Consider the following 72089-nt stretch of genomic DNA (forward strand, 5'->3'; position numbering starts at 1 on the left):
CAACCCATTCTGGAGTATTCCTTTCCAAGAAGTAGTGTCTCAAAACACCTCAGGAAAAGGAAGACATGAGACAGTATCCCTATGCCTCAGCAGTAGGCAGTCTGATGTACGCCATGTGTGTACAAGACCTGACATTTGTTATGCAGTAGGGATAGTCAGCCGTTATCAATCCAATCCTGATGAGGACACCAAGACTAAAAATCCAAGTCAAGTTCCAGTTGATCCAAGTCAAGAGGGGAGGAATGATGAGGACACCAGTTTAGGAGCTTGATCAATATTTAGCTTCCTGTAATGAGTCTTTTTATTTTTAATCACGTTTTTTATTTAGTCTTTGTTTATTTTGTGATAAGTCAAACATTTGACTTGTGTGAGTCCAATAGTCCTTTTGTCTTTAATTTTCGGTTTTCATTAGGAAGACAAAAAGCTTGTCTTTAATTTCGGTTTTCATGAGGAAGACAAAAGGCTTGTCTTTAATTTCAGTTTTCATTAGGAAGACAAAGGGGCTGTCCTTAATTTTTCGGTTTCATTAGGAAGACAAAGGGGCTTGTCTTGATGTAATTTTCGGCTATATAAGGCCTTGAAAACATTTGGAAAAATCAGATTATGTTGAATGAAAATTTGTGAGTTTTTCTTCTTGAGTTCTTGAAGAGACTATCCGAACTTATCAAGGGTATCCCTTGTGGCGTTCAATCCGACTTATCAAACGGATTCCCATCCCCGTTTGTGGTGTCTTCCTCATACCAAGGTTCGTGCTTTGCTAAGCATTGGGTCGCGGTTCTTCATTCCATTTCGTGTGCTCTTGGTGGCTGTTCCATATTTGGTGTCGGGTTTCGTCACACTTGTTGGCGTGGTTCGTATCAGTTGGTATCAGAGCTTAGGATCATCCGGTTTGGCCTATCCTTTACTTTGTGTTTTTCTTTCAATTCGTGTTTCTATATTAAAAAAAAAAAAAAAAAATTTCATCATCTATTCGTGTTTTGATTTCTTTGTCCTTGTTTCCTTGTGAAATCTGAAACTATTCTAGAGCTTGTTGTTTTCCTTATTTCAATTGTTTCCTTGTTTGAAATCCGAGTCTAGGTTCATACGGTTTGCCTATCTTTTTTTTTTTCTTGTTTTTTCCATTTCGTTTCTTTGTTCAAATATTGCAATTGAATTAGGGTTTCTGAAATTTCCCCTATTTTGTTTTCTTTTCGTTTCTAAAAATCTTGAATTAGGGTTCTTAATTGTGAAAACCGAATTTTCATTGAGTCCTCTTGTTTTGTTGTTAAATCCGAATGTGCTTTTGGGTTTCTCTTGTTCTTATTGTGCAATCCGAATTGGCATTGAGTTTTCTCTTATTCTTATTGTGAAATCTGAAATTGGGATTGAGGTTCTCTTATTCTTATTGTGAAATCCGAAATTGGGATTGAGATTCTCTTATTCTTATTGTGAAATCTGAAATTGGGATTGAGTTTCTCTTGTTCTTATTGTAAAATCTGAAATTGGGTTTGAGATTTCTCTTGTTCTTATGGTGAAATCTGAGTTGGGCTTGAGTTTCTCTTATTCTTATTGTTAAATCCGAATTTTGCCTTGGGTTTCTCATGTTCTTGTTATGAAATCCAAAATTGGTATTGATAATTCCCTTGTTTCAATTGTGTCCCTGGTTTCAATTGGTTCCTTTATTTGTTGTGGAATCCGAGACTGTTATAGTGCCACAAATTAGTTTGGTTTTGATTTTATTGGTTGAATCACAGATTAGATTTTGGGAATAATCATTTTCTATTATTGGGATTGTTCTTGAATCTGTTATAGTACCACAGTTTGCTTGGTTTTCGGATTGGTTCTTTGGTGTTGTTCTTAATTTCAAGGGGATCCGAACTCTAAAAAATAAAAAAAAATAAAAAGTCTGGAAACCCCTCTTAAAAAACTTTGTTCTATTCTTGTTCCCTATGGTCTAGAGGCCTTTTTGACCAAAACCCCACACAAGTGTTCCAAAAATCATCATTTTTTCGTCATTTTCACCAATTTTCGTCGGTGTTCGTTTGGTTGTTTGGTTGGATTTGCTGCTTGAATACTCCATATTACCGTTGGATTAGTTTTGAAAGAACTTAAAGAAGAATACGAGTGGAAAAAGGCAGAGGTGTGAGCCTATTTGAGGGTACAAGCCATTATTGAGTGAAACACGAGTGGACTTGAGTGACAAATTTTTGAGTGAAAACACGTGAGGGAGTGTGGTGAGGTCTTTTCTCCATATTATTCTAACCCTATTTTGCAGATTTCCATCATGGCACAAAATCCAGAGAAAGATGTAAGCAATGATATTCCGCCACCTGAGGTTCCGAATCTACAAATGCAAGCATTAATTGGGGAGATGCGAAGGATGATGAGGGCGGAGTGTGAGCAGATACATGAGAGGTTGGATAGGGTAGAAGATGGAACGCAATGGAGGGCACGGAGGGACAGGGTGCAACAACGGGATGTTGAGGGTGAAAGAGAGATTGATGGGGGCGATTTAGAGGAAGAATATGATAGGATGTCAGAGGGTAACCATAGGAGGTATGGCCGAGATAGAGAAGCTAGGAACTGGGTAGACAATAATTTGGGAAATATCAAGATGAGAATCCCCACATTTCAGGGGAAGAGTGATCCTGAAGCATACCTTGAGTGGGAGAAGAAGATGGAGTTGGTTTTCGATTGTCACAACTACTCCGACATGAAGAAGGTAAAACTTGCTGCCATTGAATTTACTGATTATGCTATTGTTTGGTGGGATCAGTTGTGCATCAACAGGAGGCGGAGTGGAGATCGCCCTATTGACACATGGGAGGCCATGAAGAGGGTGATGAGGCGACGGTTTGTACCATCTCATTATTATCGAGATCTATACCTTAAGTTGCAGGGTCTTCGTCAAGGTTCCAAGAGTGTTGATGAGTATTACAAGGAGATGGAGATGGCTATGATTAGAGCCAATGTGGAAGAGGATCGGGAGGCAACAATGGCAAGGTTTTTGAATGGGTTGAACCGAGAGATTGCTAATCCAATTGAGCTACACCATTATGTGGAATTGGAGGATTTGGTGCATATGGCAATCAAAGTTGAGAGGCAGCTCAAGAGGGGTAGTACAAGTTCAAAGCCAAGACCGAGCCCACACAATTCAAGTGCAACACCTTGGCGGTCGAACTATCCAAAGAAGGAAGAAGACCAACCTACTTCATCCTTTACACCAAAATCAGCCACCACAGCCACGATCCCTCAAGGTAAAACAGCCCCTACTTCGTCCCGTTCTAGTGAGATAAAGTGTTTCAAATGTCAGGGGCGAGGACACATAGCTAGCCAATGTCCAAACAAGAGAGTTATGGTGATTCGAGAAAGTGGCGAGCTCGATTCTGAAGATGAAGATGCTCTTGCTGACATGCCACCATTGGAAGATGCTTCTATCGATGATTTAGAGTATGGGCCAGAATCTGGTGAGATGCTTGCGCTAGTCACACGACGAGCCTTAAATTTGCAAGCAAAAGAAGAGGAAGAAGAGGTGCAGCGGGAGAACATCTTTCACACTCGTTGTCATGTGAAAGACAAGGTATGCAGTGTTATTATTGATGGTGGTAGTTGCACTAACGTTGCTAGTTCTTCCATGGTTGAAAAGCTGGGGCTCCCAACGCTTAAACATCCTTGTCCATACAAGTTGCAGTGGTTGAATGATAGTGGTGAAGTGAGGGTTACAAAACAGGTGCTGGTCTCATTTCGAATTGGCAAGTATGAGGATGAGGTATTGTGTGATGTGGTTCCCATGCAAGCTGGACACCTCCTTCTAGGAAGGCCTTGGCTATTTGATCGGCGAGTCCGGCATGATGGCTTCACCAACAAGTACTCATTCACGTTCTGTCAACGAACAATCACTCTAGCTCCATTGACGCCAAAGCAAGTATATGAAGACCAAGTGCGGTTGCAAAAATTGAGTGATAAAAAAAAATTGAGTGAGCAAAAGAAGGAGAGTGAAAAGATGAATGAGAGTGAGAAAAAAAAGAGACAAAGAGAGAAAAGGGTCGAATCAAGTGAGAGAGAAAAGAAAGAGAAGAGTTCGATCAATGAGGGAAAATTAGAGAGAAAACAAAATAATTTTTATGCAAAAAAAAGTGAGGTTAAGGAGGCTCTTTTAAACACTAACCAACTTAATGCTAACAAGCAGGTTTTTGATCCAGGTGATTGGGTATGGTTACACATGAGGAAAGAGCGATTCCCAGCACAAAGACGTTCCAAATTGCTACCTCGAGGAGATGGGCCGTTTCAAGTGCTAGAAAGGATCAATGACAATGCCTACAGACTCGATTTACCAGGTGAGTATACTGTTAGTGCTACTTTTAATGTTTCTGATTTGAGTCCTTTTGATGCAGGTGACGATTTGAGGTCAAATCTTTCTCAAGAGGGGGGGAATGATGAGGACACCAAGACTAAAAATCCAAGTCAAGTTCCAGTTGATCCAAGTCAAGAGGGGAGGAATGATGAGGACACCAGTTTAGGAGCTTGATCAATATTTAGCTTCCTATAATGAGTCTTTTTATTTTTAATCACGTTTTTTATTTAGTCTTTGTTTATTTTGTGATAAGTCAAACATTTGACTTGTGTGAGTCCAATAGTCCTTTTGTCTTTAATTTTCGGTTTTCATTAGGAAGACAAAAAGCTTGTCTTTAATTTCGGTTTTCATGAGGAAGACAAAAGGCTTGTCTTTAATTTCAGTTTTCATTAGGAAGACAAAGGGGCTGTCCTTAATTTTTCGGTTTCATTAGGAAGACAAAGGGGCTTGTCTTGATGTAATTTTCGGCTATATAAGGCCTTGAAAACATTTGGAAAAATCAGATTATGTTGAACGAAAATTTGTGAGTTTTTCTTCTTGAGTTCTTGAAGAGACTATCCGAACTTATCAAGGGTATCCCTTGTGGCGTTCAATCCGACTTATCAAACGGATTCCCATCCCCGTTTGTGGCGTCTTCCTCATACCAAGGTTCGTGCTTTGCTAAGCATTGGGTCGCGGTTCTTCATTCCATTTCGTGTGCTCTTGGTGGCTGTTCCATATTTGGTGTCGGGTTTCGTCACACTTGTTGGCGTGGTTCGTATCAAATCCTGGATTGAGTCTGTAGCACCCACATTATTTTGATATAATATAGCCAATAATCACATGATTGCATTGCATTACATATCATACAATATGTATAATTTGAGCATATGCATATTCTTATAAGTTTTTTCATGTATAAGTATAAAAGTTGTGTATGTGATGTCTATATGTATGCTCAATATTATTAACCTTGTGGCATTTGAGTTGTCTTTTATGGGTGTTTGATGTGCTCAAGATTTAAGAAATTATGAAAAATATGGACAAGGCATGGAATTAAGTGGTGAAAGTGAGATATAGAAGACAAAATAGGTTAAGTAGTGAAAAATAGTACAATGTCGATTACTAGTATTTCGGTGTAAAATTGAGTATTTATGGATTTACCAAATGTAATCGAGGTATGATTAAGGTCTCATTGATGATGTAAAAATGGTTTTAGAACCATTAGATCAATTCTTGATGGGAGGTATACATAATCAGTGGTATTGATGCAAAGTCAAAACGAGCTTAGCATAAGTGCGCTACGCTCGATCGGGTAAGCATAACTATTGGGTATGAAGTCATATGGACCTAAGGTTTGGTGTGAGTGTTTTACACATAAGGATAATAGGCCTAGCAGATGATTAAGTCGAAATTATTGAAGTGATAAGGTTTTCATAAGTCAAAAAGGTGAAATGATGAGATGAAAGGTGTCAAATTTTGATACAATAAGGCTAAATCATTGAAAATAAGGAATTTTCATCAACCTTATCACTTTGCACGACCATTATTCTGAAAAACAGAGAGAAAAGAAAACCAAAAACCATTTCTTGGCTGGTTTGAAGAAATTCTAAGGAGATCCAAGTGAAAGCAAAGCCAAAGAAGTAGATTAAGCTTAGTTCTAGCCTTTTTATGGTAAGTTCTTGTACTTGGAAGTTAAACCATGTTTTTGAATTTTTGCTGAGAGCTTATCTATGGTATTTTATCTTTTCTAAGATATTTCTTGGTGGTTTCCAAGTGGTTTGAGGTTTAGAAAAGCTTGAAGAGATTGTTTTCGCCGAAAGTTGCTCGGTAAGTGAAATTTTGTGTTTTATGAGGTTTTTGGGGTTCTTGGAGTACAAGCTGATTTTTGGTTATTTGATTGAGTTTATAAGAGAGTATATATGTTTATAAATGTTTGAATAGATGTGGAGACTCATTTAATTTGGGTGATGATCTAGGAGATTTGAATTTTATCAAAATCGGTATATGATAACTATATGATGAATCATGTTGGTATTTGGGATATATGGTTATGGCAGGTTAATTGATGTTGATTATTGGTGGATTTTGATATTTGAGGATAGCTAAAATTAAGGGGAAACTCTGTCAAAATTTCCCCAAATGTCTAAGATAAATCTAATGCTCGATCTAGGTGGTTTAAGGCGTTTTAGGCGTGTTTTTGGTATGAAAGTTGATATGATGTTTTATGGGTATTTTTAAATGATAGTTCAATGTCTTACTGCCTTCATTGTGATGAGAAATCCATGCCATTGTCAGGATAAGCATATCAACACCTAAGACATCACTTGTTACACAGTGAAATATATTTTGGACAAAAGGTAAGTAAAGTACTCAACTGCAACACAAGAATTACATGTTATGTGAAAGTATGCATTAATTGAATATTTTGTGAGTAAGTGGTATTAACATACATTGACACTTCATCATAAATTTGATCTAGGTGGTTTAAGGCGTTTTAGGCGTGTTTTTGGTATGAAAGTTGATATGATGTTTTATGGGTATTTTTAAATGATAGTTCAATGTCTTACTGCCTTCATTGTGATGAGAAATCCATGCCATTGTCAGGATAAGCATATCAACACCTAAGACATCACTTGTTACACAGTGAAATATATTTTGGACAAAAGGTAAGTAAAGTACTCAACTGCAACACAAGAATTACATGTTATGTGAAAGTATGCATTAATTGAATATTTTGTGAGTAAGTGGTATTAACATACATTGACACTTCATCATAAATTTGATCTAGGTGGTTTAAGGCGTTTTAGGCGTGTTTTTGGTATGAAAGTTGATATGATGTTTTATGGGTATTTTTAAATGATAGTTCAATGTCTTACTGCCTTCATTGTGATGAGAAATCCATGCCATTGTCAGGATAAGCATATCAACACCTAAGACATCACTTGTTACACAGTGAAATATATTTTGGACAAAAGGTAAGTAAAGTACTCAACTGCAACACAAGAATTACATGTTATGTGAAAGTATGCATTAATTGAATATTTTGTGAGTAAGTGGTATTAACATACATTGACACTTCATCATAAATTTGATCTAGGTGGTTTAAGGCGTTTTAGGCGTGTTTTTGGTATGAAAGTTGATATGATGTTTTATGGGTATTTTTAAATGATAGTTCAATGTCTTACTGCCTTCATTGTGATGAGAAATCCATGCCATTGTCAGGATAAGCATATCAACACCTAAGACATCACTTGTTACACAGTGAAATATATTTTGGACAAAAGGTAAGTAAAGTACTCAACTGCAACACAAGAATTACATGTTATGTGAAAGTATGCATTAATTGAATATTTTGTGAGTAAGTGGTATTAGTGATATGGTAAATTATTATATGATATAAGACCATGCATGATATTATGATGATTAATTATATGATGCCTTTGCAAGTTTTGTGCAACATAAAAGAAAGTTGTAATAAGAAGTTTAAGTTCAGTGCCACTGTTTTGAAAAGGCAAATGAAAGTGTTAATAAGTGTAAACGGAGGCCTATAGTAGGCTTATAGTGGCTGCCCAATAATTTGGGCTAGGTTTTAGTGAACCAATTATATTGTTTGCCATGTTTCCGTTTTATTTCTCCTCCATATGAGTTATTGTTATATGTATTGACACCATAGTGTGTGGCCGCCTTAACTCTTTTGCCCGATGGGGCAAGGATGGAATAAGGTTTTTAATGTGCCCTACTGTGGTGATGGCTAGCCGGAGGAGAACCCATGGGATTTTATATTGTATGTGTAACAAGCCCTGCAGGCATTGACCAATTCAAACAGTGTGCACAATATTAAGGGGCCCAAAATGTAAAAAGAAGTTGTGTATGTCCATTGATATTGGGTAAATCATTAGCATTGCATGCATTACTTTGCTTACTGAGCTTTAGGCTCGCAGTTGTCTTATGTTGCAGGTAGAGAAAGAAATGTGTGAATGACATGAGGAGAACTGAAGCATGGTCCTGACCCTGATTTGTACATATGAATATATCGACCTTTTTGTGGGTTATTTCAGTTATCAGTGTGATGTTTGTAATAAAGTGTGAAGTTATGTTTTGAAAACAAATTGGGTTATTTAATACTTATGTATAATATGTTTGAGACCCACTTTATGTTTAATGTAGATAATGTGAAATAAGTTTTCAAGTTTAAAAAAAAAAAAAATGTCCAGACTTTTGCAGTAATAAATTATGATGTAGTTTTAAAACGTAACACCTCAAATATGGTTTTAACTAACATAAGTGAGGGTGTTACAGAGTCATTGGATTGTAGTGAAGAATATTCTCAAGTATCTTAGAAATACTAGAGAGACTATATGCTAGTATATTTAGGTGGAGACCTGAACCCCACTGGTTACACTGATTCTGATTTTCAATCAGAAAGAGATAGTCAGAAATTGACTTCTGGATCAGTGTTTATTCTTGGAGGAGGAGTATTAGTCTGGAAAAGCATTAAGCAAACCAGCATTGCAGACTCCACCATGGAAGCCGAGTATATAGCGGCTTGTGAAGCAGCTAAGAAGGCTCTGTGACTCAAAAGGTTCTACTCTGATCTGAAAGTTGTTCCAGAAGTAGAGAAACCACTTGTTCTTTACTGTGACAACAGTGGAGCAGTGGCCAATTCTAAAGAACCAAGAAGCCACAAGAGGGGAAAGCATATAGAGCGCAAATACCAGTTAGTCAAAGAAATCGTACATAAATGAGATGTGTCCATTCTGAAGTCGTATCAGAATACAACCTTGCAGACCCGTTCACGAAGACGCTTCCAGCAAAGCAATTCGAGGGTCATGTACGTAATATGGGATTGAGAGAAATGCCTCACTTGCTTTAAGTACAAGTGGGAGATTGTTAGGAGTGTGTCCTAAAAGCATGTAAAGACATTTGTTTTTCATGTGAATAAATAAATACAATGGTTTATTATTATTGTCATATTTAGATTGTTAAATTATTGTTTGAATAATTTTGTAAATATCAGAAAAATTCCATATTCATTATTGAGGATGTGATCTTGTATTAGTACGAGAGAATTAAGATCACATGAATGAATAAAAATAGTCAACAACAACAAATTAAAGTTATGGGATTCTTTAATTGGAGTTGTAAGTACGGTTTACTGAGTATCATAATGATACAAATAATCTAGATTCAGATTATTGATGTGGTAAGACATCTCGGTAAATGTGCTTTATATAATATGATTATATATGACATGGACCGATATGAATTAGAGTCTTTATCCCAAAAACCATTTAATAATAAAGACTTGTAATTGATATCATAACTGATGATCATTTATAGATCAACCTAAATCCTGAGTGTTCATGAACTCCTGTTCATGTTTATTAAATCTTTTGATTCATTCGTTAAGGTCTCTTCAAAGAATGAGGCTAATGACTTTTGTTTTGGAGATTTAATATCATGGATGGCTGGGAACATGTATCAACAATATGGAATCTAATCTTTCCTAACAGATCGTATATTAGTTCCCTTAAGGGTTAATTCTGGAACTGAATGATTTTGAGCTCAAATCTATAATTAGATTATAGATTAATTATTCACTAGTGAATTAATGGTACTTAAGGAATAAGAAGTAAATTAGAAAGGTTAAATGGTAATTCTCCCCTTCTAATTTATGAACTAATTAATTAGAGGGTTGAACTATTGTAAGATGGTTATATCAATGGACGACTTAAGAAAAAGATTTCTGTAAAAATATATCTATAACATAAAGAGTGCAATTCTGAATTTATAGTGGAGTAATGTCAGAATTAATAAATTAACTATTATAATTAAAGAGTTTAATTATTTAGTTTTAATTTATTGGAGCTTAATGTTATAGGTCCATGGTCCCCGAAATGGCTCAAACAATCACTGTCAAAGGCAAATACAAAAAATGGGCAAAAATGACTTATGTGATAAGTAAAATATTTTTCTATGTATCAAACATAATTATTGTTTAATTATGTGTAATTAATTAATTAAGAATTAATTAATTATTTGATTTATCAAAAATATAATTAATTTTGAATTAATTTATTTTTGGGATTTTTTGGTATTTAAATAATAATAAAATTGGAAAAAATCACATGCTTGCACATGCATGTGGTACACGTGTGGCACAGTGCACAGGCACTGTGCTACATGCATAAGAGATGGACTTAGTCTCTTGATTCCACAATTTTAGTTATTTAAATATTAAATAAATAATGAGATATTTTAATATGATTAAAATATTATTATTTAAACAAAAATCTGATAACTGATCAGTTATTTTGAATTTGTTTAAAATAACAAATATTTTAATATATTGGATATTATTAAATATTGGATATCAGTTTTCACATAACGTAATTTTTCAGAGATAGAAAAATATCTAGGATTCTCTCAGAGAAAAGAGAACAGTAACAAAAACAAAGGTTATTGTTCTTCACAAAACCTAGGTCCAAACTTTATCAGATCTCATCTGTTGAGAACATCTGATAAATAGTTATTGCCTATTATTTGTATAGCGAGCCCACACTCGTTCTTTGTGTGCCTGAGAACATTTTGGAAGATCTTGGTGTGAGATCTCAAGGATTCAGCCATACGAAAAGATAGCAGCAAGGAAGGACCTGAGGTAATTTTTTCTATTCTTGTCCTTGATTCAATATATATATGAGTGTGAAGAAGTAGATCTAGAAATCTTATGGGATTAATCTGACAATTTGATTGTTGTTCCGCTGCGCATAATCTCTGATTTGATCAATAAAAACCAACAAGGCCATCCATGCCGCGGCATGGCCTCAGGCAGAGCCCTCCTAAGGCACAAAAACAGGTAAGGGCCGCGGCATTGCTTGGACCATGCCGCAGCCCGCCCTCCTTCCTCAACATGCATCAGCTTCAAAGGGCCACGGCTCACCAAGAACTATGCCGCGGCCCGACCCTTCGAACCCAGAAAAACCCACCATTTTCAACCTCTAAACCTCACCTTAAGCCATCCCAAAGCCCCCAACTCAAAACCAATCAATAACAACATCATTAGAATGATTTAAACAACACAATTCCACCAAAAATCCAGCCTAGCACTCACCAAAATCCCAATTCCACTTTCTGAAATTTCAAACCTAAAAGCTCAAAACCAGCCATGGAAATACTAAAATTCAACCATCAAACCTTGGATTAAAGCTTACCTTAGCTGTAGAATCACTTCTCTAAGAGTTCCCTGACCTAACTTCAAAGATTCCAGCCTCAAATCCAACCTTGAATACCAAAACCACAACCATTAAAAACTCAGCCATTTTTCTCAAAATTCCCAACCATAGAAACGAAAATTCAAAGCTTACCTTGGCTCTATTTCAATCCTTGATCAGTTCCTGAGCTAATCCTCCAGATTATTCCCTTCAATTCCCAAATATTCAGCTTGATTCTCTTGAAAATTCAGAGTTGTTCTTCTTCCTTAAGAGAGAGAAGGTTGAGAGGGTCGGTTTAATTTCTGTGTCTAGTATTTTTCTAAAGTCTTCCAAGTATATCCTTAGGTTATTAGACTAATCCCAAAGCTCGGGGTGCCGGAAACGTCCCCGAGAGAAAAACGGTAAAATCCCCCAATAATCCCACCTAGACATCCTAACCTCAAATATATCTCCAATTATTTATTTTCATAACCCGATAGTCTAAATCACTACCCGACACCTATATTACCCTTGACTTGTCCAAAGTCAATTATAATGCCCCGTTGTGACTTTTCCCGCTATCTAGCCCTAGGATCGCCTCGAGTCGCCGGCTACAGAGTTATCCACATAATAATGTGGTTCTCACATATACAACATATTTATTTCATATTATCACATAATATCATCAATTATCATATAATATCATTTAAGCACTATCAATCACATAATATCACATCCAAATAAATACTATTCACTCTAATCCCATTTATGCCCTCCTTGCACACTAATCAAGACCCTTAAGCCTTATTAGCGAATTTGGGTCGTTACAAGTTATGTGAAATGCTCTTAATGACGCGTTTTATAAGTCTAATCCTATTGGTTAGACCTAATGACGGAGCCTACTCTATATAAGGGTCAAAATAGTGTTTTGGAAGATTTGATCACTCTCTCCAATCTCTCTTTGCCCTCTCTCTCTCTAGCTCCAACAATCTTTAGTTTTCTCTAAGAACTTTCAAAGAAAGTGCTTGACTTTTAATGTTTAAGGCTTGTTCAATCTCAATCCTCATTTCCTCTTAGAAAAGGCCTCAAGCATCCATGGTGTCTAGGAAATAGAGTTTTAGGATAGTGTTTTGCAACGTGTATAAGTCTTGGATTTGTGATTTTTCTTTATTGAAAAGGATTTCTCAAAGTGGTGGTTTTTGTTTAAGGTTTTGAAGCTTTATCAAGGTTGAAGAAGACCACTCTTCTACTTGGGTTTGCAAGTTCTTTCTTAATTCGTTTTTAGTCTCTATCAATCCAATTTTCGTGTATATTCTAAATTTTGAGGTGGTGTTATCTCACTCCCCCCAACATTCTAATACTCTATAATCTGAGATAGCATATTATGGAAGAATCTAACACCTTTTTGGGCATTGAAATTCATGACTCAAGATTTTGTAAGATTGGATAGGTTTGATGGGACTAACTTTGTTCATTAGCAAGACAATATTAGATGCTTGCTCACTACTTTGAAGGTTTTCTATTTCTTGGACAAAGACCAAAAAGCTTTGGAAGAGCCCAAGGAAGATGATACTCAAGAAGTTGTCAAAAAACGGAAGAAGCGCAAAGAAGATGAATTGATATGTAGGGGTCACATCCTCAATGCTCTTTCGGATAGGCTCTATGATCTCTACACCAACACTAAGACCACCAAGGAGATTTGGGAGGCCTTGGAAAAGAAGTACAAAGGGGAAGAAGAAGGTAATAAGAAATTCCTTATCACTTAATATATGATGATGATAAACCCCTTCTCCCTCAAATTCATGAATTGAAAATTATTGTGAATAAATTGTCTACATTTAATATTGTATTTCCGGAGCAATTCTTTGTTGGTGCCATTATAACCAAGTTGCCTCCTTCTTGGGGAGGCTATAGAAAGAACATTCTCCATAGAAATTAAGAGATTTCAATGGAGGAAATTCTCAAACACTTAAGAATTGAGGAGGAATCTCGTTCTAGAGATATGAATGAGGAGAAGTCAAATGGGGAGACTTCTAAGGCTAATGTGGTGGCTAACTCTCCTAACAAGGGAAAAGGATTTGGTAAGAACAAGGGCAAGCGTAAAAAACCCTTGGGCCTCAAGAAGAATGAGGGACAATTCAAAAGTTCCAAGGGACCTTGCTTTGTGTGTGGCAAGAATGGCCACTTTGCTAGAGATTGTAGGTTCAAGACAAACAAAAACAATGAGGCAAGAGTCAATTCAACCCAAGATGAGCTAGTGGCAACACTAAGCAAAGTTGATGCCATTCATGGGAAGGTGAGTGGGTGGTGGTATGATACTTGTGCTATCATTCATGTTACCTATGATAGAACTCTTTTGAAGACCTTTGTGTAATGCCCTGGATAACAAAGACTGTTACACTGTGTAGTTAAAATAATGTAAGACTTGCTAATCAAGTCATTTTATTAAAAATGTGATCCTAAGGTCAACAATTGGATTAGGGTTAAAAGATTTTGATCATAAACAGTTAATTTTTTCATTAAAATAGATGTTTGGTACATGGGATCCCAAACACAGGGTTTAAGTATTAATTTACAAATTCTCAAAAGTTATATACAATCACTGGCCACTGTAATGGAAAAATACAAGTTTTTAGGCTTCTGTTCCTATACTTTCCCTCGGCTGTGGTGGATAAGTAGCTGACAATGTACACCTCACCCCCAAAGATCTCCAACTCATGGTTGATCCAGCTTACCCTTGCCTTTACCTGCACCACGTAGCACCCGTGAGCCAAGGCTCAGCAAGAAAACAAAAACAACAATCACATGTAGCAATAAGAATATTCAATAAAAAAAAACATAAGGTTTTCCCGCGGTTCCCTCTCTTCCATGGCGAAGAAGAAGAAATTGGCTCGAAAGCCTGTGACACGATCGGTTGCTCAGGCCTTGCCTTCAATCCAAGATGAGAATGATCAGGATGGACTCATTCTTGAAGATGTGTACATGAATGGTGAAGATCTGACTCAGGGCGTGACCCTAAATGATGCAGTGATGGGAGTGACGGACGGTGGAGAAATCCAGACTGATGCGCATGAGGCTTCTGAAATGGCTACCTCCTCTAGCTGGGCGGACAAAGTGGAGGCAGGAGACTTTCAGGCTTCGGCTCAAACTCATTGGCAACAATTTTCGACGGGTAAACTTTCATTTTGTGACCAGAAACTTGAATATGCTGAACCATTGTTTAAAGATGGTGAGAGGATTGCTCAAGTTGATATTGATGAAGTGAAAATTCAATCGACTAATTGGAGTTCTGTTGTCATTTGTATGGTTCTTGGTGCTAACCCTCCAATGGGTGTGTTTGAAGGGTTTATCAAAAGGGTTTGGGGTCATCTAGGGATTGCCCAAATAGCCAGGATGACAATGGGACTGATTATGGTCAAGTTTAATGATGATGCTACTCGAGACCATGTGATGGAAAATGGTATTCTTCATTTTGATAGAGGAGTGGCTGGATTTTTTTCCTAATACAACAGCTATGTTCAGTTGGGAAACAGTTTCAGATCACTGCTCTTGTACAGTTTCTATTATGGCTGTGGAGAACTTTGGTGTTAAGCTGTTTTGTTTTTATAATTTTTGGACTGAACATAAAGATTTTAAAGAGGTGGCCTTAGATAGTTGGAGGAAGCCAATTAAGGGGACTGGTTTGAAGGCTATCTATTTGAAGACAATGCGGCTGAAACATAAGTTGAAGAGATTTAATAGAGATCATATTGGAGACATAGGAGTGCAATTTCAGCAGGCTAAAGGCTATCTAAAGAAGCAATTTCAACATAAGTCTCGGGGGTGTTGCTGAGCTTGGAAAAGCGCAGTCCGATAGTGATATGTATCACAACTTGTTGGCTCAAAGAAGCAAGCTTACTTGGTTAAGGAAGGGTGACATGAATACTGCCTATTTTCATGCTTGTTTGAAAAAGTGCAAGGAGGAGAATAGAATAGCTACTTACATAATTGAACAAGGTAGGGTGGTGGATAATTTTTCTGAAGTGGTTTATCATTTTCTGAATCACTTCAGAAGTTTTATGGGTAGCCCTAGTTCAGCTACTAAGTTACTTAGAGTCGGGGTCAGAAGGCCCAGGTGACTGCATCGTCACACGGCTATGGGTGTGGAGCCCAAGTTCGTGACATACTCATCAGTCACTTATCTAATTAGGGCTATAAGCTCCATCATGATTATTAGAATCTCGATACCATTTGATTAGGGCTACATGCCCCAACATGATTATTAGAATCTCGATACCATCTGATTAGGGCTACACGCCCCAGCATGATTATTAGAATCTCAATATTATCTGATTAGGGCTATGTTAACTGCGTTTTTAGCCAACGACGTGAGAACGTCAAATACGACAAGCCTTCAAGAGAATTTAAACGACACAGACGGTTTAATAAAGAAAATAAAGAACACACAAGATTTTATAGTGGTTCAGCCCCGATTGTCGGTAATAGCCTAATCCACTTAGAGTTGTGATTTATAGATCCGCACTCAAGATCAGATGGACTGAGCCAACTGAGTTTCTTCAGTACAGATTGCAAAAATACAAGAATTCTCTCAAATTTCAGCACTTTCTCTCTCTAGAATACTCAGACCTAAATGTCTCTCTCTAGAAAGAAGAAGCAGAAGAAGCCCCTCTCTCATCCCCTAAGCCCTCTATTTATAGGCTTAGGGTCATACATACGGTATCCCCTAGAACCGGGATATTTTATTATATTTATTACATTTAAATTACAAAGAAACATTCAAAATTCAAAATGTAACAAACCCCCCATTTGTGGGAAGAATGAGAGATTCCCGCATATCTTGTTGAAGTTGTTTATGGGAATCTTGACTTAGTCTCCTCTAGCTAGTTGATCCACCTCCTACTGACCACCCATGCAAGTGCTGGTCGAACATGTGCATGGTGGTAGGACAAACATTTGTTGGTCGGACGTGCATGGTGGTAGGACATGCATGGTGGTAGGACATGCACTTCTCTCCTTTAACATGGCACTCTCCTCTAGCATACCATGTTTCTCCTCGGACCAAATCCTTGGGGTCTCCTAGGACCACCCTCTTGGGGTCTCCTAGGACCACTCTCTTGAGTTCTCCTCGGATGCACTCTCCTTAGCTCTCCTAGGATGCACTCTCCTTAGCTCTCCTAGGATACATTCTCCTTAGCTCTCCTAGGATGCATTCTCCTTAGCCTCCTAGGATGCACTTTCCTTAGCTTTCCTCGGACCAAGGTGCACTTGGCTTGGTTATGACATCTTTCAAGCAGTCCAAATTCTTCTTCAGTCTACCGGGTCACTTTATCACAACTCTGAGGAGTCAATGTATTTATTGACTATTTAATGTGTCTTTTACGGACCATGTACTGCCATTTGTCACCTTTATTGTCACGTCATTGATCTCCAATTTTTGGGTATAACAGGCTACAAGCCCAGTATGATTATCATAATCATCATTTGATAATGTATACATGCATTAATGAGTTTTTTTGCTGAGCCTTGGCTCACGGGTGCTATGGTGGTGCAGGTAAAGGGAAAGAAAAGCTCACCAAGCCTTGAGTGGAGAGCTTAGGTGGTGATGTGTACATATGCGACTGCTTGACCACCACGGCCAAGGTGTTTCTTAGGGGAACTAGGGGTTAACCCTATATTTTGCCGGTTAGGTCGGCGGGTTGTAATTTTTACACTGTAATGACCATTTTGGATTGTAAATAACTTTGTAAACGTTTTCATGGGCCCATGTACAGTTTTATGTTTTAAATAAAATATATCATTTCCTTTTGATCGAGATTTTCACCGTAGCCTTTTAATGACACCTAGATGCACGCTTATAACCAAATGACTCGTTTAGCGAGTTAAGCACGGTTTAAAGTTCACAGTAACGGTCTTGGAGTAACCATGGCGTTACAAAATCGAACTCGCTCCAAATGCTTGGCACCTATTATAATTTCATTATGAGTGAATAAGTCCTCATTTCTCCACCTGTTAATCTTATTGAGACAGAGCATCGTCACTGAGACATCAGATGGAATTTTGCACTCGTCTTGAATCCTTTTAAAAGAACTGGCACACCTTTTCTCCCATGCCTCTAAGGGATTTGGTTTGGAAGATCTCGAAGAGCCTTGAGGTGTTATTGAGAAATAAAAGAAAAAAAAAATGAGAAACATGAATTATCTAGGGTTAAGGAGATTTTGTAAAGAGGAAAAAAAAATGTTTCTAAAATTAGAAATTTTCAAAATTGGTAAAGTGATTTTCAAACCTTGGAGCACTATTTATAGGAACAAATATGTGCAAGGAGAAGAACTTAAATTGAGCAGTCATTGTGTGATAAGATTGAAGGGAAATGATGGTTTAAGAAAAGAGTCATTGAAACAATTCTCAAGAATTGTACTCAAGAAGTATTGTTTGGCGCTTCATATTCGTCCTAAGAGTGACATTTGGCATGTCTCTTCTAAGGACGAGGGGCAATTGTAGAGGGATAATTTTCACCACATAGTTCACTTTCCTATTTAAGAAACAATACAAAAAAAAAATACACCTTTTCATTCAAATAAGAAACAATATAAAAAAGAGAAAAAGCAACAGAGAAAGAGGAGACATTCAGTTCATCTCTCCGCAATTGTATAAAATTAGAGAAAAGCGTGTGAAGAGGGATTTAAAGGGCTGCCACGTGGACTAATCACGTTAAGTCTTTCTATTCCTTCTCTTTGCATTATTTTTTATAAATAGATGTTGGAAGGACCCACTTTGGGGGATTTTTGGATTGATTTCACTTATCATTAAGTTGCCAAATTATCGAGTGGACCGTAACAGACTTATGCAATGGAGAACCTTTTTGCATGTACTCCACTTTTGGTTCTCACATCTAATTCAACCAAATAACACATTCATCATATTGATTAAGTCAACCAAATGTGTAATCTAAGAGTGCAGCATCAACAGTATTATTCCTAAGAAGATCTTTTTGGAAAGTTATTGTTGAGCGAAATTTACATACAAACACATTGCGATCTTTTCCAACCAACGATGCTCTTAGATTGTTCAATGTTGTCGCTAAAAGAAATAGAGAACCAGGTGAAAGTGATGAGATTAGTTCTTATCAAGGAGATCTCCAAGAGCAATGGTCATACCAAAATATCTATAAACTTACTATAGTTCAATCTCTTTTTCTGGAATCTCCTGCAATCAATATGCTGTTAAGAGAGTAGACTACCATTCCATGACTTCGGTACTCATTTTTGTTCTTTGTTTGAATATGTGGGTTATATTTGAAATGGGGGATTATAGATTATAATGCGCTATCTCATGGATACTCATATTAACTTAATATGCATTTCTTAATATTAAATTTTGCTCATGGATACTTTCTCTCTCATTTAAATCGTTCAACAGAGAAGTAATCCTAGCTACATGGTTGTATTGTTTGTGATATTAGTATTTGTGACTTTAAATTCTCAATTGTAGATTGAAATCATCACTTCTTGTTGCTTTGACAATGAAAAAAACAGACAGAAACTATTGTTCTCACATTATATATAAGCCGATATATGTATATATACAATTCAGCCACCTAGGCAAAGTTATATGATGATACCCCAAGTAAATAGAAACAAATGTTTGAAGGTCTAAGAAATTGCCATATAAGTTGAAACAATATTGATATAAGTTCAGTTTGGTCTGTGAACACCATCATTTATCATAATAACATTACATATAAATATCATATAAAAAAAACTACTCTTGGGAATACTCCACCCTTAACTTTAATTTTCAAAACAAACCATACTATTCTAAAGTTCGAATCCCATTTCCACCTTCACTGTTCGAAAACAATGAGTGTATTTGTTCTTTCTCCTGGACCATGCAGCTTTTCACCAATGACCTTTTCACTTTTCTCCTCTATCCCCTGCAAAGAATACGAAACAACTTAAAGTTTAATGAACTCAATCTAAATGATTTCAAGCAATTAGAACAATTAACATAAAGATCATTATAGTTACCATGTCAGCTGCAAGCCTGAAGGGGTCTTGTGGCATGAGGAAACGCCGGCGAATGAGGATGATGGTGATGGTGGTGCTGATGCCTTAATGGAGTGACAGCTTCAAAAGCTTCAACAAGCAATGCAACCTTCCTCTTCCTTGCTGGAGCGAGCTTGGTGACGGCTTGTTGGAGTGCATAATCGATCATCCATTCGTCAGAGTTTTTTCTCTCGTCCATCACCTGGTGCTTCAAGTCAATTTTCTCTCCATCCGGGTCTGCCACAACAGGCAAGTAATTTGGTTCTCTTGGGTTGATTTCTCCTGTCGTTTCAACTTCCAAATCTTTGACTCCTCTCCTGGATCTGTTCCACCAGTTGCTCAGTTCTTCTTGACCATCTTTCAATTGATCTAGACGTAAGAATGTTGTTAATGATCTATTCTTTTGCTGCTCTGTTTTGTTTTCCAATTCCTTGCCTTCATTCTCGTTTTTGTGACCTTCTTCCATCTCTGGTGGATTTTTCTGCTTTTGATCTTCACATTCATGGAAACTCTTCAATTGGGTGTTCTGGTTTTGATCAATATATTGCTCTAAGTTACCTGAATTGATCCTTTCTTCAACCTTGGGTGCCACTTCTTCATTGGGTTCAGGAGATGAATCTGGAGTTGAGATTTCTTCAAACACTTGTTTTTTTTCCAATACATCACTCTCTTCATCTGTCTCTGAACTCTCATCTGTCTTATGACTTCCATTTTTCCCTCCGTTTGTTTCATCAAACTCCTTTGACTCATCTTGAAGATTGTTACAAGAATCTTTATCTGTCAGCTCAGTAAGATTGACAATATTTTCTGCTTCATCTACTTTAATTCTCATTGTTGATGTTGCAGCCATGAAAATGTGCATAGAATCTCGCTCGCCACCTTCTCCAAATATTTCTTCTTTGCGGTATAAATCTTCATACTCGTCGTCAGTGCAGGAAGGTTGGTCTAAATCTTCATTCCCAGATTCTTGAATCCCTATTTCTTGCTGTGTAGCGTTCTCTTCAGCAAGTCCTTCAAAACATTTTGTTTTCTGTTTACCTACTTCCAATTCATAGTCATGAATCGTATCAACATCGCAGGTACTAAGAATTTTTAATGAGCACAGGGATATTGATTCATATTTATCATTATTTTCGCTTGAGTTATCGGTTTCATCTTCGAGATCTGCATCAAAACATTTCCCCTCTTCCCACTCCATATCAGTAACTTCAAAGGTACTTTCACTTGAAAAGATTCCTTCAGTTTCTTCTTGTTCCGACATTGAAGAGTAGTCTCTGTCTTCATAATAATTTCCTTCTTCAGAAAAGATTACTGCCATCCCCAGAGATTCATCTGTGTCAATCTCAGACTGTGGTGATCCGTCTGATAAGATCTCCACAACTTGTTTTTCAATATAAACTTCTCTTGCTTCCGCTTCTGCTTCTTCCTCCACTTTTTCTTCATTTCCACCTTTTGTAGAAAGTGATACAAAAGCAATCTTTTCCTCACCATATTCCTTAGTTTGAGGATAGATTTCTATAAAGAAATCAATCCCTACATTCTCTGCAGCTTCTTCATTTTCAAGCTTTACCACCTGCAGGGTCTCAATTTTTTTCACTTCCTCCTCAGATGGCACCATTTTCCCCTTTCTCGGGCTCAAAGCTTGAACTTTCATTTTCTTCTGTGTCTTCAACGAACGTCTTCTAGCTGACAAGAAACACTTGAATGTAGGAAGAGGAGCATGAAGATGGCCATTTAGTGAACAATACTTATATGGGCAAACCTTCATGATAGAGGATCCGTCGGACTCGGTTCCTCCAGGAGCAAGAGTCAGATAAGATGGAAACATGGAGTCCTTGAGAGTTGAAGAACAGGTTGGTCTCTCTACATTGACATCATCAGTAGTACAAAGGGCAACCGTGGAAGATTTTCTCATGGCTGAAGCTGGTCTTGAGTGCTTAAAATTAGGAGTCTTTGTTAAAGTCCTAACATGCTTAGAACTAGATGATGCTTTATTTGAAGATTTTACCGGTTTTTTGTTATTAGAAGCCGAAGTAACAACTTTGGAGGTACCGGTATTCCGAAGACTACTCACCTGAGATTGCTGCCCCTTTCTGGCATCGAAACAGCTAGTGGACTTCATATAATTAGGGGAGCCATATGCGGTTTTGATGGTTGTCGGCTGCTTGTGTTGTGGAAGTGGAAGTACTGTTTGTGGTGGAAGCTTTCCTGGCTGGCATATGTTGACCTGTTTGAGGATCAAAGTTGAAGTTGATGAAGAAGATGATTTCAAGCTCTGATGATCATAATCAGAAAGCTTGAAAGATTTTGATTTCTTCATCCTTTTTTTCTTCAAGTCAGGCCCTCTCTTTTTCCCATCTTGGTATTGGGATGAGGATGGTTTTGCCAAGCTCATCAATAGCTTCTGATCATGGTTCCTTGAACGATCAGCTTGGATTCCAAGTTTATCAGGAACCTTTCTTTGAACCATATTCTAAGAAAGAAAAAAAAATGACCACAAGCTAAAGACAAGTAGAGAAGTTGCTTTAACTTTGTTTCCTTTGAAAATAGGTAACAAAAAGCTGAGGAAAAGAGATCCTCCTCTTATTGGCTTAGTTTGTGATTTTGGACATGGAAGATTTCTTTTGAAAGTAAAAAGATTCTTGGAACCCAAACAACCATATATTCTTCAATTCTAATAGGTCTTGTTTTTTTTTTTGCTGTGCAAGGATAGCTGCTTTTTATATATATATATATATATATCTTTTATATAATAAGTGTGCTGAAATTTTTTTATGTTAGCGGTTTTTTATTTTTTTAATGTTAATTTTAATAGAATATTCTTATATTATATATATATATTCTATATAAAATATGGGTAGATAACAATTTTTTTTTGTTTTAACAGTGTTCTTTTCCTTAAACGTTAATTGAATATTTTTATATTTAACAAAATATTTTTATATTTAACAGTAAATTGTAAACTTGACTTAAACTTAAATAAAATAAATAATTAAATAAATTAAAATATGATATTTTTGAAATATTGTACAATAATAATTATTTAAAAATAATGAAACTATATATTTAATAACTTAAATAAAATTTAATTAAACTTAAACTTAATAACATATTAAACATATAATATATAATCTTTTGTTGTCACTGCCCAATTTAAAAACTACAACAAACATATAAACTTAAACATAAATAAATAAATAAAAATATAATATTTTAAAGATATTTTATGATAATTTAAATAATTAAATCATATTTATTTAAACATAATAAATGCATACATATCATTTTTTTTATCTTATAAATTTGTGTGATAGCTTATTTTTTATCAAGTTATTGAAGCTCTTTTTTTCATCAAATTCACCAAAGGACATTGTAATATACATTGGAAACTAAAAATAGTTGATACATATATACTACTGTTTATACTATAACTTTTTATATTCTTATTTTATTTCTATTATTAATTTCTTTTTAAATATTATTGTATTTTATATATATGTCATGTAGCCATATACAACGTTGTTGTTGACCGCGTTTTTGGCCAACGACGAGTAGACGTCAAAACTACAATGAACCTTCATGAGAAAAATACAACACAGATCATTTTATAGTGGTTCAGCCCCAATTTATTGGTAATAACCATCCACTTGGAATTGTGATATATATCCTACACTTAAGATCAGATGAACTTGAACCAACTAAGTTTTTTAAGTGTAAGTAGGAAAATACATAGTTTCTGTCTCTAACTTTCTTAGAAAATGCCCCAAGAATCCCCAAGTAACAGTCCCAAACTAGAGAGTTTTTCTCAGTCTCCAAAAAATCAGATCCCACTAAATAATGTCATGAGCCATTTATTTATAGGCTCATGGATCGTACATAAATATCTCCCTTTTACCGGGTCATTAGTTCTTCCAACAGACTTTAATTAATAAAATATAAATAAATCTAATATTGCAACAATATGGCTATTATTCCGGGATATCTGAGAGATTCCCGCGGTAGTTGAGAATGATTCGGGTTGAAGCTGTTACTGATGAAATAGGCAAGCACCTCTCGTAGGCAAAGCACTCCTCTAGCACACCTCTGGTCTAGCAAAACACTCTACTGGTCGGGCAAAACAAATGACTGGTCGTCCATGCACTCCACCGGTCGGCCAAATACTTCACTGGTCGGCCAAACACTTAACTGGTCGGACCAACACCTCACTGGTCGGACAAGCACATGACTGGGAAGACAAGCACATGACTGGTCGGACAAGCACATGACTGGGCAGACAAGCACGACAGACAAGCACATGACTGGTTAGTCAAAAATCCTTATCGGTCTGACAAAATGTCTACCAGGTCGGTCAGATCACTTTATCACAACTCCGAAGAGCCAATACATTTATTGACTATTAATGTGTCATTTATGGACCATGTATTGCCACTTGTCACTCCTATTGCCACGTCATCGAACTCCAATTTTTGGGGATAACAGTTGTGTTTAAAAGTCATATATGTAGAGATTATATGTGGAGATTATATATAATTTATTCTATTATAAATATATATATTTTTAAAAACTAGTGAACCAGTTTTTATTAAAATTATAAACAATGACCCTGTTCGGTAACTATTAAAAAATCAATTTTCTATTTATTTAATAAAATTTTTGAAAATAAAATTAAAAATTGTGTTCGGTAACCGATTTTTACTTTTTATTTTTTAAAAATTTAATTAAAATTTGAAAACAGAAATTTCTTACTTCTAAAATTTTTTAAAACAGATTTCTCAAAAAAAAAAAAAAATTAAACAGAATTTTGTCTCCACATTACTCTTCACGATCTATGCTCTCTCTCTTCTTCCTCTCCCATGATGTCTCTTTTATTTTTTTTTTGAACAAAAAAAAGTTTCCAAATGCATTTTTTGATTTTTGTTTTCAAAAATAAAAAACAAAATTGGTTACCAAACACATTTTTAAAAAAAAAAATCAAATAACAAAACAAATTTTTATTTTTATTTTTGTGTTTAAAAAATTAAAAAACAAAAATATTACCAAACACTACCTATATTTATAATTTTAAAACTAAAAAAACGTGCATTTTTGCAGTTCCTTGTACTTAGTAGTTATATATATATATAAATATTTATATATATAACTATTTAATACAGCATATGAAATTTGAATACTATGGCGATAAGAGTATGATATTGACTTTTACTAGCAGGTTGTTTTGGGCCCTTGGTTTGTTACGAATTATATATATTTTGAATTATATAATTATCATGTGACATAAAGGTCTCTACATATAATACTGACTTCTTTAATATTTTTATTTTAAAATAGAATTATTATAATTTTTTTAATGTATTATATTAGTGTCTGATTAGATGTTCTAACTTAATCTTTCTAGAATGACAGAAAACACCCTCTACTATTTAGATAAGGAAAGGGGGATATGTTGTACGTAAAATCTCAACTAACTGTTCAATCATTGTTTTGAGATAAGCTCTAATGGAGACCCCATTGCCATCTTCATCCTATAATGCTCCCACAATTTTTTATTATTTAATTAAATGGGTACATATTAATGAAGGAATAAAACAATAGAAACTCGATTAATGGAGAGAAATTAATTTATTTTCATAAATTGCAATAAAAATAATTAGCTTGAATGTTACTGTCTAAATAGTTATATTTATATGCATAACATGTTTGGTATGCCTACTTTATGAGCCAAGTAGAACTAATAGAAGTTACAAACTTATGGTAACATGAGATGATGGCTATAGTATAAAGCCCCATCCCTAATTTTGTTAGTGTAACACTAACCAAAATTAATTAATGAAGCCAATTGCTTGTGTAGTACATTACCTTCTCTTAATTTTTTCTTAAAATAATCTAGGATATATATAGAATGTTGATACACACTATTTATATATATCTACAATGTTGATACATATGAAAAATCATGATAACAAAAATTAGATCAGTGTAATATGGTAATTCTACATAGTAGGACGACATTAACAAATAAGAAGGGACAAAATTGCTGCTATATAATTTTGATGGTGGGGAAGGGCACCCAAACGAAAAGGAGGTTTGGACAGTTGCACTATGCGAAAGATAAGCCAATGGTCGACAATTATGGGCTACCAGGTGGGGCATACGATGGGCCGAAGGTCCACATTTATTTTACAATTACGCTCCTCTTCGCAATCCCCAATGAAAAAGTGTGCATTTTAAAAAAGAAAAAGTGGACTTGCCATAAAGAAGTGGAAAAGAAAAGAGCGGGCTTTTTTAAGTAAGGAGGAAATCTTCGATCTATTTACTCGAAAAATATGATAATTTTATTTTTTATAATTTGTATATAAAAATTTATTAAAATTTTTTTAAATATGAGAAACATAATTAGTAGTTAGTTAAAATATAAAAATGCTACAAATTTTTTTATTATAGTTATATTTTCTTTAATTTTGAAGGTAATTTTATTTTATTTTTTTAATTTTTTATTATTTTTTCAGTTATTTTTTCTTTCTTTCATTTTTCCATTTTTTTTCTTTTTCTTCTTTTCATTTTTATTAATTTATCTATTTTCTTTCTTTCACTTGTATTGTTTTTTTTTTCATATTTTTTCAGTTTTTTTTTTTCATTTTTTCCTTCTATTTTTTCTTCAATTTTGTATTTATTATTTTCTCCTTCAATTTTTTTTTTCACACATATGCGATTTTTTCTTCTTCCATTTTTTCTTTTTTTTTTTATTTCTTTTTTTTTTCATTTTTTTCTTTCCATTTTTCCATTATTTTCTTTTTCTTCTTTTCATTTTTATTTATTTATCTGTTTTTTATCCTTCGTCGTTTCTTTTGTTATGTTTTTTTTCATATTTTTTTAAATTTTCTTTCTTAAGTTTTTTTCCCTTCTTTTTTATTCATTTTTGTAGTTATTCTTTTCAAATTCCATTTTATTTTTTTGCCCTTTTTTTCACACATATTTTAGCAATACATTATTATTTTACTATATTTTTATTTATTATCTTTTATTATTGTAACTTTTTTTTATAGTTTTTTCCACTCTATGTAAAAAAAAATCAAATCAATTTTTTCAACATTTTCCTTTTACTGTAACCCTTATAGGAACACCAAAATTTTGAAAGAAAACTAATAAAGATATGAAAACGTGAATGAGTAACCAGTTCCTCCTATGGGAACATTCAAATATAGAAAAAAAATTATATGAAGAAGATGGGAGAGAAGGGAAAAGGGGGGTGGATCTGATTTTTTTTTCTATCTTCAGGTTAGTGGTAACTGGTTACCTTCTCGTTCTTTGTGTGTATATTTCTGGTGGTAATTGGTTACCTTCACGTTCTTTCTATGTATATTTCTAGGGGTAACTAGATACCTTCATGTTCTGATGTGTGTGTATATTTATGGGTTTTCTATGGTAACTGGTTACTAATGTTACTAAAATCATAGTTACGTCTTCTTCATTTTTTAATGAAGTGTTATTCCTGTTTTTCCATCAATTTTGATGTTTATTTTCATATTTAATATGAGCAACTCGTCACCCCTCTTTTGGTAACTGATTACCCCTCTTATGCTAGAAAGTTAATTCTCTCAGGATAATTGGTTACCCCTCCTAGTACATGTTATTTAACCTAGCTCTAGGATTTTTATTTTACATAACTGTCAAAGATCAATCAACTAACTAGTTACCTTACCCATAATTTGAAAAAAGAAACATACAATCTAAAAAAAAGGAAAAAAATATTTATAATAAATCAAAAATAATTTTAAACACAATTTATATTACAAAAAAAAAAAATTGCAAAACAACCAAAGAAAAATTTAATATAAAAATTATAAAAATAACAAAGCTAACAAATTAATAATCAAATTACAAACATACCATTCTAAATTAATAAACTTTATTAAGATAAAACTATGGCATAAACCAACTTTTATACAAAAATATGGGAAAATAAACTCATAAAAGTGAAAATTCTTAAAAAAAAAAGCCATAGATTAACATTTTTTTTTATTTTTAAAAAAGGCATATTTTTGCAAACTATTAAAAATCTCATATGAAATTTAATTTCCTCCTTTTTTATTCATAATTTTGCCTATTGACCATACTCTCTCTCTCTCTCTTTTCTTGGGATCTTTACAATTATATACTGTACGCCCTAAATATCCACTGGCTATTAGCGAGCTGAGAAAGGGCATAATTATATTAACCACGTGGATGCCATGTACCCAGAGCTGCTGTTACAAGGTCCTACCTCTTTAGCTCGAGGTAACCAAAGGCTTAATGAGATTACTAAGGAGTCGGGTCAGAAGTATGGACACCACGAGCTGAGACTGCATCAAGCTCGAGTTACGAGCTTGAGTTGGCACCTCTGACCTTTTATAAAGTCAACCACGCACTGTAAACGTGCATATATCAGACATCACGTGTCTGATCCATCCCTGAATTCTCGGACACGCAGCATAAACGTGTGTGTTCAGGCACCCACGACTGGGTTGGGCCGTGCGGCCCATTATCCCCCTTACCTATTGATTAGACCATACTTCATTGTCAGGTTTTAGGAATTAATCATGAATGTCACAGAAGTGACATGATGGGTAAGAAGGTCACGGGATGACCTCCCTTGCCAACCCCCAGGTGCCCTCTCCCTATAAATATGGAGACCCTGGGAGTTGCAAATGGTTGGATTTTAATTTGTAAAGAAATACCCTGTAAGGAATATCAGAGAGATATCAATAATATTGGCTGGTGGACTAGAATGATTTTAACCTTTGAACCACCTAAAAAAGTATTCGAGTTATAATTTTACTAAGAGATCATTCATCTATTACGGTTCATTATTTAGCACTAATCCCACTCTTTATTCTATTAATTATCTATTGCCGAAGAACCGCATCAACAGTTTGGTGCTTTCATTGAGAGCCTGTTAGATTGGTGCTATCGCAAATACCCAACCATGGTAGTCACTCGCTCAAGACATGGTAACGAGGCGGACCAACGTGATGGGCAGGAGGCCCATCATGCCGCCATGTCCGATGATCAGAACCCTGAGGTCCAGTAGCGGCCGGGAAAGCAGCCAATAGACCAAGACGACACTGGAAGTTCGGCTCCCCGGCTGCCCAATCCGAACCCAGATTTTTACACGGCGGTGGAAATGGAAAATGCACAGTTGAGGAGTCAGCTGGCGAAAGCTAACCAGCAGATTCAAGAGGTTTTGGCCCGACTACCTCCTCTTACAACCGACGCTAACATCGGAAAGAGGCAAGGTGAGACTCATAAGTCCCGCCGGGGTAATCGGTCCAGGCCCAGTCGGTCGGTCAGACCCCCAACATCAAATTCTACTCCCACATCGCACCACCGGGAAACCACTTTTGAGGAACTACCTAGGGCCGAGCAGCAGTACAGTTGATCGGTCCGGACCTCAACTCCCAGCTCACTTTCGCCCTCGAGCGCACCCAGGAGGGCTCGAGGAAGCTCGCGAAGGAGATCTAAGGAGGGCTCACAATGACAGCCCACCCCGGCCAGCCGTCTTGCACCCCGCTCAGACTGCCGAGCATAGGACGCGGAGGATGGTAGAGCGGAGCGGCCGCGACCTACTTGATCCGCCCTGACGGGACTAGGATCGCATCCCCGGTCAGGTATCCTCCTTCACCAATAAGATACCCGTCTCCTCCCCGGCTAGTTCGAGACATTCCAGCTCATGGGAGCAGTAGGAGAAATCCTCCTTCCGTCGGACCTTCCCATCGTAGCCGGGCGCCCAAAAAAGTCCCGGATCCTCATCCCTAGAGGCAGGCACCAAGGTTCTCAAACGGGAGCTATTGGACCGGAAGCCGTTGAAGTGACCTCTCTAGCGGAGACCTGCGCCAACGCTTGAGCTCAGCGCAAAGTCCTCAGGCCGCCCCGAGGGGCGACCTCCGAGATCGTCTAAACTCTCAAAGGGGAGACCCAGTGGGAAACGGCAGCCGTGCTCGCCAAAGGGAAGACTTGTCCGAAGTACGCGACAGCGGGAACGTCCCATATAACCTATCTCAAGATAGGAGGGACAATAACCCGCCAAACGCGTACAATGGATCCAAAGCTGTTGAACAGCCCCTGAACAACCAAGGAAGTCAGGACAAAACCCTTAAGCGTCTGGCTCAGATGGAGGAGCTGATGAGGAAGCTCTTATCAGAAAAAGAAAAAGATGAGTATGATTTAGGGGACGAACTTGAGCTCTTCGCCCGCAGCATAGCATCAACGGCATATCCACCTGGTTTCCGTATGTCGCACTTGTCCAAGTTCAATGGAGACGGGGACCCGTCAGATCATCTGGGTATGTTCAACACTCTAATGATGGCCCACAACATTGGTCCCGAGCTGAGATGTCTAATATTTCCTTCCACCTTGACTGGGTCGGCCAGACAATGGTTCAAACAGAGTAAGAAGCAGTCAATCAACTCGTGGAAAACTTTCTTTGCTGACTTCAAGAGAGCATTCCGAGCTTCCCAGGCTGCCCGCGTCAAGGCCGATACCCTGGCAAACATAAGGTAGCAACCCGACGAGCCTTTGAAGGCTTACCTGAGGAGGTAAATATCGATCCACAAAATCCCTCGCGGATGGTAAAGCTCGAGAAGAATCTATGTAACGAAAGGAAGACGGAGCTGATTAAGTTCCTGTAGGAGAACTTGAACGTGTTCACATGGTCTCATGAGGACATGGTGGGGATCAGTCCGAGCGTCATCATGGACACCCTGCACTTGGATAAAAGCGTGCCTGCGAAATACCAGAAACAGAGGCGCCTAAGAACAACCCGAGCTGAAGCACTAGAAGAGGAAGTAGCCCGGCTCTTAAAGTGCAGCTTTATCCGCGAAGCTAAGTTCCCGGTCTGGGTCGCCAATCCTGTGTTGGTCTCGAAGCCCAACGGGAAATGGCGGACCTGCATCGACTTCTCCGATCTGAACAAAGCCTGCCCCAAAGACTGCTTCCCCTTGCCAAGAATCGACCAATTGGTGGACGCCACGGCGGGGCACGAGCTCATGTCTTTTATAGATGCATTTTCGGGCTATAATTAGATCGCCAAGAATCCAGCGGACCAGGAGCACACTAGCTTCATGACCCCAACTAACGTTTATTGTTATAAGGTCATGCCTTTCGGGCTGAAGAACGCCTGAGCTACATACCAGAGGTTGGTAAACAGGATGTTTGCCAACTAGATCGGGAAGAACATGGAAGTGTATGTTGACGACATGCTGGTCAAGTCAAAAACTGCCGATAACCATGTTTCCGACTTGGAGGAATGCTTTAAGATACTGAGAGAATACGACATGAGGCTTAACCCGCAGAAGTGCACTTTCGGGGTCGCATCAGGAAATTCCTAGGTTTCATTGTCAATACCAGAGGCAAACCCCAATAAGATCAGGTCGCTGCTCGAGATGCCCTCACCTCGGTCGCGAAAGGACGTTTAAGGTCTGACAGGAAGGGTGGCGGCCCTTAATCGGTTTATTTCTAAATCTACCGACAAGTGTCTGCCATTCTACAACCTGCTCCGGGGGAATAAGAAGTTCGAATGGACCGAGGAGTGCGAACGTGCCTTTCTCGACCTGAAAGCACATTTAGCCGAGCCACCCGTATTGTCCAAACCAACGGCAGAAGAGCCTTTTTTCCTTTACCTAGCTGTCACGGAAGATGCAGCTAGTGCCGTATTAGTCCGAGAAGAAGACCGATCTCAGAAGCCAGTCTATTACACCAGCAAGAGGCTTCTCAGAGCTGAGTCCCGGTATCCGTTGATGGAAAAGATGGCCTTCTGTCTCATTACGGCCTCCCGAAAGCTCAGGCCGTATTTCCAGTCCCACTCAATACATGTCATAACCGATCAGCCTTTAAGGCAGGTTTTGCAAAAACCTGAAGCATTGGGATGTCTGTTGAAGTGGGCTATTGAGCTCAGCCAGTTCGAGATTTTGTACACACTGCGAACTGCAATAAAAAGCCAGGCCCTGGCTGACTTTGTGGCAGAATGCACAGGATTCCGAGAAGATCCTGTGGAAGATTCAACCCAGACCGCCATAGCCCATGCCTCCTTAGTCAAGGCCTCATGGAAGGTCTTCGTAGATGGCTCGTCTAACGAGAATGGCTCCGGGGCTGGAATCATTTTGATATCCCCAGAAGGACATCGATTCCACTCGGCGTTGAGATTCGAATTCAAAGCATCCAACAACGAGGCTGAATACAAAGCTTTATTGGCCGGGCTAAGGGTAGCCCAGGAGCTGAAGGCCAGCTCCGTTCAAGTTACAGCGATTCCCAGCTCGTGGTAAACCAAGTGCTAGGTGAATACCAAGCACGGGGAACCAAGATGGCTACTTACTTGGCAAAGGTAAAGAGCGAGCTGTCTGCATTCGAGCGTGGCTCAATCGAGCAGATACCTCGGGAGCAGAATGCCAACGCGGATGCCCTGGCAAAGCTCGCTACCTCTGGAGAGACGGAGACTTTGGGGTTAGTGCCAGTAGAGTTCTTGGATAAACTGAGCATAGAGGAAGTCAGAGCGGGGGTCGAGATGATCGACGCCAGACCGACCTGGATGACCCCCATCCTCGAATATCTCACAGCAGGAAAGTTACCTGAAGAGCAAAATGATGCAAGGCGGGTACTTTACCAAGCTCCAAGGTACACAGTGGTAGATGAGATATTATACTGGCGTGGACACTCCTTACCTCTCCTACGGTGTGTCCTGCCAAGCGAAGCGAAGGCCATTTTGCAGGAAGTGCACGAGGGTTTTTGTGGGGATCACACTGGGGGGAAAAGCTTGGCCCTGAAGATATTAAGGCAAGGATATTACTGGCCCACTCTGTCAAAAGGACTCGATTTCCTATGTCAAAAAATGTGACAAGTGCCAGCGATTTGCCACAGTTGCCCGAGCTCCCCCGGTCGAGCAAAAGATGATCTCGTCCCCGTGGCCATTCGTGGTCTGGGGGATTGACCTGGTTGGTGCCCTCCCTACTGGAAAGGGAGGAGTTCGTTATGCGGTGGTGGCTATCGACTACTTCACCAAGTGGGCAGAAGCAGAGCCCCTGGCAACAATCACTTCAAAAAGAGTCCTCGACTTCGTGGTCAAAAGCATAATCTGCCGGTTCGGGTTGCCAAAGAAGATCGTATCAGATAATGGAACGCAGTTCGATAGCGACCTCTTCACCGAATTCTGTGAGAGGCATGACATTGTAAAAAGCTTCTCCTCCGTGGCCTATCCCCAGGCGAATGGGCAGGTCAAGGCCGACGCTAAAGGCAAGCCTTAAGAAAAGACTGCACGAAGCCAAGAGAGTCTAGCTAGAACAGCTCCCCCAGGTACTGTGGGCATACCAGACCTCACATCGAACGCCGACGGGTCATTCTCCTTTCTCCCTGGCTTTCGGGAGTGAGGCAGTCCTTCCTGTCGAAGTAAAGGTAGCCTCGCATAGAGTCCAGGCATTTGACCAGGACCACAATCACGAATTGCTCTGCGCGTCCCTCGACCTGATTGATGAAAGACGAGAAGATTCACAGCTACAGCTCGCGCATTATCAACAAAAGATCACTCGTTATTTCAACTCAAAGGTCAGAAAATGCGCCTTTAGCATTGGCGACCTGGTCCTTAGAAGAGTCTTCTTAGCCAGTAAGGATCCCAAAGACGGAGTATAAGGACCGAACTGGGAAGGGCCCTACCAAATAACTGAGGTCATAAAAGAAGGAACCTACAAGTGAGCTCGGCTTAATGGAGAAGCAGTCCCACGAACTTGGAACGCTATCCATTTGAAGAAATATTATCAATGATCCTTTGTAAGGCTTAATCAGAAAGACCGTCTTTTGTTTATAAAGTAATGAGAATTAAATCTTTTTACATTATTGTGTATATTTGTGGATGTAAAGTCAAGTAACCACGAAATACCCTTCCCTAGTTACTTGGGGGGCATATGCCTTGGATATAACCAGGTCGTCCTAAAAAACTTAGAAGTTAGTTCAAATTGATTGATCGATGTTTTTCTTAAAAAGCACGAGATATTGATAAAGGATTAACGCGAACTAAGTTGTATCCTAGATATAACCAGGCCGTCCTAAAAAACTTAGAAGTTAATTCAAATTGATTGATCGATGTTTTTCTTAAAAAGCACGAGATATCGATAAAGAATTAACGCGAACTAAGTTTTCAAAATTAATGTCCTGGATTCAACCAGGTCCTAAAACTTAGAAGTTAGCTCAAATTAATTGATCGATGTTTTTCTTAAAAAGCACGAGATATCGATAAAGAATTAACGTGAACTAAGTTTTCAAAATTAATGTCCTGGATTCAACCAGGTCCTAAAACTTAGAAGTTAGCTCAAATTGATTGATCGATGCTTTTCTTAAAAAACACGAGATATCGATAAAGAATTAACGCGAACTAAGTTTTCAAAATTAATGTCCTGGATTCAACCAGGTCCTAAAACTTAGAAGTTAGCTCAAATTGATTGATCGATGTTTTTCTTAAAAAGCATGAGATATCGATAAAGAATTAACGCGAACTAAGTTTTTAAATTAATGTCCTGGATACAACCAGGACTTGTCTTAGAAGTTGGTTCAAGTTGATTAGCATGTTTTTTCCTAGAAAAGCATTAGATGCCAATCACAACACCAACACAAACTAAGATTATTACCAAATGCATAGAAGAGAAACAAGATAGAGGCAAAAATATGTAAATCAATTAAAATAAAGTTGAAAAAATCAATTGTCTCGACGATTAAAAAACCTCATAATATAAAGTTACAAAGAAAAAAGTAAATGATAAAAGAAGAGAAAAGTCCTATGCCCCGCCAGGCCGCTCTGATGAGGTCACCCCCTCGCCATCCTGCTCGGTGGCAGTGGAAGTCTCCCCAGTCTCAGAGGGCGCCTCTTGTTGAAGGCGAGCTTTGAACTTCTCCAAGAAGGACTCCCACGCGTCCGGCCCCAGAAAGGAGAAGTCACCATCCGGGTTGAAGACCCAGCAGTGGTACAACATAGCCTCCATGGAGGAGCTGGAAGCTGCCCTCTCCGCCGCCAGAGCAGCCTTGGCCTCTTCGACCTCAACCTTTGCGGCGTCCAGTGCGGCCCGGGCAGCCTTGGCCTCCTCGAGCTTGATCTTCGCAGCAGCTAGGGCGGCCTTGGTGGCCTCGGCCTCCTGCAGCTTGGTCCGGGATGCCTCCAGCTCGGTTTGCGCAGCGACCGAAGCGGCTTGCGTGACCCTCTCGTTTTCCCAGGCAATTGCCAGGGCCGCCTTAGCGTCCCTTTCCTGTTGTTGAGCAGTCGTGAGGGCAACCTGAGTAGCATGATGTTCGCCCCCTAATCTCCTCGATTCTAGCCTTGGATCGAGATATGCTCCGGTGGAGGGCCAGAGCCTCCTGCAAGACCAAAAGATAATAAGGAAAGTGCCTTAGAAAAAATAATAACACAAACAAACAGGGAGTACCAGTGGCAAAGCCAAATTACCGCGAGGGTCATCCCCAATGAAGACTCCATCACATTCTCGGGACTCCTTGTCTCGATCTCCCGCAGATCCCTCGAGGTGGCATTGTAACAGTGGTCCACCATGTAGGTCGCGGTCTCGTAGACCGTCCCCCTGAAGACATCGGGGATTTTCTCCAAGGCCCGGGGGTTGACCGGAACGCGCACCTCGGGGGTCGTAGTTGACAAGGTCCTAGTGGGCACCTCCGGTTCCCGAATAGAGACGGGAGCTCACGGAGGAGGCGGGGGCATCTTCTTCATTGCAGGAGGGGGTAGAGGCACTTTCTCCAGAACAGCCGAGGCTTGGTTTTTCCCCTTTGTAGGAGACTTGGAGGTAGTCCCGATGGCTTTCTTCGCCATCCGAAGCCTCTTCACCATGGGCCCGAAAGCCCCGGAGGAAGGGTTTCCTCCAGGGAACATAGCTCGCAAATCATTGTTCCCGGGCTGCGACATCTCCTCTGTTGAAACAAAGACAGCAAAGCATTAATATACATGTAAAAATATTTGTGCAAAAAAAAAAAAGAAGAAGAAAGCAGAGCTTAAGTATGTATTGAAAGGGGTCCTACCCTCCGAGCTAGAGGAGGAATCTATGGTCACGACCTCCGGCCCTGGAGCTTCGGCGGGGGAGTCTAAGATAACAACTTCACGAGCTAGAAGAGGCACTGGGTCCGAATCTGCCTCGGGACTGGACTCTTCTACGTACTGCCTAAGACCCGGAGCTACTACACCCTCCAAGAGAGAGGGCCACAACCTAAGATTGGTCTTGTACTCCTCGAAAAAGGCCGACCTAAAGGCCAAGGTATTATCTACAACTATAGTACCCCTAGGGCGGCTCATGTCATAACATAGCACGAGTTGGTCGACGCATTGGAGTAGGGTGATGTCGCGGTCTGGGTCATTTTGGTGGCGATGAACGGGTTGGCTGGGGTTAAACCTAGCAAGCCGTAGGTCGGCAGTGGCCCTATCTAAATCCCTAAATAAATAAGGATTACCTTGGCCGGAGGGGCCGGCTGCTGCCCCGGATTGGGCCCTCTCCACATTTACTTCTTGGGCGACCTCCAGAGCCCGTTTCCATCGCAGGAGGGGCACCTCTTCCTCCTCGTCCTCATCCTCGCCCACGGCCTCCTCCTCGGGGATGGGCGCCATCTCGCGAGCAGCAGGGATGGTCCGCGGTCTCCTCAAGGCCAGAGTCTGGCCCGGAGAGATTAACTTACACGCCAGCATCGTCTCGTCGGACACGAGCTGGCGATAATCCTTTTCACTTGGGGGGAGCCCCGCCATGGTCTCATATTGACCCCCAAGGGTCATTGACTTGGCCGTCCTCGCGAAAATAGTTGCATGATAGTTTCTAAGTCAGGAACGAATAAAAAGAGGCTAATCAGCAATCAACTTACGAGCTGAGATAGAAGGAACTTACGAGGATGGTTGAAGTGGTGGTGCTCACAGTTGCGAAACCCCTTTGACATAAAGAACTGGTCCTTAAAGTTGTTGGGGTGGCTGGACAGCTCGATGACCGCAGCCGAATTTGGAAAACGGGTCAGGTAGTAGAACCCGTCGCCTCGCCCCCGCTGCTCCGGGCTGGCTTTGAGGCAGAAGAAGTAGAGGATGTCCGCCGGCGTGGGGACCTCCCATTCCTGCTTCAGGAATAGATACTTCAACCCCGCTAACAAATGATATGAATTAGGGGGGAGTTGGAAGGGAGCTAGCTTCATGTAATTTAAAAAATCCGCGAAGTACTGGTCCAATGGGAGGAAGGCCCTAGCCTTGAGATGCTCGTTGCTCCAGGCGGCGTATTCCTCGTCGAGCAGCGCGCAGCTCCGCTTGCCTTCTAGGTGAGGTCGGGCATCTAGGGCGCCCCTCCCTATCTCAATGTTATGGGAAAGAAAGATTTTGTTGACTTTCCCTTGGGTGGTGACCTTCGAGGCGATCCTCTTGGCCTCGAAAAAGGCGTCGGGCCCCACCTCGACCTCCTTCTCCACGGTTGGACTGAAATTGGGGAGTCTGTGACCACCTCCATTCCTTTGTTGGTTTGCTGGGAAGACGAGCTGCCATCACTCTTTTTGGGTGCGCTCTTCTTAGGTTCCATCTGGTCGCCTAGCGAACAAAGAAGAAAATTTAGAAAAGGCGACCTAAGCATAAGAAAGAATCTAGCGCGATGTGTTTCCTTTACACGGACTGAGGTAATCTCAGCCCGTGGCGAGTGAGACCACGCGGTTCTATGAACACGCGCCTGTGCTCCCAACGGATCCCCGATTACTCGGAATCCGTGTGTCAGGATGGTCAGAGTAAAAGTTTGCCTTGGAAGGAAAGTTTCAGTAGGCAACAATAGGCAAAACTGCCTGTGAAGCGTGTCCCCTAAGCTACCCGGTTTTTGAACCCTAAGAACTGGTTATTCCAAACAGGCATAAAAAATTTTACCCAGAAAATCACCCCAGAAATTGTATCCTATGAGTCATTCTCCTAAGTGGTTTTTCCTATGGTCGACACCCCTAGGATAAAATCCTACGCACAAAATACCAACAAAAAAGAGCAGAAGACAAGCAACCAACTGCATGCGATTAAAGAGAAAGTTTACCTAAACAACAGTGAAGGAAAACATTTAAAACATGCACAAACGGAGGACTTACAGAAATGTTTTGCTGTGAAGAGACTGAAAGGGTCGTCTGGGCTGAAATCCTGTTGGGATCGCTGGTACCGGAGTCACAAAAGAGCCCCCGTGTCTGAACCTCTGGAACGCTGGGAACAGTGACCGGAAGAAAGAAAGGGTTTTGAGACTGAGAAGAAAGAAGAAGATGAGAAAATTTTCAAATGAAAGGGTGGCTCATGCGAAAGGTGGCCAGCCTTTTATATACGTAAAAGGCCAAAGGATGAGGGCCGCTCGATCGTCTTGATGTAGGATACAAGGATCACTACTCGAAAGACGAAACGACGGCCGAAGATAGGCTAGGCCATTTAATGCGGTTCTCGGAAGACGGACCGTCACTAACCACGATGCTCCATGTATTTGACGCTAGCGTAATGGGCGGAATGTGAAGAGTCCACAAAGAAGCCTAAAAGCTCCCACTGTGGCCCCAGGTGACGTCATATGCCACGAGCAGGGGCTTGGGGGGCAAATGTACGCCCTAAATATCCACGGGCTATTAGCGAGCTGAGAAAGGGCATAATTATATCAGCCACGTGGATGCCATGTACCCGGAGCTGCTGTTACAATGTCCTACCTCTTTAGCTCGAGGTAACCAAAGGCTTAATGAGATTACTAAGGAGTCGGGTCAGAAGTATGGACACCACGAGCTGAGACTGCATCAAGCTCGAGATACGAGCTTGAGTTGGCACCTCTGACCTTTTATAAAGTCAACCACGCAATGTAAACGTGTATATATCAGACATCACGTGTCTGATCCATCCCTGAATTCTCGGACACGCAGCATAAACGTGCGTGTTCAGGCACCCACGACTGGGTTGGGCCGTGCGGCCCATTATACCCCTTACCTATTGATTAGACCATACTTCATTGTCAGGTTTTAGGAATTAATCATGAATGTCACATAAGTGACATGATGGGTAAGAAGGATGACCTCCCTTGCCAATCCCCAGGTGCCCTCTTCCTATAAATATGGAGATCCTGGCAGTTGCAAAGGGTTGGATTCTAATTTGTAAAGAAATACCCTGTAAGGAATATCAGAGAGATATCAATAATATTGGCTGGTGGACTAGAAGGATTTTAACCTTTGAACCACCTAAAAAAGTATTCGAGTTATAATTTTACTAAGAGATCATTAATCTATTACGGTTCATTATTTAACACTAATCCCACTCTTTATTCTATTAATTATCTGTTGCCGAAGAACCGCGTCAACATATACCTATAGTATAAAATAATTACAAAAATCAACTACAAAATTTCATTTACAAAAATACATTGCCACGTCATAAAAAAATACCGGATTCTAAAAGTAATATACTTGAATTTGAAACTTTCTCGAAATTCTGGTTTTTCCGTTTTTCTGGGTATTAAAAAGTAAACTTTTGGTTACTTAAAATCTTAATAGGTTACTAATTAGTTACTTTTTTCACAGTTTTTTATACCGCTTTTTTTAACTTTTTTTATTTTTGTTTTTGTTTTTTTTTCATGGTACGAAGCACACTCTCTCTCTCTCTCTCTCTCTCTCTCTCCACTATACTCTATTTTTATTAAATTTTTACATTTGGTCTTATCTTTAATTTAAAAAATCTTTTCCAGCCACACCGCTAGTCGGTTGGGCTCAAAAGTGTTATTATCGCGACCTACTCTTCAAGGTGATCATTTTGATATGTGGTAAGCATATGTTTTTTGGCCGTCGAGAAGATGAGCAGAATGAAAAACAACCTTTAGTTTTTTTTTTTATATTGTGTTGACCAAAAAGTAACTAAACAATAAACTTGATCAAAATTAAATATACTAAAATTTGTATTATTGTTTTACATTTAAAAGATACTATATTGTATTCTAAACAAATTAATTTTATTTAAAAATATTCCAAGTAACTTTTTTAAAATAGATTCTTTAGGATATTGTTTGGTAACTTTTAAATAGAATATAAAAAAATTACTTTATAGTATACTAAAAGTATTTTTTAATAATAAGCTATATAGCAATTTATTATATTTTATTGTAACTCATTAGTTTCTAAAAAATGACTAATGGGCAACGAAAAAATATCTTAAGCAATAAAATACCATAATATAACTTCAAAATGACTAATGAGTGTCTTAAGATAAAAAAGTTTCAAAAAATAAGTAGTGGAGATAACCAAAATGTATGTAAAACAATATGCTATAAAAATAAATTTTCTCATGAAAAAAGTAAGTAAGTGGTAACTTATTAGCATTTTAAGTAACCAAAATGTTAGTTTTTTAAATCCAGAAAAATAGGAAAACTATGATTTTGGGAAAGTTTCAAATTCAGGTAATTACTTTTAAAATCATGTATTTTTTGATGACGTGGCAATATATTTTTGTAAATAAATTTTTGTAAGTGATTTTTGTAATTAAATTATAAAAAACAGTAAAGAATGTAAATTTCTTTTTTTTTTCTTTTGTCCATGAGGGGCTTTGAACTGTACATGAAGCAAATGCACATTCTTTTTTGCCAATTAATTAGAATAGAATTGTGAAATGAATCATAAAAAAAGTAAATAATAATAAAACATTCTAATATCCTATGAAAAATAGAGTAAATATCATGATTTATAATACTCTATTGTATGTATACAACCAATAGATAAATATTTGAGGTGGCATTTGATATGAGAATTTCAAAATGTAAAATTATATTATTGTGTTTGATTGTACGGTGGAATTTTTATCACATGCTGGAGTAATTCTGGAAAAGTTAATAGTAGGACCAAGGGTGAATCAAGACGGTTAGGCCCGAAACTCTGTATCATCACAGGGATCTTGTGGTCAACTCGAAACACTTGTGTGGTCATCCTCTTGGGTTTGAAGGACTCCGCCTTGCATCCCGATCTTTGGTACGCATCACATGGTTCCCTACATATGTGCATATCTTGCCCGTCCTTCAAAACCTCGAGATCACTACTCCACCAAGCGGCATGTGTCATGCTACTAAACGATAACCTCCTCGCAGTGACAAAGAGATTGACTTTAGAACCAACAAGTAGACATTGCACACAAGTAGATTGTGGAAGCAAACTTCATGTTGCACCATCCTACCAATTTGTTAAACAGATTTGCCCTTGAACCATCACATCAACAAGGGGCAGAGCGTATCTTATGCCTTAAGGGAGAAATCCTTTTTCCTAGGCTAACGAGTTATTCTAGAAGTCAAATTACAGGGCGTGAACGCCACCAAAAGGACTTCCCAACAATCCAATGACTCTATAGCTTGTCTCTCTACCTATAAAAAGGAATCCTTTCTTTCTCTACAAACACACAAGAACACACCTTGCTGCTTCTGTGGTGCGTGCCGTTAGTCGTACCAAATTTAATTATATTTTATTTTTGAATTTTCCAACTACTTCACTATAATGGCAAACAAAGGTCAAACCCACAATGACTATTATTCAATTTATTTTTCAAAATTAGAAACAATAACAAAAGAGGAATTTTAAAGTTTAAAAATGAAAAATAACATAAAATAATGAATGAAGCAATTGAATTGATAACAACGATTTTAAGATACAGTTAAGAGTTAATTCTCCACCTTCAATAATCATTCAAGATTAACAATAATTACTATAATTTCCTATTCCAAGTTGGAACTATTAACCCTGCATGTTGACCAGTGAAATTGGCCAACAGTTGTATGTACAATGTACGACACATTTTGAATAGAATGAATATAAAATACAACAGAGTACAAATATCTTAAACAAACACGGTAATTTATAGTGGTTCAACCCTGTTCTGATGAACAGTAATAACCTAATCCACTTAGTGTTTAGTATTGAATCACTCGATTGACAATTACAAATATGAACTGAAGAGTTCACTCGTCAAAAAGATCGATCCCAAAAATTCTAGAAAAAAAAATCCCCCTCAAACGAAGCCCATGGTCCTTTACTTATAGTACTCAAGGGCTGTTGCATGATCAGTAAGAGTGGAGATCGTGGTTTGGTACACGATTATTAGGAGTGGATATATGTGTCTACCTTCCCATGATTATTAGATCGTGGGTCTTCCTGTTATCTTTTATGGATCGTGGTTGATGATGCACGATTGAGACCCTTGAGAAAATGCCAAGTCTTCATTGGTCTATGAGACTTAGGTGCTAGGCTCGATGACCTTTTAGAGCTTTAGTGCTAGGCCCGTTGATCCTCTGTGTGATAGTGATGGGCCTGTGATTTTCTAGGTGCTAGGCTTGTTGATTTTAGTTTGAACGAGTGTGAGTTTTACCCAGTGAAGTGTCTTTGGGAGTGTAGGTCGACCACCCTATGAAGGATAGGGTGGGCCGACCACCCCAAGGGGTTCTTGGGCATGCTTAGGCCGGCCACCCCTAGGGGATGGGGTCAGGCCAACCACCCCTAGGGGGTCAATGTCAGGCCGACCACCCGTAGGGGGTTTAGACCTGGTTGACTTTCTATAGGTCCTGGTCCTATCTTTTTTGCTCATCGGTCTATTTTCAATACTTCGTCATTTTTCCCTAATTTGTGATGCCACGTGCCGCTTTTTCATTCGTAATGTCATCTCTGGATTTTTGAGGGATAACATTTGCCCCCAAGTTTATCGTAATGTGTTCAACATTACGATAAATTTGATCTTGGCTCGAGAAACATATCGTAGCAGTACTTTAGCAGCAAAGTACCTCGGGACATTACGTAGTACTTTTATCAACTATCGATAATTTGCTCAGCAAGCATTTTTCAAGGATAATTGTAATTCCTAAAAATAATTATGTTTTTCAAGGAAAATGAATTTTCTAAAAATCTAGTATATTTTTCAAGGATATTAATTCCTAAAAATACAAACTATTTTTCAAGGAATTTGAATTCCTAAAAATATCAAATATTTATCAAGAAATTTGAAATTTTAACCATATCAGATATTTTTTAAGGATTTTGAATTCCTAAAAATATATGGTTAGCCTGAGAGGCTATAAGTAGGGCATCACTTCTCACTTCTTTGCTCTATGTGCCTAAGCTATAGGATTCTCCAAGCGTGATTTCTCCAATTCTTCATCAAACTCAGATCTTTACTTGGGTAAGTATTTTCTGATGAGGACACCAAGACCCAAGTATCAAGTCAAGTTCCAGTTGGTCCAGTGACGAGGGCACGAGCCAAGAGATTCAAGGAAGAACTTAACAGCCTAGTCCACAAAGTCCTAAAACAAGAGGAGACCGTGGTCAACATTGAAGGAGAACAAAGACTTGTCTTACTCATCAAAGTTGACTGAGTTTAGGAGCTTAATGAGTCTTTTTATTTTTAGTCACGTTTTTTAGTCTTTGTTTATTTTGTGATAAGTCAAACATTTGACTTGTGTGAGTCCAATAGTCCTTGTGTCTTTAATTTTCGGTTTTCATGAGGAAGACAAAAAGCTTGTCTTTAATTTCGGTTTTCATTAGGAAGACAAAGGGGCTGTCCTTAATTTTTCGGTTTCATTAGGAAGACCAAGGGTCTTGTTTTCATGTAATTTTCGTCCTTATAAGGACTGCCAAAACATTTGGAAAAATCAGATTATGTTGAAAGAAATTGTGAGTTTATTTCTTCTTGAGTTCTTGAAGAAACTTTTGAACTTATCAAGGAGATTCCTTGTGGCGTTCATCCTGACTTATCAAACGGATTCCATCCCCGTTTGTGGCGTCTTCCTCATACCAAGGTTCGTGCTTGGCTAAGCATTGGGTCGCGGTTCCATTCCAATCTCGTGTGTTCTTGGTGGCTGTTCCATATTTGGTGTCGGGTTTCGTCACACTTGTTGGCGTGGTTCGTATCATTTTCTCCTAATCCTTACATCATTTAATTTAAAATTGCTTATATTTAGAAGAAATGTTTTGAATCTTTGAGGAATTTGTCTGAATCTCCTTGTTTTGTTTTATTTTAATCCAAAATAATTGACTTGTTTAAATCAATTCTACGATTTCCCTATAATTTCCTTAGCCTGGACGATTTCCAGGGTTCCAAACCCTAGCATAGGCGATTTTAGGTTTGTAAAACCCTAGGCCGACCACTTCTTTGAGATTCCCTGGCCTGGAGATTTCCAGGGTTCCAAACCCTAACATAGGTGATTTCAAACTTGTAAAACTCTAACCTAGGCCGACCACTCTTAGGTTCCCTTGGTCTGGTGATTTTCAGGTTTGTAAAACATTAGGGTTGGGCGATTTTCAGGGTTTTAGATCCAGGCATAGGCGATTTCAAGGGATGTAAATTCCATCATGGGCCTACCACCTCTAGGGTTTTCATCATGGGCCGACCACCTCTAGGACTTTCATCATGGGTTGACCACCTCTAGGACTTCCCTTGCATTTCCCTTGCCTTATGCGAGGGGATTAGGGTTTAGGCCGACTGCCCCTAGGGTTTTCTTAGATGGGCGATTTCCAAGTTTACATACCCATCATTGGCCGAGCACCCTAGGGTTTACATCATGGGCTGACCACCACACTCCCTGGGCGACTTCCAGGGATCCAGGGTGATCGGCCCAAGCATAGGCCGAACACCTGGGACCTAAAAATATTATTTTCTCCACCTTTACTGATCTCCTTGGGGTCTTCCTTGTAATGTATAATTTATTGGAGTCTTGAACCTTAGTCCTCTAGCATTTTTTTGAGGTTGGCATCCCTAGGGTGGTCGGCCTAAGGTGGTAGCCTGACCACCTATGCCCATTCTTTAATGTTTTGTAAGCTTAGGGCCTATGTTAACCCTTCTTTGTGACTTTGATAAATTTTCCCAAGTCTAGGGGAGTCCTATGGTGGTCGGCCTGAGCTTAGTCTTACTAAGCCGACCCCCTATATAGATTTTTTCCCCTTATTTCTTCATGTTTGCTCCTTAGTTTATTGATATGCCCCCAGCTATTGGCTTCATTATGTTCCCTTACTAACTTTACTCTTTATTTTTCCTTTGTTGCAGATGTCTAGCTCCTCTTTGTCAGACAAGTATTTGTAAGCGAGCGTATTCCCCAGGAGTAAAAGGATTTTGCCTCACTCCACTTTATATTTGTTCAGTGAGGAAGACTTCTTGAAAAGGTATAGCCCAATGGCGAGAGAAAAACAGACAACTCGGCAAACATCCGAAGATGATCCTCATATTGTCAGGCACATCACTCAGGGCTCTTCGTTTGCCTCTTTTCAGTTCTATTCTCAGCATAGTACTCCTCGTGGCTCTCAAGGTACATCTCAGTGACGTCATTCTTCTTAGCAGAATATGTTCGCCCTTTCCATTGGGATACCAGTCGGGTTCCCCATCATTCTTCTTCTCAGTGAGAACATACTGAGGGCTCTCATTGCCAGGCTACTCATCCTCAGGAGCATTCTATTCATAGGTTCCGGCCTAAGGTGGTTTGACTTCCTTCCAAGAGCAAGATAGTCCTGCCAGCTGCACAGCTGAAGAAGAGATGACAAAAAGAGTTCCATTCGTCAGATTCTGGGTCCACCTTTGCCAGTGAGATCATATGGAAACTGGTTGAGAAACCTCGCCCTACTGATTATGAGGATGTGTGGTTCAAGAGGGCAGCCTCTGACATGACTAAAGAGAAGGTAAAGAACTTCAGGAAGACCTTTGACCTCTCTGGCATGTCTATTACTATCACTGATATAAATGACAGAGCTGAGGACCCCCCTTTGGGTATGTGCGCTTGGACACGTTCTGCCATCAAGTCTAGCGCCTTACTTCCTCTTCATCCATACTTGCGAAGTGTGGCAGATTATTTTGGTATTAGTCCTTCTCAACTAGCTCCCAATGCGATCTTGGTGTTATATATGTTGTCATTATCTATTGCAGAAAATGGGCTGCTCTAGTGCCTCACGAGGTCCACTACTTATTTGACTTGAAGACGAACCCTTCTCAGCTCAACTCGGGGTACTGACACCTTCTTAGAAGAGAACTCGGGAAATAGCAAGGCATTTAGATATGTCGACAACTATTTCTTCACTAAGGATTCAGAGGCCAACTACTCCAAGTTTAAGCACATCGACCCTTTTTATAGACTGCTCCCAACCCAGGCTATGACAGTTAGGGCCAAGGCATTGATTGCCATGACCTCTGAGGAGAAGAATGTCAACACCCTTGTTACTTGAGAGAACCTTGGGAAGGTCGGGCTGTTTCCTCCTACTATAGCCGATGTTCCGGATGAAGATGGTCCCGAGCCCCTGAATGCCATAGACTCCCCCATACCTATTCATGTCGAGGAGGTACCCTCTTTGCCTTTGCTAGCTGGACAAGAGGGTGATGAGGTGGGTGCATCTGTCACACACTCATCGCTTGCTTTGGATGACTTTGATGAGACTATGTTCGAGCCCGAATCTCATTAAGAAGGTTCGACACTTTATCACCTTCATTTTATGATTCATATGTGCTTGATATCCTTCTAACATTTGATCTTCTTTTGCAGGTTCGGACATGTACTACTTTGTCCATACCCAGCAGGGGTCGACTCCCACCTAGGCCAGTCCTTCTGTCCGAGCGGCTAAGAGGGCCAGGGTTGATGCTGAGTTGATAATGGAGGTTCCTCCCGAGGTGCCTCCTCCGAATCCCTTGGCATCTAGTCATGTCGCAGAGGTAGAACCATCCTTGCCTACACCGGTTCTTCATAGCTTCACCGATGCGGGTGGCTCCTGTTCTGTGCCTGCTCCCTTATATGAGCCACACCAGTCTACCATACCGAACCTAGGTGCCATCATGGACCGAGCATCCCATCCAGAGAAGACGACCATGACTTTTAATGGGATTAAGAATGAGGATTTGAGCATCATCGTAACAAAGTCACTCCTTGACATTTAGAGTGTGAGTCCTGTACAGTTCTCTTCTTATCTCGTTAGCTTGTATGCTGACGTTTATCTAACACTTGTATGCTATTTGCAGGCACTGATGTTGGTTTCTCATGCTGACTCAAAGGATAACCCAGATGGAGGGGAAACTTGCCGATTAGCTCCAACAGTCTGAAGCTGAGAAAGAGAAGCTGATTGCTGACATGGATCATTGCGGAAGGATGCTCTTGTCGAGAAGGAGAAAGATGTCAAGGCTGCTTGGGACAAGGCTTGAGAGGAGTATTCAGAGACATCTTTCTCTTGCTTCTACTTGATTTTGAAGTCCAACAAAGATCTGAACTTGGATTTCCTTCCTGAGAAGATGCAAGCGAAGGAGCTTAGGAAGTGTCTGGCTCATGAGGTTGTCGAGGCTCAGGGTGGCCTTTCAGATGATACTCCTCACCCTAGTTAGTCTTCTTTTGGTTTTTTATTTTATCTTTCCTTTCATGCCATTGGTGGGGCACCTTGTACTTGACAGTTTTTACATATGAATTTTTATGCCTTTATGCTTTTTTGTTATGAGTACTCAGTGTATTGATTTAAATTTTTTATTTCCAATGCTTACTAAGTATATCGACTCACAACCCTCATTGGTTCAAGTATCAGTATACTTAGAACACATGTATTTTACGTGCCATACTAACCTTACTCTTTTATGTTTTTCATGCTAAACAGGTCAGGTCAACCACCCCATGGGTGATAGGCCGACCACCCTATAGGTTAATGGATTGGCCGACCACCCTATAAGGGACATGGCTAGGAGTCTCCTCACAAATGCCGTTTTTTGTCTTTGTTTTTTGCATTTTCGAAACATATGTTGAACAGATGTTCTAGAAAAACTTGAGCTTGCTTAGTACTTAAGGTCACGTCCTCATTACTTGTGTTGCCCCGATCGGTATGTACTATATGCCCCCAAGTGATCATGGGTTTAAAAGCCTTGGTCATTTGCTACTTGACCATGCCTTGCTTCAAGCATTTAGACACATAGTACTATCCTTTTCACCCAATGATGCAAGCAGAATGCTTGTCCCTCATTGGTGGTCGGGTGATGGTTTCATACTCAGTAGTAATGATACCTATCCACATATGCAGATTGTGTAGCAAGTGTCCATCATCATCTACGTAATCTTTCATGTACTCGTTATAATGATTGTAGACAGAAGTGTCTAAGTTGGACCAACTGAGTCTAGATGGGCTAATCGAGCCTGTAACGAGTCATAGATCAAATTGTCGATTGGTCCCTCAAAGACCAGATTCGATTATGATCCGATGATGGTGACTGGTCTTCGGTCCCGTCTTTTTTTTTGATCGTATGGGTCGATAGGCTCCTCAAGAACCAGGATCGAACGTGATCAAATAATGGTGACTGGTCCTTAGACCAATCTCTTTTATTGATCATATAGATCGATAGGTTCCTCAAGAACCAAGATCGAACATGATCAAATAGTTTGGCGACAAGGTCCTAGGACTTGTCTCTTTTTTTGGATCATATGGGTCGATAGGCTCCTCAAGAACCAAGATCGAACATGATCCATTAATTTGGTGACAAGGTCCTAGGACCTGTCTCTTTTTTGGATCGTATGGGTCGATAGGCTCATCAAGAACCAATATCGAACATGATCCGTTAATTTGGTGACAAGGTCCTCAGACCTGTCTCTTTTGTTGATCGTGTGGGTCGATAGGTTCCTCAAGAACCAGGATCAAACATGATCAAATAGTTTGGCGACAAGGTCCTCGGACCAGATCAAACATGATCAAATAGTTTGGCGACAAGGTCCTCGGACCAGTTTCTCATTTAGATCTTATGGGTTGATAGGCTCCTCTAGAACCAAGATCGAACATGATCCATAATTTGACGACAATGTCCTAGGACCTGTCTCCCTTGTTGATCGTGTGGGTCGATAGGTTCTTCAAGAACCAGGATCAAACATGAAATTAAAGAATTAAGAGAAACTTACGAAATTAAATTCATTCATTCATTGATGCACAATAGTTACATAGATAATTTGAAAATACTACATTTGCAAATTAAAACTTGTGTCGTTGCTAAACAACTTCATTGATAGTATTGGTGGAGGTGTTTTCCATTCCAGTAGTTTTTTATTAGTTCTCCATTCAGTCAAAGTATCTTGTATGTCCCTGGTGGGATCACCTCCTCCACAAGGTATGGCCCTTCCCAATTAGGTCCTGGTAACCTTGTTGTAGTGTCCTTAGTGTATAGGAACACCCTCTTGAGTACTCACTTTGGAGTTGAAGTATTTGGCCACTTTTTGTTGGTGTGCTGCTACTTTGAGACTCACCTTTTCTCGTCTTTCTTCGATTAAATCGAGCGACTCTTCTATTTGATGGTTCCTCCCTTGATTGTATGTCTCTTTTCTATGCGATGGGGGAGTGAGTTCAAATGGAAACATTGCATCATTAACAAATGCCAAAGAGAATGGGGTATGGCCTGTCGCCGTTCGAGCCGTTGCTTGATGTGACCATAGGACCTCTGGAAGTAATTCTGGCCAGGGTCCTTTGGCTTGTTCAAGGCGTTTCTTCAGAGTGTCTTTGATAGTCTTGTTTATTACTTTGACTTGACCATTAGCTTGGGGGTGTGCTACCGAGGAAAAGCTCTTTGTGATTCCATGCCTCGTACAAAATTCGGTGAACAAATCACTGTCGAATTGAGTCCCATTGTCCGAGACTATCTTCTTTGGTAGAGAAAATCAACATATGATATTCTTCACGACAAACTCTAAGACTTTGTTCGAGGTTATGGTGGCAAGCAATTCTACTTCAATCCATTTGGTGAAGTAGTTTACGGCTACAACAACAAATTGGATTCCTCCCCTTCCCGTGGGTAGCTTTCCGATTAGGTCGATTGCCTATACAGCAAAGGGCCAAGTACAAACTTTGCATTTGTGTTAATTCATTAGGTGCTGCCCGAGGTATCTTGGAAAATATTTGACACTTGTGGCATCTTCTGACATACTCCATCGAGTCTTCATTCTTTGTTAGCCAAAAGTATCCTTATCTTAGGATTTTCTTTGATAGGGTCTGCCCCCCAGCGTGATCTCCATAAAACCCCTCGTGTACCTTGATCATTAACAACTTTGACTGGTCAGGTGTAACGCACCTTAGTAGTGGTAGGGAGTACCCTTGTCGTTACAAGATCCCTTCGACTATCATATATTGTGTTGCCTATCTCACTAATTTCTTTGCTTTGTTCCGATCACTGGGTACTACTCCTTGGTTGAGATAGTTAATAATAGGGGTCATCCATGTATCTCCTAACTCAACAGGTAGTATCTCTTGCTCGGTTATGCTTCTTTCCGCCAAGTATTCGATGGGAACGACATTCAGAGTATCCGCGTCTTTAGCACTGGCAAGCTTGGCTATGGCATCAACATTGGCATTCTGCTCCCTCGGAACTTGTATAATTGAGTATTTATTGAACTATGTCAACAAGTCCTTCACCTTGTTCAGGTACTGCACAATCCTAAGTCCCTTGGCTTGATACTCCCCCAGTACCTGGTACACCACTAGCTGGGAATCGCTAAATATCTCCAGGGACTGTGCATGCACATCCCGAGACAAGCGTAATCCTGCTAATAATGCCTCGTACTTAGCCTTGATGTTTTAAGCGTTGAATCCAAATCTGAGAGCACAATGGATTTGGTGATTCTCCGGAGTGATCAGCATGATTCCTATGCCTGACTTATGTCCATTGGATGCTCCATCAACATATAGCTTCCATACAAGAGTATCTCCTTCCTTCTCAGTATCTCCATTCTTCGATTGGTAGGAAGGGGCTTCAAGGTTGGTGCCTTCGACTATGAAGTCTGCCAATGCTTGTCCTTTTATCGCCGTCCTCGAATGATAAGTGATATCAAACTGTCCTAGTTCCACTACCCACTTGAGTAATTGTCCCGAGGCCTCTGGTTTTTGAAGAACTTGTCTCAGCGGTTGATCGGTCAGGACTCGGATCAAGTGAGCTTGGAAATATGGACGTAGCTTTCGAGAGGAAATTACTAAATAGTAGGCTAGCTTTTCAAGAGGGGGATACCTAGACTCCGCACCTACTAGCCTTTTACTGATATAGCACACAAGGTGTTGTACCCTGTTCTCTATTCTCTTCTTTTACCAAAGCAGTGTGGATTGCATGCTCGATGATTGCCAAATAGATGAATAGCCTTAAAGGGTTGGAAGGCTTTCTCACATTCCTCAGTACATTGGATCTTCTTGCTGCCCCTCAGTAAGTTGAAAAAAAGGATACACTTATTCGTAGACTTTGATATGAACCTACTGAGGGCAGATACTCTCCCTGTAAAACTTTGCACTTCTTTGATTGTGGTAGGTGACTTCATGTCGATCAATGCTTTGATCTTCTCGGGGTTAGCCTCGATTCCACGAGAATTGACTATATATCCGAGAAACTTATCAGAACCAACTCCAAATGAGCACTTGAGAGGGTTTAACTTCTTGCTATACTTTCTAAGTATTGCAAAGCATTCCTCAAAGTCTTGAACATGCCCTCCAACTACTTTTGACTTGACCAAAATGGCATTGACATATACCTCCATATTTTTGTCGATCAAGTCTCGGAACATGCCATTCACTAAATGCAGGTAGATGGCTCCTGCGTTCTTCAAACGAATGGATCACCTTATAACAGTACAATCCCTAGTTGTCCAGAAGCTGGTATGTTCCTCATCGGGAGGGTTCATACTTATTTGATTATACTCAGAATATGCATCCATGAATGAGAGTATTTCATTTCCTACAGTTGCATCAATTAGTTGGTCTATTTTGGGTAGTGGGAAGCAATCTTTGGGGTAGGCCTTGTTCAGATCTGTGAAGTCCACACATGTTCTCCACTTCCCATTTGGCTTTGGGACTAGCACGGGGTTTGATACCCAATCTCGGTAGTAGGCCTCCCTTATAAAACCGTTTTCCTTGAGCCGCTCGACCTTCTCCTTTAGGGCTTGAGATCGGTCTTTGTTAAGAAGTCTCCTATTTTGTTGCACTGGTGGATAGTTCTTGTCCACATTGTGGACATGTCTTATCACAGATTGAGAAATTCCAACCATGTCCTTATGTGACCAGGCAAAGATGTCTTGGTTCTTCTTCAAAAATTCTACCAACCATGCCTTAATTTAACCCTTTAGGTCCTTCCCGACTTTAATTACTCTAGTCAAGTCCTCCTTATCAAGTAGGACTTCATCAAGATCTTTGATTGGTCCTACCCCCAAGATGTCATCCCCAAAACGAGGATCGATGTTGTTTCCCTCGCTTTGGGAAACTTGCTATGATAAAAAAAAGTTCGTTAAATGGAGCCCTCAGCTCCAGGAGAGTGTTTCTTTCAACGTCAACTTCCATGTTGACTACCTCATTGGTTCCTTCCTTCTCTTCGCAATAGGTTACTACCATGTTATTTATGCATGGTCCTTACTTTTCCTTGACCACTGACGCATTATAGCATTCTCATGCCTCCCTTTGGTTACCCTATATGCATGCTTGCCTTGTGCTTGTGGGGAACTTCAAAGATACACTGTTGCGTGTAACGCCATCAGGAGGGGTCTCCCGAGCACTACATTGTAAGCTGATGAGCAATCTACCGCCAGGAACTTTGTCATCACAGTCTCGTGCCTGGGGGAATCCCCCACCGTGACCGTCTGATAGTTCCTGCTGGTGCTAGGCATTCTCCCATGAACCCATATATTACTTGGGAACACGGTGTCAGGTCCTTGACCATGAGCTTCATCTTCTCGAAGGAAGTTTTGTAGATGATATCTACTAAGCTTCCTGTATCCACCAAGCATCTCTTCACTTGAGCATGGTGATTTGAATGGTAAGACCAGAGGGTCATTATGGGGGTACCTTACGTGCTTGGCGTCATCCTCCATAAAAGTGAGAGTTTCACTTTCATACTTTGGATTCTTTGGAGACCGCTCCTTGACTACCATGCATGATACGAACCACGCCAACAAATGTGACGAAACCCGAACCAAATCTGGACAAACAGCCCAAGAACACTCGAAATTGGAATGGATAACCGCGACCCAATGCTTAGCAAAGCACGAACCTTGGTATAGTGAAAGACGCCACAAACGGGGATGGATTTCCGTTTGATAAGTCAGGTTTGAACGCCACAAGGATTCCCTTGATAAGTTCGAAAAAGTCTCTTCAAGAACTCAAGAAGAAAACTCTCAATATTTTTTCATTAACAAAACAATCTGAATTCCAAGTTGTCCACAAGGCCTAATATAGCCGAAAATACAAGGAGGGTTTTTAGACAAATAAAAACCCTAAGATAACCATAATGAAAAGGCCCAAAACAAAAGCCCAAAATGACATGTCTTTTGACTCCAAATAACAAAAGCCCAAAATAATAAAAGGAATCAAGCCCCTAAACTGAATCAACTTTGATGAGCAACACAAGCTTTTGTTCACCCTCAGTAGTGAACTAGACCTCTTCCTGTTGTAGAATTCTCCGGACAAAGTGGTTAAGTTCTTCTTTGAATCTCCTAGCTCGCGCCCTCGTCACCGGACCAACTAGAACTTGAATTGGGTCGTTAGTCTTGATGTCCTCATCATTCCCCCCCTCTTGAGAAGGATTTGTCCTCAAATCGTCATCTACATCAAAAGGACTCAGATCAGAAACATTGAAAGTAGCACTAACATTGTACTCACCTGGTAAATCTAGTCGGTAGGCATTGTCATTGATTCGTTCTAGCACTTGAAACAGACCATCTCCTCCAGGTAGCAATTTGGAACGTCTTTATGCTGGAAATCTTTCTTTCCTCATGTGCAACCACACCCAATCACCGAGCTCAAAAACCTGCTTGTGACGTCCCTTATTAGCTTGCTTGATGTATTGCTCTGTCCTCCTCTCTATGTTGAGGCGTGCCCTCTCATGGAATTGCTTCACAAATTCTGCCTTCTTCTTGCCATCTAAATTCACATGCTCAGAAACAGGTAATGGTGATAAATCCAAAGGAGTTAAAGGGTTAAAACCATAAACAATTTCAAACGGTGAAAACTTAGTAGAAGAATGCATGGAACGATTATAAGCAAACTCAACATGTGGTAAACAATCCTCCCAAGTCTTAATGTTCTTACTAATGATAGCCCTCAACAAAGTGGATAAAGTTCTATTAACTACTTCTGTTTGACCATCGGTTTGAGGATGACAAGTAGTAGAAAACAACAATTTCGTTCCAAGTTTACCCCACAACGTCTTCCAAAAGTAACTCAAGAACTTAGCATCCCGATCTGACACAATTGTCCTAGGCATACCATGTAATCTCACAATCTCCCTAAAGAACAAATCTACAACATTAGAAGCATCATCAGTTTTATGACAAAGTGCGCCATCTTAGAAAACCGGTCTACAACCACAAAGATTGAATCCCTCCCACGCTTACTCCTAGGAAAACCCAAAACAAAATCCATCGAAATATCAACCTAGGGTGAACTAGGAATAGGTAGTGGCGTGTAAAGACCATTTGGTTGGACTCTCGATTTAGCCTGCCTACAAGTGACACACCTACCACAAATTCCCTCAACATCTCGTTTCATGTGTGGCCAATAAAAGTGCTCCTGTAACATAGCTAGAGTCTTAGCGACTCCAAAATGTCCCATCAACCCTCCACCTGGGACTCTCGAACTAACAAATCTCTCAAAGAACAATTAGGTACACACAACCGATGCTCCCTAAACAAGAAACCCTCATGCCTATAAAACTTTCCCTCAGCAGATTTTTCACAAGCACCATAAATCTCCCCAAAGTCATGGTCAACATGATAAAGTTCCTTAATGTGCTCAAAACCAAGTAATTTAGCATCAAGAGTAGAGATTAAGGCATACCTGCGTGAAAGTGCATCAGCAACCACATTCTCCTTACCTTGTTTATACCGAATGACATAAGGAAATGTCTCAATGAACTCAACCCAGCGTGCATGTCTCTTGTTCAGCTTATGTTGTCCTTTCAAATGTTTCAAAGATTCATGATCCGTACGAATCACAAACTCCTTCGTGATACGAACCACACCAACATTGTGATGAAACCCGACACCAAATATGGCACAACCACCAAGAACACACAAAATTTGGGGATGAAGAACCGCGACCCAATGCTTAGCCAAGCACGAACCTTGGTATGAGGAAGACGCCACAAACGGGGATGGAATCCGTTTGATAAGTCAGGATGAACGCCACAAGGAACCCCTTGATAAGTTCAAAAGTTTCTTCAAGAACTCAAGAAGAAATAAACTCACAATTTTTCATTCAAAGTAATCTGATTTTCCCATTGTTTTGGCAGTCCTAATAAGGACGAAAATTCCACACACACAAACCCCTTGGTCTTCCTAAAAACCGAAAATTAAAGACAACCTTTTGTCTTCCTAACGAAAACCCTAACAAGCACAACAAAGAAAGACTCTTGGGCTCACACAAGTCAAGTGTTTGACTTGTACAAGAATAAACAAAGACCAAATAACAAAAAAACGTGAATAAATTAAAAATACAAGATGACAAATACAATAAGACTCATGAAGCTCCTAAACTTAGTCAACTTTGATGAGTAGGACAAGTCTTTGTTCTCCTTCAGTGTTGACCACGGTCTCCTCTTGTTTTAGGACTCTGTGGACTAGGCTGTTAAGTTCTTCCTTGAATCTCTTGGCTCGTGCCCTCGTCACTGGACCAACTGGAACTTGACTTGGGACTTGGGTCTTGGTGTCCTCATCACTTCGGCCACAAATATTGCTGCCATGTCTCTAAAGCTCGAACCAATGCGTACAATTCTTTGTCATAAGTGGGGTAGTTAAGTGCAGCCCCACTTAGTTTCTCGCTAAAGTACGCAAGTGGTCTCCCATCATGCATAAGAACAACGCCAATACCAATACCAGAAGCATCACATTCAACTTCAAATGTGTTAGAAAAGTTAGGTAAAGCAAGTAAAGGAGCGTGAGTAAGCTTGTGTTTAATAAGCTGAAATGCCTCCTCTTGTGCATCACCCCATTTGAAGGCAATGTTCTTCTTGATAACTTCAGTAAGTGGTGTGGCGATGGTGCTAAAATCCTTTACAAACCTCCTGTAGAAGCTAGCAAGTCCATGAAAACTTCTAACATTACTTACGCTGGTGGGGGTCGGCCACTCTTGGATGGCTTTGATCTTCTCCTCATCAACCTCATTACCTGTAGCACTCACAACAAAACCTAGGAAAACAAACTTATCGGTGCAAAAAGTACATTTCTTGAGGTTAGCATATAATTTCTCTTTCCTAAGCACATCCAAAACCGAATGCAAAATGTGAGGCATGATCATGCAAACTCTTGCTATAAATAAGAATATCATCAAAATACACAACAACAAATTTTCCAATGAAAGCATGCAAAACATGATTCATCAAGCCCATGAAAGTGCTAGGTGCATTAGTTAATCCAAAAGGCATGACTAACCACTCATACAATCCATGTTTAGTTTTAAATGCGGTCTTCCATTCATCACCTTCTTTCATTCGTATTTGATGATACCCACTCTTAAGATCAATCTTAGAAAATACACAAGAACCATGCAACTCATCCAACATATCATCTAAACGAGGAATGGGGTGTCGATATTTTACCCTTATGTTGTTGATGGCTCGGTAGTCAACACACATTCTCCATGTCCCATCCTTCTTGGGAACTAGAATCATTGGAACAGCACATGGACTCATGCTTTCTCTCACATGCCCTTTCACCATCAATTCTTCAACTTGCCTTTGAAGTTCCTTCGTCTCCTCCGGATTGCTCCTATATGCTAGTCGGTTTGGGATAGAAGCACCGGGAACAAAATCAATTTGGTGTTCAATCCCTCGGATGGGTGGTAAACCATGTGGTACCTCCTCGGGAAACACATCCTCAAACTCCTGCAAAATAGAAACAACAACGCTAGGCAGCGAAGAATCAAGTTGGTTAGTGTTTAAAAGAGCCTCCTTGTACATGAGTACAATCATCAGCCGTTTTAAAATCAATGCTCGCTTAACCTCACTTGTTTTTGCATAAAAATTTCTTTGTTTTCTCTCTGATTTTCCTTCTTTGGCTGAACTCTTCTCTCTCACTTGATTCGACCTTGCTCTCTGTTTGTCTCTCTTTGCCCTCACTCTCATTCATCTTTTCACTCTCTTTCTCTTTCTTTTGCTCACTCAATTTTTGCAACCTCACTTGATCTTCATATACTTGTTTTGGTGTCAATGGAGCTAGAGTGATTGTCTGTTGACGGAACGTGAATGAGTACTTGTTGGTGAAGCCATCATGCTGCACTCATCGATCAAATTGCCAAGGTCTTCCTAGAAGGAGATGTCCAGCATGCATTGGAACCACATCGCACAAGACTTCATCCTCGTACTTGCCAATTCAAAATGATACAACAACCTGCTTTGTAACCCTTACTTCACCACTATCATTCAACCATTGCAACTTGTATGGACGAGGATGTCTAAGTGTTGTGAGCCCCAGCTTCTCAACCATGGAAGAACTAGCAATGTTAGTGCAACTACCACCATCAATAATAACACTACATACCTTGTCTTTCACATGACAACGAGTGTGAAAGATGTTCTCCCGCTGCACCTCTTCTTCCTATTCTTTTGCTTGCAAATTTAAGGCTCGTCATGTGACTAATGCAAGCACTCACCAGATTCTACCCCAAACTCCTCATCACCCATAGAAGCGTCCTCCAATGGTGGCATGTCATCAAGATCATCTTCCTCTTCGGAATCTATCTCCCCATTATCCCGAATTACCATAACTCGCTTGTTTGGGCATTGGGGAATGTTGGGGTGAACCAGAAAAGTTTGGGTAGAGCCGGAACTAAACGTTGGCTAGGTAAGCGTCCTGTAGTAAGAGGAGTAGTTATGAACCCTGTAGACCATCCCCATGGGGGTGGTGAAGGGAGGGCCCCAATTGGTAGAAAAAAACCCTCAACCCCTTGGGGTTATCTTGCACTTGGCAGAAGAAGTAGAAAAAGGAATAAATATAGTGATAATTTGATTCTTCGTCGTCGTAGTAAATAGGAGAGAAAATATAATTTGTTTCTTTGTCTTTATAATATAAAAAAATAGGAGTAATTAATTGTGGCACGTTCACTAAAAAAAAATCCTTTTGTAGCCAATCATTTATTAAGAAATGGCTAGCTATGTGTCCTCTCCCCTGATATTTGAAACACTTAATCTCACTAGAACGGGACGAAGTAGGGGCTGTTTTACCTTGAGAGGCTGTGTGATGAGGACACCAAGACTAAAGATCCAAGTCTAGTTCCAGTTGGCCTGGTGACGAGGGCGCGAGCCAAAAGCCTCAGTTTAGGAGCTTGATGAGTCTTATTGTATTTTGTCATCTTGTATTTTTTTTTATTTAGTCTTTGTTTATTTTGTGAAAAGTCAAACACTTGACTTGTGTGAGTCCAAGAGTCCTTTTTCTTTATTATTTCGGTTTCCATTAGGAAGACAAAAAGGCTTGTTTTTTTTAAATTTCAGTTTTGCTTTAGGAAGACAAAAGGTTGCCTTTAATTTTCGGTTTTTAGGAAGACAAAGGGGCTTGTCTTGATGTAATTTAAGGTTGTCTTTAATTTTTCGGTTTTTAGGAAGACAAAGGGGTTTGTCTTGATGTAATTTTTCGGCTATATAAGGCCTTGAAAACATTTGGAAAAATCAGATTTGGATGAAATGAAAATTTGTGAGTTTTCTTCTTGAGTTCTTGAAGAGACTATCCGAACTTATCAAGGGTATCCCTTGTGGCGTTCAATCCGACTTATCAAACGGATTCCCATCCCCGTTTGTGGCGTCTTCCTCATACCAAGGTTCGTGCTTTGCTAAGCATAGGGTCGCGGTTTACCATTCCAAATTTCGTGTGTTCTTGGTGGCTGCCATATTTGGTGTCGGGTTTCATCACAGTGTTGGTGTGGTTCGTATCAGATGCCATGAACCAAGAAATGGAATCGATGTATTCCAATTCTGTCTGGGTTCTTGAAGATCCACCTGAGAATATCAAACCCATTGGTTGCAAGTGGATATTCAAGAAGAAAAGAGGAGTGATGGGAAAGTAGAGACTTTCAAAGAAAGGCTTGTAGCCAAAGGTTACACACAGAAAGAAGGTGTAACGACCCAAATTCACTAATTGGGCTTAAGGGCCTTGATTAGTGTGCCTGGAGGGCATAATGGGAATTATGTGTGATTTTAATGATTTAGATGCATGGTTATGATTTTAAGCATGTTATATGACTATGTGTATTATGTTATGTGATAATTTTGATATGTGACTTGTACCACGTGGGTGCGGTGATACTAATGAGATGCACGTGCCGAGACGGTTCTAGAAAGCTAGATAGTGGTAACTGGTAATTTGGTAACCTGCGTAACTGTTAGTAACCATAGAGAGTAACAAGTTTTGCTGGAGAGGTGGTAGAATTGTAAAGCTAGTAAAAGGATAAGTAAGCCCTTGAGGTCTAGTTAGGAAGGGATATTAATAGAGAGATAAATTGGTCTTTTGGCAGTAAATAGATGAGTTTGAGCTGAAGGAAAATACATTTACGTATAATATTTTGGGAAGTTGGTTTTATGCCAAATTTTGGAGACCTAGAAGGAGAACAAAAGAAAGATAGAAAAGGGAAGCTGAACTTTAGCTCTTGGAAGGAGAATCAAGGGGGTGTTTGAAGTTATCAATCAAGCTTAGGCCAAGAATACTCAGAGGTAAGGATTTAGCTATGATATGTTTAAGTTTCAAGTCTGGTTTTTCGATGATGAGTATGAATTGAAGCAAGTTGGTGGCTGGTTTTGCATGAATTCAGAGTTGGAATAATCAAAAGAGAAGGTGATTTGAAGCTAGAGTTGAGGAGAATTCAAGCTGGGTTCTTGACTGAGGTAAGGGTGTATCATGTTTAAATTTTCGTAGCTGTTATGATTTAAGAATCTAAAGGGGCTGGTTTTCACTTTCCTCAAGCTTTGGTTCAAGGGTTTGAATCTGAATTTAAGTGTGAATTCTGTGGGTGGTTGTGTAATTGAGTTGGATTATAATGTTTATAGGTTGTTGGTTGGTCTATGTGGGGTTTTGAATTAGTTTTAGGGCTTAGGTATGAAATTGGGATGGTTTGGAGTGATTTGGGTTCGGGTAAAACGCAGGGAAAACCCAGATTTTCTGGGCTCGTGAAGGAGCGCCGCGGCGCAAGGCTGTTTCTGGGCATGATGGGTTCTCTGACTTGCTGGGCGCCGCGGCCCTATAGGGCAGCGCCGCGGCGCTAGGCCAATTTCAGGATGTTAGAATTTGCAATTTTATGCCTTTGCTCCGGGGGTTCGGGGGATGTCTTCGGTGCATTGTTCTAGGGATTTGGGGGTTCCGAGAGTGTGGGATTGGTTCCGGGGAGGTAGCTATGGATTGATTAGTGACAAAGGATGTTTCATTTGTGTTGTGATTAGGACTTTGGAGAGGCTCGGGGTAGAGGACCGTGCTCGCGGCTTCGTGGCATCGGAAACCAGTAAATTGAAAGGTAAGAAAACTGCACCCGGTTGTGAGATTGTGATGGGACTAAGTGCTCCCGAAAGTTATATCGTGTCAACGTTGGTATCACGCCATGGGACATGTGAAAGCGGTCTAAGAGTACCGTACATGATTTTAGCGCACAGGGCGTGAATTGGCCACTGGGAGCCAGAAACAACGGGATAACAGAGGGAGCAGCCTGAGGGCGCTAGCCCTGGTTATCGTTTGTGAATTGTGTATATTATGAACTGAAATGCCTAGTGATACGAACCACACCAACATTGCGATGAAACCCGACACCAAATATGGAACAGCCACCAAGAACATACGAGATTGGAATGGAACCGCGACCCAATGCTTAGCCAAGCACGAATCTTGGTATGAGGAAGACGCCACAAACGGGGATGGAATCCGTTTGATAAGTCAGGATGAACGCCACAAGGAATCTCCTTGATAAGTTCAAAAGTTTCTTCAAGAACTCAAGAAGAAATAAACTCACAATTTCAATCAACATAATCTGCCCTTTCACATTGTTTTGGCAGTCCTTATAAGGACGAAAATTACATGAAAACAAGACCCTTGGTCTTCCTAATGAAACCGAAAAATTAAGGGCAGCCCCCCTTTGTCTTCCTAATGAAAACCGAAATTAAAGACATGCCTTTTGTCTTCCTCATGAAAATCGAAATTAAAGACAAGAGGACTATTGGACTCACACAAGTCAAATGTTTGACTTATCACAAAATAAACAAAGACTAAAAAACGTGATTAAAAATAAAAAGACTCATTACAAGAAGCTAAATATTGATCAAGCTCCTAAACTGGTGTCCTCATCATTCCTCCCCTCTTGACTTGAATCAACTGGAACTTGACTTGGATTTTGAGTCTTGGTGTCCTCATCACCTAGTATGTGGAATTCTTGATTATACTGACTGATGATATATATGAGTTTATGAGATGCAATGTGAGTTATTGATTTGTCTGTTAATTGTTCATGCTCTGTTGTTGTTGTGTTTTCTTGCTGGGCCTTGGCTCACGGGTGCTACGTGGTGCAGGTAAAGGCAAAGGCAAGCTGGACCAAGCCTGAGGTGGAGAGCCCCGAGGTGGAATGTACTTAGCCAGCTGTTCGATCACCATGGTCGAGGAGTGAGTCAGGACGGGGATTACCTTACTGCTCGTTTTGCCTTAGTATGGCTGGTTAATGTATTTGAACCTTGTAACTTTTGTAGATGGCCTTTAAACTAATATTTTTGGGGATCCCGTGTAAATAAACAATGTTTCTTAGTGAAAACGTGACTTTTGAGACCAAAACGCTTTTAACCCTAGTTCCTTAATAGTTTCAATAACACGGTTTTATCTAAATGACTTGATTAGCAAGTCTGGCACTTTATAAACACACAGTGTAACGGTCTTGGCTATCCAGGGCGTTACAGAAGGGGTTGACTATGAAGAAACTTTTTCTCCTGTAGCCATGCTAAAATCCATTCGTATACTCTTATCCATAGCTGTGTGCATGGATTATGAGATTTGGCAAATGGATGTCAAAACAACTTTTCTGAATGGCTACCTTGACGAAACCATTTACATGTCTAAACCAGAAGGGTTCAAGTTAAAAGGTCAAGAGCAAAAAGTTTACAAGCTTCTTAGATCCATTTGTGGACTCAACACAAGCTTCTAGATCTTGGAATCTTAGATTTGATGACACAATTAAAACGTTTGGTTTTGAACAAAACGTTGACGAACCTTGTGTCTATAAACAAATCAAAGATGGTGTAGTAGTATTCCTCGTTCTTTATGTTGATGATATATTACTAATTGGAAATGACGTAACATCATTATCAAAAGTAAAGAACTGGTTAGCTGAACAATTCCAAATGAAAGATTTGGGAGAAGCCAAGTATGTTCTGGGCATTAAGATTCTTAGAGATAGACAGAACAAAACTTTGGCATTGTCTCAAGCAACTTATACTGATAAGGTGCTAGAACGCTTTAATATGCAAAACTCCAAAAATGGTCATATGCCAACCCGTTCTGGAGTATTCATTTCCAAAGAGCAGTGTCCCAAAGCACCTCAGGAAGAGGAAGACATGAGACAATATCCCTATGCCTCAGCAGTAGGCAGTCTAATGTACGCCATGTTGTGTAGAAGACCTGACATTTGTTATGTAGTAGGGATAGTCAGCTGTTATCAATCCAATCCTGGATTGAGTCATTGCACTGCAGTAAAGAATATTCTCAAGTATCTTAGAAATACTAGAGATTGTATGCTTGTATATTCAGGTGAAGACCTAAACCCCACTGGTTACACTGATTCTGATTTTCAATCAGATAGAGATAGTCGGAAATCGACTTCTGGATCAGTGTTTACTCTTGGAGGAGGAGCGGTAGTCTGGCGAAGTATTAAACAAACCAGCATTGCAGACTCCACCATGGAAGCCGAGTATATAGCAGCTTGTGAAGCAGCTAAGGAGGCTGTGTGACTCAAAAAGTTCTATTCCGATCTGGAAGTTGTACCAGATGTGGATAAGCCACTAGTCCTATACTGTGACACCAGTGGGGCAGTAGCTAACTCAAAGGAACCACGGAGTCACAAGAGGGGAAAGCACATCGAGAGGAAGTATCACTTGCTAAGAGAGATAGTTCATCGAGGAGATGTTGCAGTTATGAAGATAGCTTCAGAGCATAATCTTGCATATCCTTTCACAAAGACTTTATCCATAAAATCTTTTAAGGAGCATGTAAGAAACATGGGAATGAGAGAGATGCATCATTTGCTTTAGGGCAAGTGGGAGATTGTTGGAAATGTGCCCTGAAAGCATATGCAGTAGACATTGTTTTAATGAAAAAAATAAATAAATTGAATTTGTTATGCATATATTTTATGGACTATATTATTCTATGATAATATTATGTAAATATTAGGAAAATTCCTATGTTCATATATGTGATCTCAAACACGTATTGGTACGGGAGGATTGTGTTTGAGATAAATGAACTTGAATAGTTCGCAGTAAAATAAAGTTATGGAATCTTTAGATTATTTACTGCAAGTACGGTCCACTAGTATTATGAATACATGTGATCTAGATCCGGATCACTAGTGTGGTAGGACACTTTAGTGGAGGTGCTTTATATATTAGAGAATATATAGAACTGGACCAGATATGTTTATTAATACTTAGTTAAATACTGTTTCAAAGTATTAATTAAATATATCAACTGATGATCATATACAAATAGATCTTAATCCTGAAGTTACTATGAACTCCTGTTTATGTTATATGAGTTCTTTGATTCACTTGTTAGGGTCTGTCAGAATGATCAGGCTAGAAACTTTTGTTTTGGGAACTCATTAATATAGACGGTTGGGGACATAGTATACAAATATGGAATCTATGCCTTCTCGCAAGAGATTGAATGATGGTTCTCTTAAGGGTTGACTTTTGGGACTTAAAGGTTATTGAGCTCAAATTCATAATTTAGTTATGAATTAACCTTCACTAGTAGAGTCAATGATACTTAAGGAAACAAGAGATAATAAAAAGGGTAAAACGGCAATTTTATTCCCGATTAATTATGAACCATTATTAGAGGGTCAAGTTGTATGCAATGATTATATCAATGGACGCTTTATGATTATAAAGTACTCAGTAAATGAAATGTCTATAATTACAAGAGTTCAGTCTCATATTTATAGTGGAATAATCATGTGATTAATAAATTAAGATTATTTAATTAAAGAGTTTAATTAATAATCTCAAATTTATTGGAGCTTGGAATTATAGGTCCATAGGTCCCCATAGCAGCTCTATCAACACTGTTCAAGGTAAGAGTTGATATGAAGGGAAAATAGTTTAAAGACATATTTAATAAGAAATTTGTTCTTCAGGCCAAATATGCAATTATGTGATAATAGTGATTAATTAATTAATTACAAATTATATGTAGTTAACAAAATTAATTAATAATTAATTATTGTATAATTTTCGAAATTATATTAAATAATTAAATTAATTTTGAAATTTAATTAAATAATTAATTAATTATAATTTTTTAAATTATAATAAATTAAATATTTATTTTTGAAAATTTTGGATTTAATTAATTGGTAGAATTAATTAAATATCTTTATTTGAGTGGGAGATAATAATCTGATAAGTTCAAATTGGATTTGAATTTAAAAGATTAATATTTATTCAAATAATTAATTATATTTGATAATTAATTTGAATTCAGATTTGAAAATTTTGGATTTAATTAATTGGTAGAATTAATTAAATATCTTTATTTGAGTGGGAGATAATAATCTGATAAGTTCAAATTGGATTTGAATTTAAAAGATTAATATTTATTCAAATAATTAATTATATTTGATAATTAATTTGAAGTCAGATTTGAATTAGTTATCAGGTTGTTAGATCTTATCTGACAAAGTAATTTGAATAAATAATTAAATAAAAATTGAAAAACCAACATCCCTAAAATTAGGGAAGCTACACGTGCACACACAGTCCATGGAATGTGTGTGGCGTGTAGGGAATTTTCAGGGATGGGTTTTTTCATTTTTATTTATTTAATTAATTAATGGATAATTCAAAAATTGGTTTTTGGATTTTTTCATTAATAGAATAATTAATTAATTAAAAAGTAAATTGTAAAATGGTTACAGATTTATTTTTTAAAATTTGAATATTTTCTTTTAAGTATGACTAATCAGAAAAATATTCAGATATGTGTGTATGTGAGACAACTCTGAACATTCGCTCTGTGAAAAATAGAACGATAGTTTTCTCTCCCTGAAAATAAAGAACCAATTCTCAGGCCTATTCTCTTGATCTCATGAGTTGAGTACATCAAGTAGAATCACAAATAAACTATCATTCATTCTCTAAGTGCCCACACATTTCTTGAGGTGTAGAGAAAGCTTTGGAAGATCTTGGTGTGAGTACGTGGGAGCGGCTTGGATAGGAAGATTGTTCTAAATACGAAAAGATAGCAATGATACTTGATAGGCTTCAAGAGGTATGAATTCTATCCTTATCTTGTTTATGATTAATGTATGTATATTAATGGATCCGCATATTTATAGGTAGTTTAAATATGTTACAAATTTTTTGTTGTACACTGGGCCAACCACACCACCATTCCACTGCGTATTAGGAAACTCGTTCCTAACATTAATTCCCTAGAATTCCCACAGAAACTCAGCTTAGAAAATCAATTCAACACCAAAACCAAGAACTGAATAACAACCTCAAAACCTTACCTCAAATGATGAATAACCTCTGCCAATTCCCCAAGCCAAATCAAGGATCCTAGTGTTGAGTCTTAGCCTAACTAAGCCTTCTTTGAATTTTAGCTCCAAATTTCCAAAAAAATTGGTGAAGAAAAGCCCAAACCGTGCAAGAGAGTATTGCCCTGTTTTCCCTTCTTTCTTTTCTCCTTCTTTTCTTTCACTTCTTTTCTTCAGACTTCCAAAACTTTCTACACATCCCACTAAGGCATAAAGTAGCATGACCCTTGTCTCTGGTTTTAAACACCAAAAGACCAAACTGCCCTCCCATTAAAAACTAAGCTTTTAAGCCTCCTAAGGGCATTTTAGTCATTACACCCAATTCCTGCTAATTTCTCGAATGTCTCTAATATTTACCGCTTACTTCCTGACACCTAACTAAACACTAATTATGTTCCTCAGTATCAAAATAGACTCCAATATATTTCCTAAATTCCTAGAAATACCCCCAGACTCGCCCCGAGCCTGGTATAAATCCCCGCCGTGACTTTTTCGCTAAACCGCTCATTAGGATCGCCTTGAGTCACAAGCTACAAATATATCCACATAATAATGTGGTCTCAACAATTTATCACATATATTTACAGTTATGCCATCAATGAGCAAAATTTACGAATATGCCATTCTAACTTAATCAGGGCCTACATGCACACTAATACACATAGTCATGCATCATAGATATCCAAATAATCATATAACATGCTTTTAATCATTTAAATCACATATAATCAAGTTATACCCTCCTAGCACACTAATCAAGGTCCTTAAGCCTGATTAGTAAATTTGGGTCGTTACAACTATCCCCTCCTAATGAGAATTTCGTCCTCGAAATTTACCTGAACAACTAAGGAAACTGATCCCGCATTGCTGACTAAAGCTCCCAGGTCTCCTCCTCGACCCTACTATTCCTCCACAACACTTTAATAAGAGGAATCGTCTTATTCCATAGTACTTTGTCCTTCCGATCCAAGATCTGAACCGGTTGCTCCTCATAGACTAGATCTATCTGCAATTCCAAGTCTTCATACCTCAACACATGTGTCGCATCTGAGACGTACTTCCGGAGCATAAGAACATGGAATAAGTCATGGACTCCTGACAACGATGGTGGCAGGGCTAACCGGTAAGCCACCTGACCGATCCTTTCCAGGATCTCAAAAGATCCGATGAACCTAGGGCTTAGCTTTCCCTTCTTTCCGAACCTCCTCACCCCTTGCAATGGTGAAACTCGGAGAAATACGTGGTCCCCAACTTGGAACTCCTGTGTTCTACGCTTATGATTAGAGTAGTTCTTCTGTCTGCTCTATGAAGCGAGCATCCTAGCTCAGATCTTCTCAATAGCTTCATTTGTCCTTTGAACCATATCTGGCCCCAAATACTTCCTCTCACCCATCTCATCTCAATGAATGGGTGATCTACACTTCCTCCCATATAACATCTCGTAGGGTGCCACTCTAATCATTGATTGGTAACTATTGTTATATGAAAATTCAATCAACGGGAGATACTTACTCCGTGACCCCTCAAAGTCGATCACACACGCTCTGAGCATATCCTCAAACACGTGAATCGTCCTCTCAGACTGTCCATCTGTTGGAAAAAGCTTATACAGGATCTTTATTTATTTTCATGTATATCTAATATTAAACAAATTAATACGAGATAGCCTAAAACATGTTTCTAAAATTGAATTCAAAGAGAAACAAATAATATAATACTTACAGTATACGCAGTGGAATTAAGAGTCATTCCTTCAGTTTCTCTAACTCTTGTATCCTTTCTGTCGCAGAGTATTATCAAGAAACTGAACCGATCTTCTATTTTCTTCACGATCTTCCAATGTATCCTTAGAACCACCTAGACTAGTGTGGGCAATTCTCAACACATGAGATAGATATAGAGAGAAGAAGAGAAAATAACAAAGTGGCTTAGAAAAGGACTTGTGTTTAGAGAGAATATAAAACTATCAGAAAATCTGACTTGTGACTTATCTGTCATCTCTAAAATCTTCTCTCTAAGCACTCCTTTTATAGACTCAATTAGGCTATTTAATTTAATTAAAAAATCAATAAAATAACAACCATTTTGAAGCCCTAGGTCGAAATTATCATGGGCTATAGGCCCGTGAAATTTCCCATTTGATTATAAGCCCATTGGACTTAAAATCAAGGCCTGTATTATTTTCTATTGATTTAATTAATTAAATAATTATTTAATCCTTTATCAAATTAATTATTTATAATTTGAACCTTGATTTAAATTTATTTATTAATTTAGATACCAATTTATCTTAATTAATAAATCTGCCATAATTTCTCTTTTCTTCTCAAAATTACACAACTCTGTGAAACTATCCAAAATTGACCTGGTCAACTTTGATAATTCTAATTGATGATTAAATCAATTAATTCAGACTATCTAGATGATTTTATCCAAGGTACAATGGGGACCATGGGCCTATGAAATCAAGCTCCAATAAGTTATCATAAATCTAACAAATAAATTTACTAACTTATTAATTCCTCGTGACTCCACTATAGACTTGGAATTGCACTCTTGAATTCATAGAACGCTCTATAACAAATATAGATACGCTATTAATTATCCATTGTTACAACCATAATTGTCACTCAATCCTCTATAGACGGTCTACAATGAGATAGGACTAAAATACCGTTTTACCCCTCATTGTATTTTATCCTTAAAACACTTAGTTCCTTGTAAATGATATTTCAGTAAACTAATTTAATTACTGAAATGAGATCTCTATCATTTAACACCTTGAACCAAACTAAAAGGAAACCATAGTTTCACTTCTTCATCAGAAGCTATAGATGTTCATATCTATGATTAACACTCCCACTCAATTATACTACCGAGTTCCCAAGATGTAAGTATGGGCTAGTCCGTAGGGTAAGCTGGTAACGAACAAGTCAAAGAACTCAAATAATACAATCAGTTAGAATACTAACCACTCAGAATTGAGATTGAATTGACCTATGGTCAACTATATGATATGACTAGAATAGATAATAACGGTATGTTTACTTATCTTATCAACTGTCAATATCGATCCTGTCCGATGTAACAAATACATCCGATCTTATCTACTTTGCTAATGTTCTGGAAAGAACATAACACTGTAATGTGTAAGTAGATCATATCGTAGATTGGCAAGTCAGTGTAAATCCGGTGCACTGACTGATCTTAGGACTAACTTATTTTTGAACATATAATCATATTTATATTCCACTGTGATTACGTCACTATAAATAAGATTAGCTATATGCTCGGGATTTAATAGAAGTTTATATTAAACAAATAATCATGAAAATAAAACATGTGAGCAAAGTGATTGACCAAGTCAAAAAATGATTTCTATTCTTTTATTGATAATAAAATGAGATTACAAAGAATTTGGGTTTTAATTAGGGCATAAAACCCCAACACCATCAATCTGAGGATGAAAGGCTTTGCTGAACTTCAATTGAGTCCCCATAGCCTTCTGCAAACTACCCCAAAACTTGGAGGTAAAGATAGGATCCCGATCTGACACTATAGACTTAGGAACCCCATGGAGACGTACGATCTCCCTCACATACAACTCAGCATATTGATCCATAGTATATGACGAACTTACTGGAAGGAAATGGGCTGACTTGGTGTACCTGTCCACTATCACCCACACCGAGTCATGAAGCCCTACTGTTCTGGGTAAACCTCCCACAAAATCCATAGTGACATCCTCCCATTTCCACTCAGGGATACCGAAAGGCTGAAGTAACCTTGCCGGTCATTGATGCTTAGCTTTCACCTGCTGACAGGTTAAACATCTAACTACGTACTCTACCACATCCTTCTTCATCCCGGGCCACCAATACAACGTCTGTAGATCTTGGTACATCTTCGTGGTACCCGGATGAAGTGAGTACGACGTCGTATGTGACTCATCCAGTATCTCTCGTTGAATCCCCTCATCAGCTGGAACACAAATCCGCCCCTCATACCGAAGCAAACCAACCTCAGAAATAGAATAGTCCTTAGCTACTCCCGCTAAGACATTCTCTCTAACCTCTTGTAACTGAGCGTCTACCAATTTCCCTTCTTTAATCTGCTCTAGCAGGGTCGACTGCAGAGTAATATTGGCCAACCAACCCACCACCAATTCTATCCCCGCTCTGACCATCTCATTAGCTAACTCTCTCGAGATCTGGGTGGAACTATATAACTGACCTGGGCTTCTCCGGCTCAATGCATCCGCCACTACATTAGCTTTCCCTGGATGGTAAAGAATATCACAATCATAGTCTTTCACCAGATCTAGCCAACGTCTCTGTCTCATGTTCAGGTCTTTCTGTGTGAAGAAGTACTTCAAGCTCTTATGATTGGTGTATATCTCGCACTTCTCCCCATACAGGTAATGTTGCCAAACCTTTAGTGCGAATACCACCGCTGCTAGCTCCAAGTAATGGGTAGGATACCGCTGCTCATACTCCATCAGTTGTTGTGATGCATAAGCTATGACCTTCTCGTTCTGCATCAACACACAGCCTAAACCCAACCTCGATGCATCGCAGTAGACAACAAACTTCCATTCCCCCGAAGGAAGACTCAACACTGGCGCTGTAATAAGTCGCCGCTTCAACTCTTGGAAACTGTTCTCACACTTGTCTGACTAGATAAACTTCAAATTCTTCTGTGTCAATTCTGTCATCGGTGCTGCTATCTTCGAGAAGCCTTCCACAAACCGTCTGTAGTAACCCACTAGACGAAGAAAACTCCGCACCTCTGAGGCATTCCTTGGCCTCGGCCAATCCCTAACTACCTCCACCTTAGATGGATCCACCTTAATCCTATCTGCACAAACAATATGTCCAAGGAATGTCACTTTGGGTAACCAAAATTCACATTTCTTAAACTTGGTGTACAACTGATGCTCCCTCAACCTCTGTAAAACCTGTCGAAGATGAATCTCGTGCTCTGCCTCTGAACTGGAGTACACTAAGATGTCGTCGATGAAGACAATAATGAACTGTTCCAGAAAGTCCTTGAACACCCTGTTCATTAGGTCCATAAAGGTTGTTGAGGCATTGGTCAAACCAAACGACATGAGTAGAAATTCATAGTGTCCATACCTCGTTCGGAAGGCCGTCTTCGGTATGTCCTCATCCTTGATCCTTAGCTGGTGATAACCAAATCGAATATCAATCTTTGAGAACACCGTCTTACCCTGCAGTTGATCAAACAAGTTGTCAATCCTTCGTAGGGGATACTTATCTTGATAGTTAAAATTTTCAATTCCCTGTAGTCTATACACATTCTGATGAGGACACCAAGACTCAAAATCCAAGTCAAGTTCCAGTTGATCCAAGCCAAGAGGGGAGGAATGATGAGGACACCAGTTTAGGAGCTTGATCAATATTTAGCTTCTTGTAATGAGTCTTTTTATTTTTAATCACGTTTTTTAGTCTTTGTTTATTTTGTGATAAGTCAAACACTTGACTTGTGTGAGTCCAAGAGTCCTTTTTGTCTTTAATTTTCGGTTTTTATTAGGAAGACAAAGGGTTGTCTTTAAATTTCGGTTTTCATTAGGAAGACAAAGGGTTGTCTTTATTTTTCGGTTTCATTAGGAAGACAAAAGGCTTGTCTTTAATATTTCGGTTTTTAGGAAGACAAAGGGGCTTGTATTGATGTAATTTTCGGCTATATAAGGCCTTGAAAACATTTGGAAAAATCAGATTATGTTGAATGAAATTGGGAGTTTATTTCTTCTTGAGTTCTTGAAGAAACTTTTGAACTTATCAAGGGGTTCCTTGTGGCGTTCAACCTGACTTATCAAACGGATTCCCATCCCCGTTTGTGGCGTCTTCCTCATACCAAGGTTCGTGCTTGGCTAAGCATTGGGTCGCGGTTCTTCATTCCATTTCGTGTGCTCTTGGTGGCTGTGCCATATTTGGTGTCGGGTTTCATCACAGTGTTGGTGTGGTTCGTATCACATTCTCAAGGTCCCGTCCTTCTTCTTCACAAACAAAACTGGAGCACCCCATGGCGAGTAGCTAGGCCTGATGAACCCCAAATCCAGAAGCTCCTGTAACTGTATCTTCAATTCCTTCAATTCTGCCGGTGCCATTCTATATGGCGCCCTCGACATTGGCTATGTCCCTGGCGCCAACTCAATAACAAAACTGGATCTCCCTATGCGATGGCAACCCAGGAAAGTCCTCGAGAAACACATCCAAGAACTCGCAGACCATCCTGGTCTCCTCCGGTCTTATTGACGGAACCCTAGTGGTATCCACCACACTATCCAGAACACCCATACATCCTCCTTGTAATAGATCTGGCTCTCAGCGCCGATATCATGGGTACGCGGGGTCCATGCACCACTCCCACAAAGAAAAAGGGATCCTCGCCCTCCGGCTCAAAGGTCACCATCTTCTTCCTGCAGTCAATAGTAGGTATCTAACCAGCCAATCCATGCCTAAAATCATATCAAAGTCCTCCACACTCAACTCAATCAAGTCCACAGACAACTCCCTACCATCAATCATCACTGGCAGTGCACCTCCTAGAAACTACCAGTTCTCTTGTAGGGAAAACAGTCCCAAACCTCAAAGTATAATACTCACTAGTTCTACGCAGTCTATCAACTACCTTACTAAAAACAAACGAATGTGTAGCACCAGAGTCAATCAATACAGTAAAAGGAGAGCCAGTGCTAGAAAGTCGACCTGTCACTACCGAGGGACTAGCCTCGGCCTTCGCCTGCGTCAGGGTGAACACTCGAGCTGGAGTCAAGTTGTCCACCTTCTTTGCATCTCCCTTTTTCACTGT

The 72089-nt window shown here is 39.3% G+C and overlaps 1 protein-coding gene and 1 long non-coding RNA gene across 2 annotated transcripts; one reads left to right on the forward strand and one right to left on the reverse strand.

The window, feature by feature from the left end:
• The first annotated feature begins 5402 nt into the window (after positions 1-5402).
• On the forward strand, positions 5403-6667 carry LOC133821411 (uncharacterized). The gene is made up of 3 exons (XR_009887552.1): positions 5403-5986; positions 6068-6142; positions 6611-6667. It is a non-coding gene; the product is annotated as an uncharacterized LOC133821411 (long non-coding RNA).
• Positions 6668-19143: 12476 nt separating this feature from the next.
• On the reverse strand, positions 19144-22189 carry LOC133823239 (calmodulin binding protein PICBP-like). Its single transcript, XM_062255900.1, has 2 exons — positions 19530-22189; positions 19144-19435 (listed from the first exon to the last, which is right to left on the reverse strand). The coding sequence occupies exon 1, from the start codon at positions 22015-22017 to the stop codon at positions 19534-19536; it is 2484 nt and encodes an 827-aa protein (XP_062111884.1). The 5' UTR covers positions 22018-22189; the 3' UTR covers positions 19144-19435; positions 19530-19533.
• Positions 22190-72089: the final 49900 nt, after the last annotated feature.

This window comes from Humulus lupulus, chromosome 3 (genome assembly GCF_963169125.1).
Source record: "Humulus lupulus chromosome 3, drHumLupu1.1, whole genome shotgun sequence".
Taxonomy (NCBI): domain Eukaryota; kingdom Viridiplantae; phylum Streptophyta; class Magnoliopsida; order Rosales; family Cannabaceae; genus Humulus; species Humulus lupulus.

Excerpts from the sequence above, each read along its gene's own strand:
- LOC133823239 (XM_062255900.1), bottom strand. The coding sequence starts at position 22,017 with ATGGTTCAAAGAAAGGTTCCTGATAAACTTGGAATCCAAGCTGATCGT.